The 61,213-nt window shown below is 32.6% G+C and overlaps 3 protein-coding genes across 8 annotated transcripts; 1 reads left to right on the top strand and 2 right to left on the bottom strand.

Annotated features, from left to right (window-relative positions):
• Positions 1–1,704: 1,704 nt before the first annotated feature.
• On the top strand, positions 1,705–10,994 carry LOC117686849 (uncharacterized). 5 transcript variants are annotated; one of them, XM_066066167.1, is made up of 11 exons: positions 1,705–2,288; positions 2,503–2,621; positions 3,517–3,639; positions 4,530–4,676; positions 6,649–6,738; positions 7,101–7,193; positions 8,768–8,860; positions 9,095–9,187; positions 9,902–9,959; positions 10,505–10,639; positions 10,908–10,994. In XM_066066167.1, the coding sequence occupies exons 4-10, from the start codon at positions 4,661–4,663 to the stop codon at positions 10,536–10,538; spliced, it is 477 nt and encodes a 158-aa protein (XP_065922239.1). In that variant the 5' UTR covers positions 1,705–2,288; positions 2,503–2,621; positions 3,517–3,639; positions 4,530–4,660; the 3' UTR covers positions 10,539–10,639; positions 10,908–10,994. The 5 variants fall into 5 exon arrangements, with proteins under 5 accessions (XP_065922239.1, XP_065922240.1, XP_065922242.1 ...); XM_066066182.1 differs by having other exon boundaries at positions 1,712–2,288; positions 9,095–9,169; positions 10,908–10,980; XM_066066168.1 differs by lacking the exon at positions 3,517–3,639.
• Positions 10,995–21,309: 10,315 nt separating this feature from the next.
• LOC117688710 (scavenger receptor class F member 2-like) lies at positions 21,310–26,691 on the bottom strand. 2 transcript variants are annotated; one of them, XR_010707640.1, is made up of 6 exons: positions 26,552–26,691; positions 25,086–25,214; positions 24,688–24,825; positions 23,665–23,799; positions 22,880–22,991; positions 21,310–22,744 (listed from the first exon to the last, which is right to left on the bottom strand). XR_010707640.1 is itself a non-coding variant. In XM_066066165.1 (6 exons), exons 2-6 carry the CDS (start codon positions 25,156–25,158, stop codon positions 22,612–22,614), a joined length of 576 nt encoding a protein of 191 aa, XP_065922237.1. In that variant the 5' UTR covers positions 25,159–25,214; positions 26,552–26,691; the 3' UTR covers positions 21,310–22,611. The 2 variants fall into 2 exon arrangements, 1 of the variants encoding a protein (XP_065922237.1); XM_066066165.1 differs by having other exon boundaries at positions 22,880–22,976.
• A 13,395-nt stretch (positions 26,692–40,086) lies between these two features.
• On the bottom strand, positions 40,087–55,295 carry LOC117688483 (delta and Notch-like epidermal growth factor-related receptor). The gene is made up of 7 exons (XM_066066163.1): positions 55,206–55,295; positions 44,663–44,869; positions 43,476–43,736; positions 41,930–42,319; positions 41,576–41,779; positions 41,338–41,440; positions 40,087–40,843 (listed from the first exon to the last, which is right to left on the bottom strand). Exons 1-7 carry the CDS (start codon positions 55,261–55,263, stop codon positions 40,660–40,662), a joined length of 1,407 nt encoding a protein of 468 aa, XP_065922235.1. The 5' UTR covers positions 55,264–55,295; the 3' UTR covers positions 40,087–40,659.
• Positions 55,296–61,213: the final 5,918 nt, after the last annotated feature.

Genomic DNA, 61,213 nt, shown 5'->3' with positions numbered 1-61,213 from the left:
TATCAAAGTTACTCCTTGTCCTATCTTCATTAAACTTGCATGGATGATGCATCTGGACCTACTCATGGACTCGAAAAACTTGAATGCTGAGTCTTGGCCATGAGTTTTAGATGCTGGAGGAGATTAAGGTTTTTGGAGTAGGTTAAAGTTTTTGTGCAGGCGCCCTTTGATAGCAATTTCTAAGTTACTTCTGGTCCTAACTTCACCAAATTTACATGGATGGTGCGTCGTTTGATACTAATGCACCAGACAGGCTTGAATGCAGAATCTGAGCCATAGGTATCAAATGATGGAGGAGGTTAAGGTTGTTGTAGGAGGTTAAGGTCCTTAAAGCTGGTTTAAATTTTTGGAGCAGATGCCCTTTGATAATTATATCTTACTTATCACTAGTTCTAACTTCACCAAACTTACATGGTTTGTGCGTCTTATGATACTGATGCACCTGACAGGCTAGAATGCTGAATCTTAGCCATAGCTCTCGGATGTTGGGGGAGGTTGAGGTTTTCAGAGCTGGTTAGGGTTTTTAGAGCTGGTTAAAGTTTTTGGAGCAGGTGCCCTCTGATGATTAAATCTTACTTAATACTGGTTGTAACTTCACCAAACTTGCATGGATGGTGCGTCTTATAATTTCTCTAAAACTACAGATTCAGCATTCATGCTGTCAGGTTCGGTTGTATCATAAGATGCAACATCCAAGTTTGGTGAAGTTAGGACCAGTAACAGCTAAGATGTAATTTTAGCATCCTTGACAATGGAGATCAGGCTTTGCATCTGAAGCTACCTCTGTGATTCATTTATACATAACATGTAAGCAAAACAAGACATGGTATATGTTGTTCTTTGCCACCAGCTTGACTTTAATTGTTACATAACATTGTAATACATAACGTAAAATTACATGTATATAAAATAATATTACATAATACTATAATTGAAATTTTATAGAATGATGTCACAATTATGCGTTTGGTATTAACATTATGTAATTATCATAAATTTCCGATAACAGTCATATACAATTATGCAGTTTATTAATTGGCTGTATTGGGAAACTGAAATCGAAAATTGGTTACATAATATTGTCAAAAAAATCCTTGTGGTCTGAAAACGCGCTAATATAAAAAATAATTGTACATATACATTAAAATACACGCATGAAAAAGAAGACGAAAAAAAAAATTAAAGTAAATAACATTGAAAAAAATAAACTTTAGAGGGGAGGTGGGGAATTTTAAAGAAATAGTCCGAAAGAATAAAATTGGTAGTCTGAGGTGTTACATGTACCTGTGCGGCGTCCTGAAAGAAAGTGAATTAGAACGTCTTTCTAAGAGGTGCTTGAATTCCCGCGTTTAATTTCATTCTTAAAATGATGACACCAACATTAAGTGACCAAATACAACACTTTCTACTTCTTAATGGTATACATTTCAAAGTGCAATAACTCTAGATCTTAATCCGAAAAACTGTAAAATCAATATTTATAAAGCATTTTAAGAAAACTTAAAAATTCTTGTATTGATCATTTTGTGTATCTTATAGATCAAAATTCACCAAGCAATTATTGAATTGAAAAGCTTCAACAAGGTGAGTCTAGTATGGAAAAAACAGAATTAGGGAATCAATGAAATAAACTGAAAATCACTCATGCTCCATATATATATATATATATATATATATATATATATATATATATATATATATATATATATATATATATATATATATATATATATATACCTGACTTATGCATTTGGTAGACCGATTGTATTATTTTATCTTTATTAGGGAGACCAGTAGATTAGGGAGACATATTTTGGTCTCCGTATTATTTTGACCTTGTCTAAAATGTAATTGGCTTATCTTTAAATGAATGAACGGTGTGTCTTTGCCTAAAATGCATCAATGTGTCTATTATTTGACATCCAATAGTTGCCTTTTGTCTATATTTTTTCGTAAAAAGGAATTCAATCTGCCTCCATCGTATAATTAGCAATGACTATTTTTCTGCATTTAGGAGACCAACGAAAACTTGCAATATTGCAAAAAATCTAACATATATAATTTGTTTAGCCTTTAATTATTCTAAATGAACTTGTTTTCAAAATACTTTTTCACTTTTTATGTATAAAGCCTAACTAGAAAAAAAGTCGTTAATTTCTTGACCATGTTTGAACATTTGGCAAGTGCTCTCTGCCATTTGTTCCGAGTACTCTCGGAACGTCTCGGGTTAAAACAATGGACCTTTTAACGCCAGCGTGCTGCCTTTTAGGAATCAAAGCCATTTTATGGTAAGCACTTTTGATAATCCTACTACAATTGAACAAAGTAATGTTTTTATGAAGTTTTTTTTTTAAATATTCAAATAAAATAGGGCGATAATGTGTGCAACTTGACTATTTTACACCAAATGTTGATTAATCTTCGAGGAAATTCGAAACGAAGTTAACAATAAAAGCATGATATTCATTTTCACTGTACGTTTGATGTAATATGTAATTCAAGGATTTATCAGTACCTTCTCCGGAGCAAAAGTCGTCCCCATTCCCAATTGGAAATAAGTTCACTTCAGCAGCTGTCCAAATTATGATCCCAATTAGTATAGCAGTATTTTTCCCCAACTGGTAAATAGTTCTTATGTTTATTTCTTATCAAAAAATACTTCGTAAAATAACCAGAATGTCCATAAATGTTCAGTATTAACAAATGATTAAACCCATTTAGCAAAACTGCAGTCATAAAAGTTTAAAAACACGCTGTAAACATCGCCAACTTTTAATCCGATTTTCCTCTGTTTTTCTAAAACATCGTTATTTTGTGGTATACAGTACAGTACTGTAAATGGTTCATGTTTTTTTTTACACACACTAGACTGATATAAAAGTAAAAGGTAAATGTTATGAAATATTTCAAACAGAAAAATACATTCTCAATTTAAAAGGGGATATGTTGATAAATTCTTAATAATGTAATACTTTTATGACCAGTGTTGAAGGTGTTTATTTCAGGGAAAAAGACTTGTTCTAATAACTAAATATAGGAATATTATACATATATCTTTATTGTGAAGTTAATTAGAATCTATTCAATTAAAGTCTAGCTCTTTGATTTTCCATTATGATAATAAATTCAGAAATCATGATGTATGCAACATATGATTTCTCCCAACTGCGTGAAATTGTCGATACAATTTTCCCAATTCCAAAAAAAATGGCATTTTCAAAATAAAAAAAAGGCTGAAAAATCCCTGTAATTATATAGCTAGTTTATTGAAAATGGACAGAAAAGTTAACCGAAGAATGTCGCTTTATGTAAATAGATAGACATGAAGAATTTTCTATATTACAGTTATATGTACCAGTAATATTGTTTTAATTAATTATGTACGTAATGTAGATATATGTACATGTACCCCTTGTTACCTAAATGAATTAAAAGCAAATTAAGATCAGTTACTCTTTTTCACTTGTATAGTGGAAAGATAGCCGACTATTCTATGTACGAATTGACTTATTATAGGTAAGATAGTCAGGCCTCCATGTTTACAACCGGGATGCTCACCCCACATTTACCAATTGTGACCCACATTTACAAATGTGACATCATAGTATCACTATCGTTTGGCTTTTCGGATATTATCAGGTTTGTAAAATTTTTGGCTTTTGATGATTAATAATAATGTAAACAATGTGTCTGCAGATTCCCGTTGGGCTGAGTGTGATCTGTTGACCAGGCAAAACATGTATGTCTTGATTACACAGCGTTGTGCACAATTTGCTCTCAAGAACATTCAATCCAGAAGCATGACCAATGTAGCAACACTTTTAAAACTACTTTTTGATACTTGTATTAATTTTAATGTTTATGCGCACCTGTGGCGCCCTTCCCCCTGTAATTGTTGATTTATTAGAATAACATGACATGTTTCATACATGATAGCATTAGAAATGGTCGATGGTTGTAAATATTTTGTTGTTTACCAATTTAATGTATGTTCTCACTAGAACATGCACATATGATATATGGTAGACTATTATCACATTCAACTCTCTTTCTCTCTCTCTCTCTCTTTCTCTCTCTCTCTCTCTCTCTCTCTCTCTCTCTCTCTCTCTCTCTCTCTCTCTCTCTCTCTCTCTCTCTCTCTCTCTCTCTCTCTACAGCAGCGATTCATCATATGACCTTTAAAAATCATGCACCTGCACTCTTGCGAGTATACAAAATGTTGTACTATATATTGTTCGTGCATTGCACTGCGATGATTTGGATCGCATTCAGTCGTGTCTGAATAGTGTGCATGTCCACAATTTTTAAGGAGACTTGATGCAAGCACTAAAATGCATGCAACAAATGCGAGACCTCATGCAATATATGAGAGAGCTCGTGCGAATCTAAAACATTCCGATCGCAAAGAGTTATTGTAAAGTGCTTGTACGCCAATTGTGAATGGGGCTTAATGTAGATGTTTATGAATCCAAAAGTTTTCTTTGCATATAAACAATGCTTTCACACAGGTGCTTGTGGTTTTAATGTAGGTTTTGGAGTTATTAGCACAACCAGTCATGTCAGTGGAGATTTTCTCCTGCAGGAGAAACATTAAAAGGACAGGATGGGGAGGAGAGATTGAAGACAAGCACAGAAAACAAAATATTTATCTATAAATATAATGGAAAAGAACTTTGGTAATACGATTTATACATATTTACATGAAGCTGGAGGTATGTAGCTCCTGATGTGAAAAAAAAAATTGAAGCAACGTTTATCCAAATTTTTTTTTCAGACCAGGAGATACAGACCTGCAGCTAAATGTAATATTTTAACATTTATGTATTGCAGTAATGTTTCTAGAAATAACTATAAACAATTCTAATTAAGTCAAGCAAAAATACCAGTAATTATATGCTTCTTATATAATTTAAGGTTTGATTTCTTTTTATGTACACTGTAGTATTGATGCTGTCAGGAGTGAACAACCATACAGGTATCTGCCAGTTTGTAAATGATGGCAAGGACGATGAAAATTCCACCATAAACTCAGATTGTTTAATGGAAGGGAATACCTATGATTGTTTGCTAAGAGAGACATTGTGGTTGGGGAAGAGATACTTCATGTATATTACTATTGTTGTGATGGGAAAAGCTTGCGGTGGCGCAGCAAGGTAGGAAAATGGTTGGATTAATTATACACAAAAAATAATTATTAAGAGAGAGTTTAGTGATTTACAATCAGGCTTTGGATATCTTGTTATCTGGCTTTGGTTTTGTTTTTGCATTTTTTCGTACATTGATTTGTTTTAAACTAATCTAAAAAATAGGTTTTTCTCAAAAATTTAAAAAGTATCAGAATAGATAATTTATATGTTTTTATTGAAAAACAAGCCTAAAACTTCTGTTAGTGTTGTTAAATAGGTTAAAAATCGTGATCAATTAATCAGCAGAATTGGTTGTCTCTTGCCAACTGATGATCGGTCAATAATCGAATCGGTAACAAATTATATTAAATTCAATAATATGGGGCACTAAATTTTATGCTATGTATAATCTAAAATATATAAGTGCTATTTTCACTTCCTTTTAAAAGCTTATAAGACTTTTGCTGTATTTTTATTAGGTAGAATGTTACACATCTTTTGAGATTGAAGAAAACCCCCAGCTCACAACAGTTTTCATTTCATTCAATACAGATTAGAAAACAAAATGATAGGTATAATATTAATGTAATAAACCCAGACTGAGTATAATTGATTATAAAATCTAAAATCGATTATGATAAATCGACAACCTTTTCAACTGATCATTGATTGAAATTCAATCATCGTGACAACACTAGCCCCTGTTCATGTACATGTTTTTACCGGTACTAGTTTTGATTGATTTCAGAAAAGGCTGTGATCCTTTTGATTTTGGTAATGGTTTTGTTAGGTTTTATTTCACTTTATTTTGTTTATAGTTGTTTGATTTTCTTTCAATTTTAACATTATATACGGTTCTTGTGCTGACCTGAATAGATTTATTTTGTTTTCATTATCAAGCACTATTAAATTAAAAGCTTGAAAGAGGTGTCCAGTTGTGCAGTGGACAATGCACCTGCTTATCACCACTGCGACCCAAGTTTAATCCCCATGATCGACAGTTGTTGTATATGATAGGGTACATTGGTCGCCTGCTTGGACACATGGGTTTTCTCCAGTCACCCCAACTTCTTCCCACTTCATGACCCACTCGCGCTAACATCCATGCCAACAAAAAGCTATTAATATAAGTCAGTGTGCATTGTGAATCTGTCACTAATGTGGAGAGTCTCCTTTGCAGAACAAAATTGTTTTTTGTTAGATAAATTACAAAATCTGTTTCTGTAGTAAATATGTATATTTTGCAAATTGTTTACAGAATGTACTTCTTGAAAAATATACATTTACATAGAATTATCAGATTTGGTAGGTTAGTTAATTTAAGCATCAATCTGAATTGGAATTCATTTTTCACTGAATATTGGTACAGTCTTGTTTTTGTACCATGGCTGAAAAGTTTGATTTAGTCAGTGGTCTGTTGTCAGATTTATAAAAAAGAAACATCAATTACCAAATGTGGTAAACTAATAATTGATGAATGTTTATGAAAGAAAATTTTCTATATTGTTTTAATTTCTTTCAGTTCCCTCTGATGTGGATTCTGACCCATTTAGTGTATCAAACTACTCGCCAAGTTCTGATTCTGAATCAGATGAAAATAAGAAGGTTTTGGGTAATGTTATTATTTAAAGAATAATTTTGCATCTGCAGTCCATTTTCACTTTGCAAAAAATACCTGAAAGAACAAGAGGCTGAGAGTCCAGTCATTTTAAATAAGACTAAAGTAAATCCATTTATATTAACTAGATATACTTTGAAATGTAGTTATGCATAACAATCTACATGTTGATCTGGTCTCCCTAATGCTGTGATAATGCATTAGATTTACATGATATGAGTGGAATGTACTGGATGTAATATATTTGTAACAGTTATATTTATTTTGTTTAATCATTAGGAATAAAATTTGCAATGATTTAAAAAAGTAAACGTAGAAGCTTGTATTTACAATACAATATATTGGTATTTTTACAGAGTCCACCCCAAATTCATTGAGAGCTAGCCGCAACACAATGGAAAAACAGGGCATCTTGACCCTCAGAGAAAACAGTGAGCATTTTGAAGCAGGTAAATGAATTAAATTCAATGTTGCAATGTTATTATGTTTTTAAGCAAGAAACATTAATACAGTCAGTGGGGTAGCTAGACCTGAAACGAAGTGCATGCTTAAAAGGCAGGGGGTGTGGGGGCCACCATGAGGCCCCCAGTGGGTCCAGGACAAAGCCCAGGGGGCGAAAGCCCCCGGAAGCTCATGGATTCTGACGATTTTTAACACCAAAAATTAAAGCAGAAATTGAAAGGAATGCTTACTATTTAAGCCTATTTTTAGGCAGTTAAAATTGTTTTGGTTATAGTTTAGGCATAAAATAAAATCACAAAACTTATTAAAAGTTAAAAGAAGAAATTTGTTTTGACAGTTGCCTTTGACCCACTCAAAGCTTTTATTCTTAAGTTCATTTTCACATAGTTTATGGTAATGAATATCTCAATAAAGCTGTGATATTCTATCGGGGAAATTTAAAATGTGTAAAACTAAGTTCAACTGCAAAATAAATATTTGCCTTTTTAGGTACATGCATTGTGTACTGTTTCTTTAATATGGTACTTTAAGACCATATTGCGTGGCTATATTTGGTGCTTAATACGTCTTTGTTTAGCATTGATTTCGGATAAAGTAGGACCGAGTGACGGAAACGGGTTGATGGAATAACTAAGTATGGACCTTAATACTTGAATTCTTTTTTTATATATTTTTTTTTTTTATTTATTTTTTTACTGATTTTTCCCCCAAATGATGTGCATGCTCAGGCATATAAGCATACATGGTAGCTACGCCACTGACAGTGTACAATTTACTACTGAAGTCTAAGATTGCTCGTGATCTTGGGGCTTGGTCTCCCTAATGCTGTGATAATGCATTTGATTTCCATGATATGAGTGGAATATAATGGATGTAATATATTTGTTATACTTATAAGTACATGTATAAGTCATTAGTAATAAGTTTTGCAAAGAGATAAAGAAGTAAACTTAGAAGCATGTATTTATGATACAATATATTGGTACTTTTTTACAGAGCCCACCCCAGTTTCATTGAGATCTAGCTGCAACACAATGGAAAAACAAGACAGCTTGACCCTAAGGTAAAGCAGTGAGCGGAGGTTGACAATGGTTTTCGAGGGGTGTCAATTTCAATAGATACCCTCCCAACAGGCACTATTCATTTTATTTTACTGAATGTCTTATTTCTAAAGAAAATTTTACTGCTTTTATTTAGAAATGAAGTAAATTCTACGACAAACCGTACGCTCATAATTTAAGCGCATGTAACAGTTTGTTGTGTTACCAATTGCCAAGTGTGTTGCTAACACTGAGGGTAATAGAACGGATTACCAACTGCGTCTAAACCAATCAGATTTCAGTATTTAACATTTAACATGAAAGTATGATAAAATTGTTTGTCTGGTCTCCCTAATGCTGTGATAATGCATTAGATTTCCATGATATTAGTGGAATGTAATGGATGTAATATATTTGTTATATTTATTTTTATTAATCATTAGGAATAAACTTAGCAATGATATAAAGAAGTAAACTTAGAGACTTGAAATTGCAATACAATATATTGGTACTTTTTACAGAGTCCACCCCAAATTCATTGAGATCTAGCCGCAACACAATGGGAAAACGGGACATCTTGACCCACAGAGAAAACACTGAGTATTTTGAACAAGGTAAATGAATTAAACTAAATGTTGCAATGTTATTATGTGATCCTGGGGCTTGGTCTCCTTAATGCTGGGATAATGTATTTGATTTCCATGATATGAGTGGAATGTAATGGATGTACCGGTAATATATTTGTAATATTTATTTTAATTAGTCATAAGGAATAAAATTTGCAATGATTTAAAAAGTAAATGTTGAAGCTTGTATTTACAATACAATATATTAGTACTTTTATACAGAGTCCACCACAGATTTATTGAGAGCTAGCCGCAACGCAATGGAAAAACAGGACATCTTGAACCTCAGAGAAAACAGTGAGCATTTTGAACAAAGTAAATGAATTAGAATCAAAGTTGCAACGTTATTATGTATAACAATTAACATGTTTGTCTGGTCTCCCTAATGCTGTGATAATGCATTTGATTTCCATGATATGAGTGGAATGTAATGGATGTAATAAATTCTCCTATATGTAATAATATTCCTAAATATAAATACACTGTGTTAGAGTAAAATCCCAAGAGATCCGAATATCAACATGGTGTGTAACTTTGAAGCGAGCAAAAAGTGTTTAATCCTTCAATAATATGAATTAAGTATTTAGATGAAAAGTGTTTACAGCCTCAGAATGGTTTGTTATAAATAATTTGACTGTTATTTTCAATACAACTTCATTATTTTTCTCAAAAATCGATTCGGAGCGATTCTGCAATTTTCTGCAACATTACGGGTATATGGGAGGCATTCCTGTCAGATAATTATAACTAAGCAGAGTGTAGTGAAATTAATAGCATTATTGTAGGCTTAAAGCTTGGTTATGTAATTGTAAACAATACGGTGCGTCGATGTAGTAAATGTCCGATATCATATGCAATGTCAACCCGTGCACGCACGGGTCAAAGTCTAGTAAGAATAATTAATTTTGACGTTTGAAAGAAAGTAATCATTTTAAGATTGATAAAGCCACAAAAGGGGCAACTGTTTCTTTAAAAGATTTCTTGTTTTAAACTTTATTTATGCAATAACGATTCTTTGATCTTTTGCAGTTCCATACCATTGTTTTCCCTCTCTCAGTTCCTGTGATGAAAGAAGTCAACTTGATAGGTTTGTTTCAATCTATTATGTGAATGTTTTCCTTGTTTGATAATAGGTTAGTCATACATATGTAGCTGCAACAATGTAGCCCTCTCCGATTTTTTATAACTGATGTTTACTCCCCCCCCCCCTCCCCCCCCCCCCCCCCCCCAAAAAAAAAACAAAACAAAAAAACAGGAGAGGGCTACATTATTGCAGCTAGGTGTTACGCTGCTGGCTTTTGAATGACAATGTATAGATGGAGTTATTTCCTTGTGACTTGTGACAGAGGCTGTAGTGCACAAATCCATTTGACTTTCAAGAAATGTTCAGATAGTAATGAAAATGTAAAGTGTTTAATTACATTTGCTGAGTACCACTTTCAATACTGTAAAAGGGATTATTTACATGTAAGGGAAAATTTACACTTAAGCTTAAAACTGGGTAAAATACCCCCACATTTGCATATGGGCAGTGCTTTAGTGTGGTAAATCACTGTGTATGTATTTCTTTTTTTTTTTTCTTCATTAAATAATTTTTGTATTTGTATACATTTTTGAAATTTTATCTAAAAGGGTGAGTGTCGGAGTTACATGTGCACAATCCTAAAGGTCCAAGTACAGCACCTGAATCACATGTGACTGAAGAAGATTTGATGTCCAAACCCTGCGAGAGTGGAAATGCAAATGCATCAAATGTTACACCACAAGGTGATCAGTCTTTTTTTTTATTTGTGTGAATCTGTGTGTGGTAGTGGTGGGGGGGGGGGGGGGGGGGGGGGTAATAGAAGTCATATTATTGAAATGATAAAAACTTTTCTCAATAATTTTCTTTCTTTATTTAAGATGACAATGGTACATTGATTTGCATCGTTTAATAATTAAAACCCATCCATAATGTTTTCTCTTTTCATTACGTTTTATGCATGCCTGTCCTTAGTATTTGCAAAGTAAGATATTCATGATATTGTTATTACAGAGTGCTTCTTTGAGATCGAAGATGATAATGGAACTAAAGTTCTTGCAAGCCCAGTTGCAGCCAAGAAGACTAAAAGCAGCTCACACTACTGGCTCTAAAAAGTACTGAAAGTGCCATTTTTTACTGATAATTTCTGATATTTACTGATATCGTACTGTTAGTGCTGAGAATTGCTGATATTTACTGATAATTTTACTGCTGTTACTGATAATTGCTGTTGGTTCTGATATTTACTGATATTTACTGATGCTTTTGCTGTGAGCTCTGATAATTACTGATATTTACTGAGATTTACTGTTGGTTCTGAGAATTGCTGATAATTACTGAGAATTACATGCAGCGGATTTTTAAGAGATTAATTTTAATTACTGTAACATGCAAATTATATTTATTTAAAATTATCGTTAAACAAATACCGGGCATTTTTAAAAAAGAAATATGTAAGATCTAACTAAAGTTTTATCAACAGTAACTTCTTTTTTACAACCACAAAAATTAGATTTGATTATTCTTCTTATAATCTGCTTATTTATTTCAATGCATATTTTTTCTGTTTGTTCTTGTTCTAAGTTTTATTTTAGCTGATTAACACAATTCAGCACATAAATAAATGAATGTAGAAATTGCAGAATTGCTATATATCCCATCCCCGTGCGCCAATCCACTCGATACTACAGTGTTACATTGTATATATAGAACAATCCATAGTAAAAAAAAAATTATAAAGATTTTATCCACTTTATGTAATTGATAAACATCTATTTAATAATTCTAAATTTTGAGCAATCAACTCTTTAATTGAACTGTGTTAAATATTTATAATTATAAACTTAAAATGTTTTTATCCCGGCCATAATCACTAATTTTGTTTTCAAAATAAAATCAAACACTTTTGTTTCACATTGTATTTCCCGGCCATTTATATTTGTTTATTCTGAGGTTGCAAGACATATGCACAGGTGGTCAATTTTCACACCTTGCCACGGTCACTCTGTCGTGTATATATTCTGAGCACTGTCTGTTAGTTCTGAGGGTTTTCTTGATCCCAGACATACAAAAGAATCTTTTCAGCGACTGCCAGACATATACACATGTACAGGGGGTCAATTTTCACACCTTGCCGTGGTCACCCTGTCTTGTGTATAGTCTGAGTACTCTCTGTTAGTTCTGAGGTTTTTCTTAATCCCAGACATACAAAATATTTTTTTCTGCTTGCTTTTAGGCGTGGAAATTAAATATCTAAGCGTTCATAGATTAAGGAAAATCAGTTAAATTGTGTGTCTTATTTTCAAAATTATATAGCCGCTGGTCATATAACCGCATACAAGTGCATGAATAAAGTATTAATGAGAGAGAGAGAGAGAGAGAGAGAGAGAGAGAGAGGTTTTCAATCAAATCGCTGTTGCAATCGGTGGTTATGATACTGTAATGGGACATAATCATGCTTATGCCTTTCTGCATTGACGCCTCAAAATACGTTATAATAGATTATCTGAGAGAGAGAGAGAGAGAGAGAGAGAGAGAGAGAGAGAGAGAGAGAGAGAGAGAGAATTAAAGCATGATAAGCCGTAACACTTTTTCATTATATTAAGCTGGTGTTCTTTGTAGTCTTAGAAAAGTTTACACTCGAAATCTGTGTTTGAAATGGCGATTGTGATGCTGAAATAGAACTTTATCGTGCTAATGCCGTTAAGCCATTTTGACTCGGAAACTCAAATTTTAGGACTAGATAATATATGCGAGAGAGAGAGAGAGAGAGAGAGAGCAGGGTGGGCAGATTTACAATAATAGAACTAGATCATGACAACATTACTTAGCCGTGCAACAGAAGATATATTACATATGTATTAAACGAGAAAGAGTGAAAGGTCGGACAATAAAAATTATTCTTCGCCGATTGTTACCTATTTTGATTTCAGCAAATGGTAGGAGAGAGAGAGAGAAAGAGAGAGAAAGAGAGAGATTATTTATCCAACTTTTTTGAATCAATTGAATGCGGAGCAAATAAGATGATGAATATGAAAATCATTCTAATACGTTATTTATATTGTTGTCAATAAAAATAATACTTTTCTCTTTGAATAAATATTCTCAAGATCATGGATTCCTGTATACGGATATTACGTAATGTCATACACAAGGTGCCAGACTGACAATTTACAAGGTTGAATTGCGACATTCAAACATCTTGATCTGCTGAAAGTATGTATACTATACACAGATACTGCCTCGCTAATCTTTCTGTGAAGTAAAACCTCAAAGACATTATAAAGTCCAGACCGGGTATCTCTCTATTTTGAAAAGAAAAATAATCATGTTAAGAATTATGGGGTTTTTCATTGTTGAAAAAAAAATGTCCACCGCATTTAGAAATTAAAATTTTTGTGGAGTCTGCCTTAAGTTTAAGTACCAATTTTTGGCCGGCTTTCTTATATTGTCTAAAATGTGATCTGTGAGTTTCCGAAGTTCAAAAGAAGCTGAATATCAAATAAATAAAACTTAAGAATATATAATTAAATAAATTGTGTTATATCTGAAATATGTGTTATTTAATAATTAAAAGACACTGTTTTGGGCCTTAAAATATTCTCAGTAATTATTAGCAATTCTCAGTACCAACAGTAAATCTCAGTAAATATCAGTAATTATCAGAGCTCACAGCAAAAGCATCAGTAAATGTCAGTAAATATCAGAACCAACAGCAATTATCAGTAACAGCAGTAAAATTATCAGTAAATATCAGCAATTCTCAGCACTAACAGTACAATATCAGTAAATATCAGAAATTATCAGTAAAAAATGGCACTTTCAGTACTTTTTAGAGCCAGTAGTGTCAGGTGATATATCTTTGTTGCTTGGTCTATCTATCCACAATTTGATGAATTAGCAATTTTTAGGTCACCTGAGTTTATTGCTATCCGTTTTCGTCCGTTATCGTGCATCGTGCCTTAACAATTTTACATTTTTAACTTCTTCTTAAAAACTACAGGGTTGATTATAACCATTTTTGATGTGAGGCATCTCTATGGTGAGAGGAATCTAAATTGTAGAATTCATGGCTCTACTACCCCCGGGGCGCCACATGTGGGGCCAAATTTGCAAAAAAAGAGCCAAATTTTAAAAAATATTCTTCTCTATTCCTGCACATGTTAGGAAAAAACTGGTTGCATAGTTATAATGTCCATGAAGCCCTCTACATAAATTGTGAAATTCATGGCCCCTGGGTCAGGGGTTCAGGCTCTAGAATGGGGCCAGTATGGCCATATAGTATATATGTATTTAATCTTAGAAAATCTTCTTCTCTACCCCATATATATTTGTTAAAACTAAATGCATGATTATGATGTCCATATTGTGAAATTCATGACCCCTGGGTCAGGGGTTCAGGCTCTAGGGTGGGGCCAATATGGCCATATAGTAAAAATGTATTAAATCTTAGAAAATCTTCTTTTCTACTCCCATATAAATATATATATATCTGGTTATAAAGTCCATGAAGCCCTCTACCAAAATTGTGAAATTTATGACCCCCGAGTCAGGGGTTCAGGCTCTAGGGTGGGGCCAATATGGCCATATAGTAAAATGTTTTAAATCTTAAAAAATCTTCTTCTCTACTCCCACACATGTGGGCAAAAAACTGAATACATGGTTACGATGTCCACTAACTCCTCTACCTAAATTGTAAAATTCATGGCCCCTGGGTCAGGGGTTCAGGACATGAGGGGGGGGGGGGCAATATAGTGTTAATGCATATAATGTTATAACATTTTCTTCTCTATTCTCACACATCTGTATAAAAAACTGACCTATAATTATGTTTACCAGGAAGTCCTCTACTGAAATTTTAATTTTCATGTCCCCTGGAGTATGGGTTTTAACTCTAGGGCAGGGCCAAACTGGATGTATAGGTGTTATTGCATATAATGTTAAAAAATTATCCTTTTTACTCCCACACACCTGAAAGGAAACTGAATTCATGATTTTGTAGACCCGATCTTATAAGTTTTTTGCCAAAATTGTAGGTTTCACAGTTCTTTTTGAAAGATTTCAGGCAGGGAGGTGGCCGTCATTACTAATTTATAATTTTTCTACTCCAGAATAAAACCTAATTAATTAAATGCATATATGAGACTCCTCGACAAGTTTGTGTATGGGTTATATGCTACTCAGGTGACCGTTACAGGAATAGAAACAAATTTCTCATGGAGATTTATAATGTGATATGTTTACATCTTTTCACCATTCGGAACCCACTTGAAATACCTCATACAATTTTTCAATTATGTCATCCAGGCTATTTCATGGCCGATGCAATGCAAAATCCCTATAGGCTTTCTATTTTGGGTTGTGTATTGAAGCCTAAAGCGGTAGAGGGGGCATTTCAAAACAGATAATCTTGACATATAAGTGGATGAATGTAGTTCGAGCATGAATGTATTTATGAAAATCAAAATATTCAGCAAGAAGTAGTGGAAGCAAAAACCATACAGAGTATGGTATGCCTTGAATCTATACATAGGTATTATCCTTTTTACATGAATATGTAACAATATAATAATTCTGATTGTTCATATTATTTTTAAAATCTTTTCAAGGTAAAAGAGAAATCCAGGAGTTTCGAACGGCTTGATGAGAGGACCAAATTTTTGAAGATTAGATCTAAAATCTTCAACAAGAGAAAAACAACAAGACTTAGGACATTTAAAAAATTAAATGAAATGAAATCAATGAAAAAGCAAACATGAATCTCATCATTTTACATGTAATGTAACTGTAATGTAACAACAAGACGTAGGGCATGTATGATAATTTATTTTTAGCTCACCGAGACGAAGTTCGGCGGAACTTATGCTATACTGCTGGCGTCGGCGTCCGGACCTGGTAGAAGTTTTTGTTGCAGGTCCTGTATCTTAGTTATTTCTTGTCCTATCTTCACCAAACTTGCATGGATGATGCATCTGGACCTTTTTATGAACTTGAAAAACTTGGATGCTGAATCTGGGCAATGAATTTTAGATGCTGGAAGTTAAGGTTTTTGGAACAGGTTAAAGTTTTTGGTGCAGGTGGCCTTTGATAGCAATTTCTAAATTACTACTGATCCAAACTTGCATGGATGATGCATCTTAAGATACTGATGCACCTGAAAGGCTTGTATGCTGAATCTTAGCCATAGGTTTCGTATGCTGGATGAGGTTATGTTTTTTGGAACAGGTCATATATTAAATTTATTTAGTACTATTTCAAACTTGCATAGTTGATTTAACTATAATATAAATGAATTGCAAAGGTAGCTTCAGATGCAGAGCCTGATCTTCATAATCAAGGATGCTAAAAAATATATCTTAGTAATTACTGGTCCTAACTTAACCAAACTTGAATTGATGATGCGTCTTATGATACTGATGCATCAGGCAGGCTTGAATGCCGAATCTGAGTCATAGGTTTTGGATGCTGGATGAGGTTTAGTTATTTTGGAACAGGTCACATGATTTATAGACAATAGCTTGCATAGTTAATTTAACTATAATATAAATGAATCATAGAGGTAGCTTCAGTTTCAGATCCTGATCTCTATTATCAAGGATGTTTAAAAAGAATATCCTACCTCACTCTAACCTGATTGATAGATGTGTTTGTTGTTAAATGATATAACATGATTCATATGATATAGTATTGTCAGATTTGATACACTATTGTTTTATATGATACAATGTTATATCATATATTATATTATAAAAAGTTAGTAGGATATTGTATCAATATTTTTGTGCATTATGATATGATATTGTATCATTATATTGTAATGTAAAGTATTTTTTATTATGATGCAATGTTGTATAAAATGATAATATATTATATACTATTTTATCACATGCTATTGTTTCATATTAAATTGCCATATTTAATATGGTATAATATGATACAATATTGTATTGTAATATATAATATCTTATCACATGATATGATATTGTATAAAATGATATTGGTTATATTATTTTATCACATGAAATAGTATTATTTGATATTGGAGTATCTAATATTGTAACATATGATACGATATTGTATAAAGTGATATTGTATTATATAATATATTACTGTATCACATGATATTGTATCATATGATTTGATACAATGTTGAATCAAGTTATATTGTATCTTATGATACAATATCATATTATGTATCAAATATGATATAATATCATACAATATCATACTTAAGTATACAATATAATATAATGTGTTACAAAATTGTGATGTATTATGTGATATGACATTGTATCATATATTATGATATTGTATTATGTGATCAAATGCAATAATGTATTTAACATGACACTATGTCATATTATATGTTACAATATCATATTGCATCATTATTTATTACAGTATTTTATTTTTATTATTATATGTGTGTATCTTATATTAATATATGAAATAAACATATGATTATTATCCAATTTTTTAACATATGATATAGTAATATATTGTTTCGAAACAGTATCCATAGATATCCAAGATCATTAACTATGATTTTCAGTTAATGTGATAAAGGTGGTCTCATAAAGGTGATGCTTTATAAAGGTGATGCCTCGTCTCGGTGCTTTGTAATCTGTGATTACCTTTGTTTCTTATAAGGCAAGAAAGTGGCCCCTAAACGTGATATGTATTGCAGACGACATCCTAATGTCTTTATGTTTGAAAATTTGGAAATTTTTTTAGCTGCATAATCCTGTTCGTCCTTTAATATTTTTTATGCCATGCATTTGATCAGTCATTTTTGCTCCCAGAGTAACTTTTAAACTTTGTCAATTTCTTACATGTGTACTTATTATCAATGTTATTCATTAACATTTATTAATGAATGGTTCATTCAATACGTGATCTTTGATCACCTTTTTTTATTGTTATATATGAATTATGAAGAATATTAAGTAAATCAATTTTAAAAACTTTATTTTCTTGAAATGTATGAAATTTGAAATATGAAGGTTGAAAATAGATTATGAACATTTTGATTTCATAAATTTACAGATCCTTACATACATGATTTTGTTGCACAGAAAAAAATGAAACTGTTGTAATTGAACTGCAAGTTCACCAAAATAATGGACATGTTATGTACACTGAATTTTGAATGCAAATGATTGCTCTAATAATAAATTTGAAATGATTAATTGTTTAAACTTTCAAAATTGAACAAATGTTTACACCCTGGTCCATAAGTTATAAATGAAATCTATTTGAAATTAGTTTTGATGATTAGTAAATTTTGTTCATGAACTTGAAATGTTTTTTTTTTTCATTTATGAATGTGAAATTCTAAAACACATTAGGATACATGTAGAATGGATTGAATTGAGAAGATAATCTTCAGTAGGGACGCAAATTTAAAATGCTACATATTTTCCCCATTTTCGCAAATTTCGTGACATGCGAAAAAAAACCGGACAGTGAAAATTGAAGGGCTTGCAAATCACGAATGTTATGGTAAAAAAAAGAATGGTCTACCTAAACCCTAATTAAGTAATATTAATAAAAATGTATTATCGGTATCCCATAGCCGCATAAGACAGTAGCAAAATATTAGAGGGACAATATAGTATATTTTTAAGGGCAAATAGTAATGAAAAATTAAAACCGATGTGAGATTATTGCCATTCCACAGACCTCTAAATGACCATCTATGAATATTAAAAGTCCACACCATCAACTATGTGAGATATTAACAAAGCTTACATATACATGCACATGTACACAGTGACCTTGCATTATATCTTAATTCTATGTTGCGTGGCGATAAAAAATGATAGAGCACTTGCAAATCATGAAAATTATGGGAAAAAAGAATGGTCTACTTAAGCCATAAAAAATATATATGAAAATATATGCACGGTCTCCTTAAGCCTTATGAGAGAGTAACAAAATATTATGGAGACAATTTTTGCTGTATTTTTTTAAGGACAAGATATATTGAAAAATTAAAACACATGTAAAGTTATTTGAATCTTGAAGACCTCTAAATGACTATTTGCAATAAAAAAATATGCACATATAAAAATTTTGTATATTGTCTCCCTAAACTACATTTTAGGGTATGGTCTCCTCAATGCCTAAATCAGATTTATATATATATATATATATATATATATATATATATATATATATATATATATATATATATATATATATATATATATATATATATAATGCAACAGAGGGAAGTAATGAATGTATGTATCATGCTTATCTATAGCAAAAAAAAAATAATAATAATACGATTAGATATTTTATTTTCAAAACAATCTAAGCATTATATCTTGCAAAAACTATATGTATACATTCAGATACAAAACCAAAGGTAAGAAAAAAAAAGATTTGTTAATAAAACCTAATATATTATATATAACTAAATATATTTTTACTAATGAGCTTATTGTTCTATGAACTAAATAAAACATCATGTTACTGTCAATGTGTAGCTTTAACCCCTTATATATACATAAAACATGCATAAACGCTTTAGACTTGGATTGATATATAACAGTATAAAAACAATGCTTGAACCTGTCGTTTAAACCCTTATCTGAAGGATAAATAAGAAAATTATATATATATACAGGTTTAAGGAATTTAAAAACAAGAGTAAATTTAAACATAAAATAGGAAAAGCAACTTTGTTTACGATAAACGCACATTTATCTTAGAATATAAAATTGATATATGGCAATGAAAATAGGCAGAAAAAAAGCGAAAACATCTTGCAGTTTATCAATATAAAGCTCGAATGTCATAAGAAAACTAAAAATCCATAAGAGTTTATGATCGAGCTGTAATTTACTTTCGTAGACAACGCATGGAATAGAGTAAAAAATGAATGTAACGTCTCAAAAAATGAGAAAGACACAAATATCCAATTTTTACTTTTTAAAGCGTTAAGCATAGCTCAGCGTTTTATTGTCGTTAGAATTCTACTTCCGCTGCATCAGATAACCGCCTATGAGCAGAAGTATTCATCGTTTAAACTGGTTAGGGATCAAATTTCAAGGGTTTATGCACATAAAGTAGAGTTCTGCGCGGGCTATTGTGAATCTAATGTACGGACTATTGTGAATTTAACGTATTTACAGAATTGCAGGTACTGTCATGCAGCAATGAAGACATGTAGTGCGTATACAGAAGCTGAAATGTTATATACATATATCTTTTATATGGGTCATTATCAAAATATGCAGACTTTTGAAAAATGTAAAACATGAGAAAATTATTGCTGAAAAAATTACTTTGATTACAAAAACACAGTTAACAAACAATGAAGTATAACATCTAAAAATTTGCAAACATTGGAATCTACCATTTAGTTGATAATTAGACTAAAATATAATGAATTGTGAAAATTTTGTCAGTGGTGTAACAGGCATATAGTATAGGAAAAAATTCTTAAATAAAATAAAATATTTCTTTTAAAATGATGGACATAATGTTTATATCAACAAACTTCATTTCAAGTTATCAGAATTAGATAACAGAAATATTTGACACATTTACATAGTGACCAACAGAACATTTGAGACAAAGTCTTGATGTTACTCAACAAATTTTTAATTTGAGCATTAAAAAGAACACAACTGGATTTTTCTTTTAATGGAGCATAAAAAAGACATTACTATAAATGCACTGGTGTTTTCAAATATACATGTATCATTACCAGTTAACTTTATTTGGAGAAAAATGTACATGTTACACCACTGATTATTATGTTTTACCACTGACTTAAAGTTACACCACTGACCTAGCGATAATAGATAAGAGATAAGTGTATTAAATTTTGTAAAATAAACTAATCTCTATTTTTAATTGCATTTAAAACATGATAAATTTGATCTTAAATAAAAGTTCTGTACCTCATTCTTTCATAATCTGAAGATAGACACACTGTTAAACCACTTATAATCAGTGTTACACCACTGACACAAAAATGGCATGTAGAAGTTTTTTTTTTTACATGAATTCACTCATTTTTTGATGTTATATTTTATATTATTGGCATCCACACACTTTTATCCACCTTGTACCGAGTTCGAACTTTCTTTGGCTTATCAATCTCACAAACAACATCGTCAATACTATACCGGCTCATATCAATCATACATTTTGGATTATATAATTGAAATTTCTCCAATTTTCTCCAAAATCTATGCATACAACTCATATACACTTCCTCTTTGTTTATATATGTTTTTTGAAGCTCAGCTAGCATTTGTTACCTTTTAGCATTTGAAAGATTTTAGTATAACATAATAGGGAACGTGAAATGTCAGTGAAATAACATCTCTTATAATACACTATAAGTCAATAAAAAAATTTATTTCTTAATAAAAAATAAAATGTGGATTATTTCATTTCTTTATTAGAATAAATTTGTTTTTACTTCTATTTTTTAATCAAGTATTTAAATGGGTAAAACATAATTAGAGCATACAAAATTTCAATGGTGTGTCAATGGTGTAACAGGTCTCATTTTCCAGATTAAGAAAACACAACTGCAATTAAATAGTCAAGCTTTCTTTATTGTGACAGTGTCTAACTTGCAAAATTGATAAATAGAAATTGTTCAAAATGCTCAAAATATAAATGAAATGGAAGAAAACGTAAAATAATTAAATAATATCATGTGGTGTAACAGTTTTATCAGTGGTGTAACAACAATTTTTGGTTACACCACTGACCGTTATACCACTGATGTATATGTAGCAGTATGACCCAAGAGAACAAATACTACACAAAGCTACATAGCCTATGTTATAATGTGATTAACATTCATCATTTATGTGAAAAACTTTTCTGTTCTATCATAATAGAAAACCTTAAATAGCACGTTATCCCACTGACACAGTTTACATTGTATTTTTCTGAGCATACTAATATTTTCTGCCATATTTTTTATTACAATGATGTCATCACTGATACATTTATCTTTTTAGTAGCAGGGAATGATGTCACTATGATCTGAGGGATTCCAATTGTAGTACAATATTATTTACTTGATGTATTTTAAGATATTTTTATTTAATTTGCCTTGTAACACCAATGACAAAAAATTTTTGTACAAGCATATATCTCATCAAATTCATTGTTTTTAAAAGAGAAATTGTTAAGGAGCATAGCAGAAATTAATATATGAATGTTGTTTTGAAAATTAACGTTGATTTTTGGAATAAAACATCAATATTATTGAAGATATTGTAGGTTAAAGACGTTTGAAAAATTTAATGACAACATAAATTCACTGAAATCTCATAACAAATAATATTTTTTTTGTACTTTAAGCAGTAAAATTGTCAATTTATTTGTTCAACAATATAGGTTTAAGTTTCTAAAATCCAATGGTACTGTATATATTCCCCAGAGCATTATTTTCCCCCTTGAAATTGACACTGACGCAAAAGGCTGCATATTTTGATAATGACCCATATACATACAGAAGCTGGGTTAGCGTTTTTCAGTACTATCAGTACTTTGATTAACAGTTTATCAACTGATGAAAAATAATTGAAAGTACTAGATAAGGCAAGATATAAAAAACAAAAATATTCCCGAAACTAAATGATATACAAGATATTTACAAAATAAAATAGAGAATGTTTGATTCTTTCTTTCTAATGTAAGAATAATTGACAAAAAGATAGGAACGATCTACTATCATTTACTGAGCTGTATCGTACATTTGCATGTCCCTTAGCTCCTCACAATTAACATATCCTCTAGAAACATCTGGAAGGTTGACATCACATGATTCTTGATGATCGTATGGTTGATGCTGTGTTAGCTGTCTCTTCCTGTCATTTAAGATTTATAAAAAAAACAAACAAAAAAAACATGGTATGAAGCAGGGTGTATTTCATATTACGTTAAACATCATTTCAGATTAACATGTAAATAATGCACAAGTATTGAGAAAAAGGAATACATACCGTATCATTATATTATAACCAATTAGAATTCCAATGACAGTAAGAGAGAGACAAAAGGCGCCGAGAAGACTGTAGAACTTGATGTTATTTATGAAGTCTGCAAATTTTGAAACTGATATTTGACTACATTTATGAAAACAGTTCTACGTGATATTTTTCAGTTTATGGAACCGATATAATAATGGCAAAAGATATCAGTAAATCGTTATGACAATCATTTTTGTCCAGGCTAATAGGTTTGCTATTGTATAACTTAAATAAATATCATTATTTGTTATATTCAGTAGTATATAGTTCTATATAGACGAACAGTCAATAATTGTTATATTAACTCGTCCGAAAAATATTGACCGGTCAATATATTTTTTTTTTTATATTGACCGGCTAGTAACAATTTTTGGATAATATTCCCTCTATTTTAAGTAATCGCTTCTGATTTGCTTATTCGTTAACGGTGACGTAAATAGATTACAGGAAAACAAGATGACGTCATAATAGGCAATCAGTCAGGGCAAGTAAACACCAAACGCAATGCGACAGTTTGCTATAATAATGGATATAAGTTTCGCGAATTACTGTGAAGTAAAATCAGATAGAACATCTGTAACCTAATTCCTACGGTCGGCAGAATATAACCAGCTAGTGATATCACTGTTTGATGCCGACAATATTTTGGAAATTGTCTTTCGTCCCTCGGGGCTATTATAATTAATGTTGCCCACAACCCCAGTCAATATTTGTATAATGTTGTTTCTATATTGTTCAACGAAATATAAAAGCAATACCAGTTTCACATCGTTGGCCTTTGTATCCCTGTTTACAAACATGACAGATGCCAGACTCCATGTGACACTCCTGACAATTGACATCTGGACAGGGGATGCTACAGTTGGATCCGAAATATCCTTTTGGAGAACATCCTAGAAAATTCATAATGCTGCTCAAAATAATAAAGTTGACAACAGTTGTTTTGCCTATATTTGATAGAATTATCTTTGTGTGTAGAAAGCATACACTTTGAAATATATTCTTGTCGTTAGATTATCTGTATTAATACAACTGTATACATGTATGTACGTATATGATATCCATGTTTGCATGGTCGTTTGATTCATTGAGACGGTTGTATGTATTGTTAAAGGATCTCTTCAATAAAATCAAATTGTAACTGGTTTATATAAGACACATGAATTGAATGTAACATATATATATATAAACAATCAGTTGCACTGGTCGCATTGCAATAAAAATGAACAACGTTTAAAGGGGCATGGCCACGATTATGGTCAAAAATCATTTTTCGATTTTTATGTTTACAATGCTTCAGTAAGGCATTTTTAATAGACAACCAATATTTGAGTGTCATTTGTTGAGTTATAAGTGAGTTACAGGGCTTTGCTATTTAAGCATAGCTTTTGTTTACATTTTGAAGCCTTTGATTACATTTTGAATGTTGAAGTGAAAATTCCAGTTTTAGACCAAAAATGAATGTGTTAATCATTAGAAACTGTTTATTCATGCTTAAAGTGAATAATTAGATAGACAAATCGGATTAAACCGATTTTTTACTGGTACATTACATAATCAGTAAACAAAAGTAGGGCACAAGCCTTGTTTACACGACAACAAGAATTGTGAGCCCTGTATCTTGCTGAACACTCAAAGACTGACACTCAAATTTTATTTGATCATTAGAAATACATTCCTACAGCATAGAAACAGAAAAATAAAATTTGACCAAAATCGTGACCATGCCCTTTTAAGACAATCCTTAAATAAAACACAGCGTTGGTAGAAAATATATATACCGTAAAGTTCACTGCAAAAATATCCCTTCCATCCCAAGAGACAACCAGAATCACACAAACCATTGACGTTGTTGCATCCATTACATGTTTCAATACATGTATGGGTACAGTTTTTCCCAAAGAATCCTCGTCCGCAAGCTGTTTGACATAAACATATATCAAATTTCATCTACCTATCTATCGATCGATCGTTTTATCTATCTATCTATCTATCTATCTATCTATCTATCTATCTATCTATCTATCTATCTATCTAGCTATATCTATCTATCTATCTATCTATCTATCTATCTATCTATCTATCTCTATTTATCTTTCTATCTATTCATCCATTCATTCATTCATCCTTTTAAGAGATATATTCATGAAATAAATAACAATATGAATGATTTACTCACGCGTTTTACACATTTCTCCCAAGTATCCAGCATCACACGCAGTTAAGCAGGAACCATTTGCATTTGAACACATATGACAGTTACCACATGTGCCTCTGCATTCCAGTCCATACGAACCTAACGTACATGCTGTTGAAAAATCTACATATATTAATACCCTGATAAAATTAAAAAGAAAACGATATAGGTCTATAACTTATTTATATCAAATACGAGACGTACATATTGTAAAATGTCAAATTAAATAATGAATAAATGTCATATCAAATTTGATATGAGAATTGGCATGGTATGTTGTACAAAGCAGCCGTTCATATATGCTGACAAATATACCTGACTAAGGGCAGTGAACTTAAGTCAATTCAACTCTTCAACAGTTCATTGTAAGAGGGGTCGGAGTGTGTGGGATGTGTATTTTTGTTCGATTTATGTTTCTTTATACTAAGACAAAAACAAAGACTTAATACATTTGCATCACTAAATGGTATATAAATGACCCATCATGACCCATGTGGGTTGAAACTTCAACCCACACTTCCCTGCGAATGTGTTCGGGATGTTTTCTTTATCGTTACTAAGCATGTATGTAATCCAGAGGTGCTCGAATAAAAGTTCACGAGACTTCCTCGAGATTTGTTCAGTTCCTGTGAATATTGAGGGGAAGTATAAGTGTTCAGATAATAATCTCAAAATAGTAAGTGATGGTCGTTTTCATATCATGTCCACTTTGATTAATGTTAAAATATAAAACTCTATTGAAATATATGCCTTTTTTCATCATCTAGCGGTTATTTAAACGAACAGATGATATTCAGAAAAGACTTATCATTCGTGTTCAACCACTCTACACGTGGTTGAAAATGTAAACGTTACGTGAATTGATAAAATCATAGCCATGTTTAAAGCTTTTGAGGTTCATTACCATGCTTTTTTTTCAGAAAAAAAAGAATGGGTGTCTGTTTTGTATAACAAAAACTTAGTATATCGAGCAATTTTCAAATAGCATTCTGCATAAAATAGAATAGTATGTTTGACTATTTATTTTATTACTAGGTCAGGTGCGGATCGAAATTCAATCCTTAGAGGAGATTGCTTTTAATTGTTGCAATAGAAGGAAAACCCTATATTTTCTATTGACACATTTATCTCTAGAACTCATTTTATCCACCAAGTAATGAATATAAAGTTTAAAATCAATAAACGTTTAGATTTTATATTTGACTACAAGTATCTAGATTTTAGAAAATTGACTATAAACAGGTGGCAAGATTTTTACTGCAAAACTGAAAGGGTCTAATAAAACCACGTGGTCTAAATTTAAATGACGATAACAACGCAAGGGGGCACAACGCATGACAATACAAAGTAATTACTGGTAACAATAAAATCCATCAGAACACCGATCCATTGATCTATTAAACATTGAAACATATCCATATACCTGATCCTATGGAAGATTCACTCACGTGTTTTACACAAATTCCCATGATAACCTGCGACGCATCCAGTTAAGCACGTTCCGTTAGAAAGTGAACACTTGTAAACATCAAGACAGTTGCCGCATTTTTCTTTGCAATCGATACCATATGATCCTGTGTTACAAGCTGTTGAAATATTATTAGACATTTTTTTGTATTTTCAATAAACTGTATACAGGGCTATTCCGCCCCATGTTATTCTCGTCCTTCTTCAATTGCAAACGGTTTCGCCCCGTCTTAAATTCGCCCATAGGTTGCTGTATTTAGAGATGATATGGTACATTGGAAATCGCCCGTTTACAACGTGGGCGAGAGGGGCGAAAACAAAATGGGGGCGAATATTTTCCTGTATACAGTAACTACATCAGAAAAATATCATGATATATTTTCTTGAGAAGTATTGTGTAAATTCCTGATTGTGTGATTCAATTACTCACGTGATTTGCACAAGTATCCATGAAAGCCATCTTTACATCCTCCTAGGCACGTCCCATTAGTATTTAAACACTGGCTAATATCACGACAGTTACCGCAAGTTTCCTTACATTCGAATCCATATGTACCTACAGCACAAGCTGTTGAAAAATATAAATATACACTGTATATTCTTTTACCTGTAAATTTAGAAAAAAATAGACCTCATGCACTAAAGCAATTTACGAGCATAACCAATGTCGTCCTTAAACAATAACATTGACAGCATTGTTTAATTATTCACTACTGTGTCTGCTAAAAGTTATTCCATTGTGCAAATAATGTAAGCAAATAACTAGGGAATAAACAAGAGGCCCGTGGGGCCACATCGCTCACCTGAGCAATAATGACTTTAAATGGGCGTTAAAAAAATATTGTGTGCAACATGGCCCCTTGGTAGAATAACAAAAATTAAATATTGTAAAGTAATCAATTAACACACTTATTTGTGCATACGCGTAATCTTTGACATTGTACCTTTATGGAATACTAATTTTACCGAGACTAAGAAAATCATACGCAAGATATAAAACTAAACTTTTGGTTGAGGTACATTGTTAACATCAAATTTCCTATATGTTTGCCCACCCCTCCCCCCCCCCCCCCACACTCACTTTATAAAGTGATCAAAACGTATGAGCATATACCTGTAGGTACATTTTTTTCCTCAACTACTTAATAGTTATTGTATTTTTAAAAAAAAATATATGTTAATAGTTGTTGTATTTTATTTTAAAAATTCCTATAGATGTGAAGAAAAAGTTGTACCTAAATGCGCTCAATTCTTCAATTTAAAAATATTCCACTATCTAATTTGTCTTTCCCATTATAATCAAACGAGTGTTGTTTACCTGTCGTAAACTCGTGTGACTTTTATAACCTTATTCACACCTAATTGATGAATACGCCGAAATGAAAAATGTTGTCAGGTGATATGCTAAAGTGCTATAAAAATCAATGTATTGACAGGCATATCACTGTTTTACTAAGGCCCACCCATTATTTCCATCTTTATTTAAAAAACAACAAATGGCTTCAAACCAGGATAATTTTCTGCTGTAATATTTTCTTTGGAATAGCGATAATGCCTTTATCCCCGTAGCAGAAATGTGTCAGAACTATAAAAACTGTTTTGACGGTGTCATTTTTATTTACTCGTGTCTGAAAAAACTATCAAAATTGATGTAGATTTCATATTATTCATTGTATAAAAGGGGGCCCAGAGAGTAGTTAAAGCATATCATCCTTTAATTTTTTGTACAAGTATTTAAAGTTTAGCGAAACATTTCTAATGTTATAATAAACTCTATTTAAACTGAATAGACTCGAGAAAATGCTGAGCATCTCAACAAAACACATTGCATTAATCAACCATTATGCAAAAGATCATACCATATTACCGATAAAATGAATTATATTTAAGTACTTTGTTAATACATCAGATTGTGCGGATGTTAACTGCCAACTGTCTGATTTACCGAAGTCTCTGATTTGATACGTAAAAATATACAATATACTGGCGAAAGTTCCCAGGTTACAAAGCCTAAATAATGAAAACGAAACAAATATCAAAACAAGCTAACACCACCGTCATATGTAGAAACAGTGAACGCATTGACATATTTTACATCAATTTACTTCACAAAATCGGCACTGATGTATTTTGCATGTTTAAAAGATTCCCTTTGCACGCAAACTGTTGCAAAACAAACAAATTCATCTTTGTGAGATCGACCCCTTTATCATACGTCATGACTGCTTTAAACAACAAAGAACCTCGTTTTAGAAGTATGGAATTAAACATGAATTATTAAGTTTTTTTTAATAAGCCCACAAACACGTAAAATGTCAACCCGGGTTTGCTTACCCATTTTACCAACTTGGAAATTAACAATCGTCAATAAATTCAGAAATATGCATTGTTGTCTATCAATATTTACAGCGAATACAAATATACCGGTCTGTAACATATCCTGAAATCATCAATGACATTGGTTAATTTTTATCGACATAAATTGAAAAATCTCAATCTGCCCCGCGTTTTATTTTGTCCCGGCCCGGGTTTGCCTAACCAATTTAACCAAGACCCGTATGGCTTACCGAACCCAAAGCTATCAACTGATTGAAACACGCCTTTACTTTATTATTATTTTCGTAATTACTCAGATTTGAAACAAAATTAGCCAATAATTTTTGCAATTTATATTTTCCTTCCCATAAGGATTGTTCAGCTAAATTACGATGAATTTGACCCAGTAGTTTGTGAGGAGATTTTTTTTTTAAATGCACCCCCTTTTCGTACATTTTCGATGTTTTCTCCGCATTAAATTAAGATTGGTCCTCCATATCTGCAATTCATATTTCCATAAGGACGTCTTGTGCCAAATTTGGTTGAAATTGGCCAAGCGATTTTAAAGACGTTAAAAAAGTAAAAAGTTTACAGACGTACAGATAGACAGACAGACTGACGGACGACGGACAAAATGTGATCATAATAGCTCACTTGAGCTTTCAGCTCAGGTGAGCTTATAAAATTTTAGCATGGGCCGATTGAAAACAGTGGGCTTATCCCATTCAAAATGGAAACTCTTCTTATGTTTTTTTTTTTAATTATAGGTCTAGAACTAGCTAAGAAAACATGTGCATAAACTAAATGGATTCAAAGTGATTTACACATTTTATTAAACAGCCGCATGCACGTTAAAGCCTTTTTTTATTTAAAACAACAAAAAAATAAATGTCATGTCGGCCCGTAGTTAAAAGGACAAATCATACGCATGCAAATTTTGTTAAACTAATTAGTAAGAAAAGTGCATATAAAATAAATTAGTAATGATTGTTAATTACATATTCAAATGATGAAAATATAATATTTCTAAACATTTTTTTTTTGGGGGGGGGGGGGTGTTATGACACGTTATGATAGATCGCCTTCAGCTCTAAACACCAAAAATAAAAGTATTTTCAAATTGATTTTAAATAAAACAAGCCGATTTTTTTTTTTTTTTTGGGAGTTGATTTTAATCAACTCTCCTATGCAGTTACTCTGGCAAACCGAAAGTGAAACAGTGTTTGGACCTAAGCACAAATCATCGCCACTGACAAGATTTAGTTCTTGAAAATAATAGAAAAATTCGATGTAACGTATGCTGAAGCATTGTTTTTCAAGGAAACTTATGTATAAACGCTTTGAAAATAGTTAGATTTTATATAATACGAACATGCAATTTAAATATGTTTGTAGACTCATGTGTTCCTACGCCAGAGTGTAATAAAGTCTCGTTCAATCAGACGCTCGGCTGTCTCCGTAAATTTCTGACAAGCAGAGAGGCTCTCTTGCTTGTCGGAGATTAACGGAGACAGCCGAGCGTCTGGTTGAACGAGACTAGAGTTCGATGTCAATAGTGCTTGGATCCATACGATTTTTAGAATTGCTTCGATTACTTATACATAGTTTGAAATCTATCTTTAAATATAACACAACATGATTCATATGGGGTTTCTCGAAATTTTTGTCGGAAAAGTATAACAAAATTCATATCATAAAAAAGTGCGTAATTCGAATACAGACTAGAAACTAATTGCCATGCAAGATATGTTGATTTTAAAATAAATGATAATCGATAAAATCAACCCCCCTCAGTACTTTAGATTGTGCTCATCTACATTTCTAAAGTGTTTTTATAGTCAAAACAAAACAACCCCCACCCCCCCCCCCCCCCCCACCCCCAAGAAAAAAACCAAAAAAAATAAAATAAATAAAAACAGACAAATGCACAATCTTGTATGTAATACATGTTTAGTATAAGAAAACAAATAACCTTTATTACAATAGTTCCCAAACCATCCAGGGTGACATCCTGAGTCACAGGAACCATTTACATCATTACATCCAGTGCACGTGTAGCTACATTTCTCTGCACAATATTTTCCAAAGAACCCATATGGACAAGCTAACAAAAATATCAATTAAAAAAGTTAGTTAGTGTAGTTGTATGTTTGTTTGTCTGTCCGTCTGTCTCTTCTTTATCTCTCTTTCTGTCTGTCTCTTTCTGTCTGTCTCTCTTTCTTTCCGTTTCTGTCTGTCTGTCTGTCTCTCACTCTCTTCCTCTCTTACTTTCTCTCTCTCTGTATTTGTTTGCTAAATTGGTGCCAAAAACATACAGAAAACTTCCATTTCACAAAGCTCGTTGTAAGCATAGGTAGAATAACCATCGGGATAAGGAGGATGCGTCCTGTTGTTGTAGTATATAACGTATCTTCCTCTTTCCTGGTTTGGGCATATTATGTTCATCGGGTTAGGTATTGTTTCTATTGTGAAGTTCCTGTCCATGAAGCAAAGAATTCCATCTTCTTTGTCTGTTGTGTTTGATACGTACACCGAGAATCCCAAAAATCTTGAGGCATACACGTTGATCATATCTAATGAAAACCCCCACTTAAAATCAAACATGAATAGAGAGAAAGTAAAATGCTTTTATTATACATTGTGCATAAAATGAGTAATAAAATAATAGAAAGAAACTAATTAATAATTCACGAATGTACTAGAATTAGAATATCTAAAAAAAAGTACCCGAATCTATATATTCCGCTCTATAATATATAACAATATGATGGATTATATGTATTCTTTCAAGGTCCACCCGCCACTCTGCGATTGATTTTTCATTGGCTGATATCACACATTGTCCTCCAGTAGCAGACAGGTCTGAATACAGACCGTCAACAGCACGCTTTGCTCCCCATCCTCTTTCAGGACTATGATAAGGATACTTCTCCCATGCTGACTTATTGAACCCAACATTTTCTGTTTGAAGACAAAGTGTCTTTTCTATTAGCCAAATATATATTTCTGATAAGATACACGTCAAGTTTTAGTAAGTGTACAACAATTATAAGTTAGAAATCACAAAGAACATTAAAATGATAATTTTTTACAAGCTTAACTGTATCTAACTCGTGCAGGCAAAGATTGAGTTAGATCATAATAATGTTAAAGGGGGAGATAATTAAAGTATTACCATTACCATGCCTTTTGAAATATTTTTTTTCAATTTAATTTAGGAGCAAATATCATGGACGATAGCTTTCTCTCGCCCCCCCCCCCCCTCTAGATTTGATGATATTGCACTCTCTACCCCCTGCAACTCCTGTCATACGGTTATAAATCATGGATATTGTATCAATTTTAACTGTAAGAATTCAAGAATAACACGTGATCAAAACACTCTTTATGTGTTACACTACTCCCCTGCATATACTACATGTATTTTGAAGAAGATCACGATCTGTTAAATCTGATTTCAAGTTTTGAATATGTATTGCACTATTTGTTTTAAATAACAATTAAAAAAAATTCTCATCCCCTGTTATAACTCTAGTGGTTACCTTCTCCCATCCCCACATCCCCAACACACATACACACTCGCGAATCCAAAGCTGATAGGTGCTCTTAAAGAAACTAGTACTGCTGATACCCTGTCTATGATGTATACCTACTGTCCATGCCTATTAAAAATTTGGTTTGTTATGGTCATTCAGAAGGTATAACTGAATGGTATAGTGTTATCCTGAATGTTGGTTAAACAGTTTTGATATATGTGCAACTTTTCCCGATCAAGACAAAAGCAAAGTGAAACTTCAACTAAGGAATATAAGAAAAAAGAAAACATTGGTTTGACAGTGAATATGTATTTATTAAATCACAATTTCTTTGACCATAAATATTTGTGTAATAATTACAAATAGTCCTACCGTATGTTACACCTCGACAGAATAAAACGCTCAAAGTAATATAAAACTTTGTGACACCCATTGGGGTAATGCTACCATTGAGTACATGTACCTGTAAGTGAAAACATATAAACAATACAACAATTCCTATGCGAATTTGAACGGAAGTTACAGTTTGAAAGATTAAAAAGCATAGCCCATAATTTAAAAGAGAAGTGGTCATTATTTCAACTAAATGCTACTCAAGGGATAAAACCCTGCCAAATGCTACTCACGGGATTAAACCCTGCCAATTAATGAGTAAAATTTAATTGGGAGGTTTAAAACCTTGACTGAATGGCATACTGTATTTTTGTCATTTTTCATTGCATGTCGTGAGTACTTTTCATTTATACTTAATTGACTGAAAGGTAAATTGTTCAATCCTACCCCACCCCAACACCCCGTTTTAAAACAACGTCATATTAATTTAAATGGTTAGCAAACATTTGAATGTCGGTTATAAACTTTCCATCATTTCAAATATAAAGTTGTCGCCGGTTTTCTGTTCGTCCGTCTGTCAATTTTTTAAATTGTTTTCTTTAGAAGTGTATGGCGAAATGTTAACCTAATTCGCAAAAATAACAATGGCATAATTTAAAATTTATTCAAATATTGGTTTACGCCCTCATAAAAAAATGTTCATAAGATACCTATTTTTTTAGATTTATCGGTTTGCTCTCAGTCAAAAATAATGATATTAACAATCAAGCTTTTTCGTATTATCGTCGAAGAAAAAAAAGACTACAATTATGTTTGCATGTATTTTGACTTGAAGAAGCTATGTTATCGTTAAATTGAACAATGGTTTAAATATTACTTACAAACTAACAGAGTTATGACATTTTGTCACCTTTCCAGACCATTCATTAAACATTAATTTTGCTTAGTGTCAGTGTCACATGAATCATGATATCATACTGATGTGATTTATGTAAAAACTTGTTATGCTTCGGTACGAACGCCTTATATCAAAAAGCCTCGACATGGTGGATGTTTGTGTATATCTTTCCATCCAAATTTTAGAATTATTGTTGCCTTGTCTTTTAGTTTTACATTTGACAAATTTATTTGATTATTTCAAATGAAGACAATAATCATGCTATGCTTCGAATCTGGTTAATCTGACTTATATACCTATAGTTGTTTTTTATTTTTTTATTTTTTTATTTTTTAATAATTCTTTATTCTTCAATAATGCAAAAATATTGCAGTAAATTGAAGTAGTTTAAGTAAGAAAATACTCACGGTTAATGATAACGAACTTCCACTGTTTATTCAATTTGCGATGCAAATTAAAACATTTTGAAAACTGAACTGGAATGAATTTTCTACAACTTAAAATGCTATTGGGTAATCAAGAATAAAATTATGTGTTCAGGATTATTTATTTTTCCTTTTTAACGCATACATTTCCGTGACCGGGTTTGTCTGCGGATATAATAAGCGTTCAAATATCAGTAATAAAAAACAAAGTGTGAAGGACTTTCAATGATTTTCCAATTTTAAATATAACCATCGACCAATAAAGCGTTTAGTGAGCTAGAAAAAAAAAACCCATGTTTTATGCAAATAATCTAAACAATAAAAATTAGAGATTCCTATTTTCCGTTCCAATATTCATCGATTGTCAGGCATATTAAACATCAAGCAAAATATTTTATCAGATTATGTGAATTACACGTATGACATATTAGTTGGTTTACGTTATACATTATACGAACTAGTAAATCACACAAATTGTTCTGTAACCGTCCGGTTTTCTTAATTGGCATGGTTAATTGTGATTATGTAAGATTAACTAAAATCTCAAAGTACGTTCCTTCAGAAAAGTGCATTCAGTTGTATATTTTTAATCATTATTGTTTATCATTTAATGTAAAAATTTTCTTAAATGAATGCAAAAAATTGTTATATTAATTTTAATTGTTGACCGAAGTATTGAAAAGTAGAAATCAAACTAACAATATAAAAAAAAATGTTATATTTTGTAAAAAGACGTTTGTATCTTCTTTAAGCCGATCAGCAACGTACCAAAGTGTAAAACGACGTAAAAAAGTGATACACATTAAGAGGAAGTTTATAATTACCGTCAAAGGGTTTTTGGATTTTTTTTTACATTTTAATGAGGACATAGGGAACTAATTCTAAATAAATTAAGCACGTGCAAACATTTTAAGCAAGGATAATTTTCCTGTTTTTTATCCTAACTCTACGTTGACTATATCATTTTATTATACTTCAGTTAATATATTCTATGTCAAATGATACATGATATTCTATCTAACCATGAAATAGTTTCCTTGATATCTGTCCATGCTAAATAGCCAGTAATAAGGTATATCATATGTTTTTTCATATACTTACAAAATGGTGATATTGCAGTTTTTGAGCCTGTCTTATCTTTTATTGTTACATATAAAACTGTCCCTTCATTGGGTTCTTGTCCTTTAACAAGGTAATTTGTATGCTCTTGATCTACGTAATCTTAAACTTTAACTTGATTTCAAGCAACATATCATTTATTTGACAACTAAATTTTACCAAAATACGTATAAAGATTAAATATGGAACTTATATAATCGAAATCGCTGCAACAATGTAGTAATCAAACCATATCAACTTGCCGAACTTGTGTACTTAATCTGTATTTCTGGTTGCTCTTGACGCGTTATAGTGTTTTGTGAACAGAAACTTCAATATTATTTTATTCCTGAAATGAAAATACTTCACACTGGCTTAAGTTCTTAGAATAAATAAATAGATAACCCTTAAAAATATTATATGTTGGATTTAAGTAGAAAAATGCAACCTTATTTCATTGATTTTAAAGTTATCTGCGCCATTAGCGAGGTTAAGGAAAATACTGGGTAGAGAGATGCATATAGTTTACGCACAATTACATTCAAATGTTTTCTTTCGTATCAAATACATGTATAGTTGACCTAATGATTGAGTAATAAAACAATCTTTACAATCTCCCCACAATCATACAGATTTAAAGACGATAATACAAGCTTAGATAGTTTAGGGGGTGGCAAACATTGCGGTAGACAATTGGGATCATTAACATTAGGATACATGTTACAACTGGAAGTAAATGGGGTACACAACTATGTGAACATTGAGAACAAAAACCAAGTGCTAAAGAAGTAGAACTAAGGATTCTTTTGCTTAACTGACTCTCATGACAGCTTATTGAGTAAGTTATAGCGGTGTGTACAGTGTTTTGTAAGTTTATATGATAGATAAGTTACGGATGACGGAAAAGGTATTGTCTTACATTATCAAACAGGAAATATTCTGGTTTATCTAATGGATAAAAGGTATATTCTTTCTCATTGTAAAAGTATATGGAAATGGATTATATCACAATTAAGAGTATATCTCAACCTAAACTATGTTTATATACGTTATATATGAATACGTTATATCCCGTAATTACTTCTTATAAGTATATCATTGAAGTCTCGTCTGTATAACTAAAATAATTCTTGAAAATCGATAACACTTATCTGACAAAGATAATACTTTACAAAATCCGGATTTTGAAGCAATGACAGGAAATCAAATAACATGGACAAGTTTAAAGAAAACACATTTCCTGGTCAGGTTACTTTTAATACAGCCTACGGAAATAGTTACACGCTCACGAATGATGGCACGTGCTAAACAAAACAACTTGACAGCACATACAATGACCCTCCATCCCTAAAGTTTAAATGAACAATACACTTAGACAGTACAGCTAGTATATACATGTTCTAAAACTTCATTTTGTAAAGCAGCTAAAACATATTAAATTCATTTATAAATTTCTGAATTCAAAACTCTTATTCGATTTTATGGTTGATAATTATTCGTTCCGAGATACTCATTCACGATCTTTTTAAAGGGGCATGGTCACGATTTTAGTCAATTTCTATTTCTAAGTTTTTATTATTTTCAATGCATTTCTAATGATCAAATATAATTTGAGAGTAATTCGTAGAGTTATAAGCAAGGAACAGGGCTCACAATTCTTTGTCATGTAAACACGGCTCGTGCCCTGTTTTTGTTTACATAGGTTCAATATTCCAGTAAAAAAAAATTTCTAGCTTATTTGTCTATCTTTTCATTTATTTTAAGCATATATAAACAGTTTCTAACGTTTAAGACATTCGTTTTTGGTTAAAAACTGAATTTTTACTTCATAACGTTCAAAATGTAAACAAACACTTTGTTTACATAGTAAACAAACACTTTGTTTACATAGCGAAGAATTTCAAGCTCTGTAACTCACTTATAACTCAACAAATGACACTCAAATTTCGGTTGCTTATTAAAACTGCCTTTCTAAAGCACTGTAAATATTAAAATCGGAAAAATAATTTTTGTCCAAAATCGTTTCCATGCCCCTTTAATGAATGTAAATTAAACATATTCCTGCAACTTGTCGTTAGTTCGTTAGTTACCTTTATTGTTGTGCAATGTGTGAACTGTATGAACAGAAAAGAATACGCTAGTAGAAACAGAAATATTGATATCAACGATATATTTGTAATATGTGAACGTGAGATGACATTATTCCGTAGCGCATTGTACATTTATTACATGATCATTTCTATTTTTTTTTCTAAAAGGAAACAAATTGTTTTCATACTTGTAATCATATTGATACTTACACATGATTCAAAATAGCTATATTTCAAAAAAATTGATATACACTTATACATTCACTGAAGAAAATATTATCATGAATATATGAACATTTTCATTGCATTGATTTAGGGTGGTAATGAACCACGGGTGGTAACAACGAGATTTATCATGAGAGATGATAAAAATTGATTCAAACGATTTTGTCGCAAATCAATGAATAGGTGACACGGCGGAAGACAATGCGGGATACCAAGACCTATCACAATTAAGTTACAAATTTTGTTGATTGAAGCTTAAAATGGAAATCGATTCTTGTAATACATGTACCTTTAATAACCAGACAAAATTTAATAATTTATGTGAAAATAAATTCACCAAAACTGTTATGTTTAATGGTAGTGAGGGCATTTTAAACTGTAAAGAAATAAGGAATAAGGAATCATTCTTTGAGTATTATGAGGTGATAATTTCGGTCGGGGCGTGATCAAATCCAATAAAGCCTGAAGGGCTTTATGATAGATTTGATCACGCTCCGACCGAAATTATCACCTCATAATATTCAAAGAATGATTCCTTATTACTTATATTTATATAATTTTAAGCCATCGTACGATTAAATATATAAATATAAATTAGCAAAACCCGCTGGCGCCTCAATTTGGCGTCATATGTATTATGGGTTATATAGTACAAAATCGATACGTAGTGTCATCACAGGCAAAGACACTAGAAAATGTAAATATATCTGATATAAAAGTGTTAAATGTAGTTATTATTCATTTTTTGAAATATGGTCAACAAAAAAAGAAATGAATTGACCTAAATCAGAAAAAAATGTTTTTAATATTTCCCTTTTCGTACGGTTTCTCCTTTTTCTTCTTTCTTCTGATCTTGTTTATCGCGTTTCTTGGAGATAGCTGAACAGAATTTTACGATTGTACGCCTGCATATCTAGTTGTGCACTCTCGTTTAAATATTTTAATTTTGGGTTGGTCAACCATATTTTTGCAGGGTAAAATGGGATTGGATCTAGCATTGAATCCTATGGCAAAAATTGTACACAATATTGTGTATAGTTTTAACTTTGAAACCGTTAAAGCTATTTACATGGAGTCTTTAGATGCATATATTGAGTGTTACAGGCAATTTATATATGGTACATTAGATATGGTCCTTGGGTACATCCTTAGATTTGGAAAATTACTGAATATCTAAAAAAAACCTGTTCACATCCCCACCCCTAAACCATATGTATCCTTGTTTTACTTGTGTCAAGGGGGATCAAATTAATATCGTTATAAACACATCATCAACTCACCAGTAAATATGAGGAAACTCCTTTAAGGTGTTGAAAGAGAAGGCATATTTTATTCATAAAGCGTTTCCAATTGATTTTGTTGAGCATATTTTTGGTTTTGACAATTTTTTTTCCAAAATGGTACTGCAAACCTTAGAATTCATAGGCTACTAATATAAATAGTTACGTATAATATGAAGCAAATAGTCAACAATTTTTAAAAACTATTGCATGTACTATAATTTATCATGCATAGACTCAATATTGTTTTTCCCTGGAAAAATGGTATCCAGGAAAATTTTGTTCAAAATTGCATGAGTCATATTTTCAATAAGTTAAATCAATTTATTTTATTTTATTTATTTTTTTTTTTTTTGGGGGGGGGGGGGGTCCGGAGCGTCCCTATTTCTCTTTGTTTTGATATTCACGCATGTTTAAAAATGCGATAAAATAAATCATATGTTAAGATTTTACTTTTACTCACTAAAAAGAAAACAAACGATTGAAATAGTTAATCGTCATATTTAATCGTCATATTCACAGACTGTCATATTTAAAAAGAGCAATATCATTAGTATCCAATCGTATTTACGATAAGTGCACTAGTATACATTCCAAAATGCATCATTGTTTTCTTTGCCTATATAAAGAAAAACACTTAGGTACGTGTAATATATACATGTATATAATGATACATTCCATTGTCATTATTAAATACTATCTTTATTGCATCCTTAGCAATATATAGCCCTAGAAACTGAATCAGGTTGCTTAAAGCAAGCTGAATTGCATTTGCAAACAGTCCTTGATATATCACATCCACCAGTGTTGTTTGATACACTTACCAAAATTTAATGAAACAAAACAGATATGTTTTAGCATGCAAATATTCATATTATAAATAGGTATGCAGCTATCTCTTGGCAGTATATAAATATACATTTAGTATATATATAGTATACATACATATATTTGCCGTAACTAAAATTACAAAAATTATTTTACAATGAGAAAATGACAATAACAAACCGTGAACTATCTCAAAAATCCATAAAACGAAAAAATAATGTGAAACAAAAGGAAACTTGGAAAGATTACATATTTACCAAAAAATGAAATGCAACAATAGTGTGTTACATTTTATTTCTGCTTGAACTGTTCATATACTAGTATAATGAATATTATTTTAGAACTTTACATTTTCTAATATATGTAGCAATCAAATTAATAATTTGACAACTACATGTATAAATGTGTACTTGTATAGTTATATTAAATAACAAATGACCAGGACAAAAATAAAGATATTTAGAAATGATAATTTTTGGGTTTTTTTACTCTAGGAAGAAAATAATGCTGACCTATATAATATGAATTGAATAAAATATTTTGAAAAGTTGTTACAAAAGAAAAACATTACATTCAAACAAGTTTTTCTTTGTACGGTTTTTAATCATAAACCTTAAGTGTATTCAAAAAGAAATAAATAAATGTGTATACAAAATTAATGTGATAAAATTCAGACAGGTTACAACATATATACAATAAATGACAATTTAAATTAATGACCACATCCATCGATGCGATATTGCATCAAACACACAGAATCTCAGTTCCATTATATAAATAGCGCCTGTTTGGGGGTGTCAATTTCAGCTGTTATCCTACCAAACATTTATTTTGTTATACTGAATTTCTTCAATTTAAAGAAAACTTTACTGTTTTTACATAGGAATAACGTGAATTCTACGGCGAACCGTACGCGCATAATTTTCGCGCATGTAATAATTTTTAATGTTACCCGTTGCTAATGCTGAGGGTAATAAAATGGATTATCAACTGCGTCTAAACCAATCAGATTTCAGTATTTAACATGAAAGTATAACAATACTATATATACATGTATTGTCTATTTATTAGTTGCTGGCCCTTGGAGATGATCGTAGTGAGATGGTCCGCTGAGTTGACCCAATTCTTGATATCCGGCGTTTTCATCCGCTGTATCATACATCCCAGGGATGGAAATTGAATCAGTGTCCTTCTTTTTTTCTTGATTAACATCTTGTCTCTTGCATGCTTTGTTTCTAAAAATCCTGTAACATTAAACAAACTTTTCATAATTTGCCGGTAAATGAGTGGTTTGCTTATAATGTATTTATATGCATTCGATCTTGCTTATGCGGACTTTGTTAAGATTTTTGTTTTAGTTTATTCCATTTTAAATGTTGGATGTTTAATGTTTGATTTGAAAAATCTTTTATTGATTTTCGTTTTATCAAGCTGGTTGGTTTTAATTTAAATTGATGTACAATATTTGTATGCAAATACATAAATTACTTAATTTTACTTTGTTAAGCTGAATTAACATATAACTAATAGTTGTGTTTCTTTTATTTTCTCGCGTAATGTTCAGGATGTATCATTTAAAAAGAAACACTTGGTTGGTTTTCAATGAAATTTAAATTGCAGATAAAACGCAAACATATTTTAGTCTGCTTATATAAAGGAACATTTATATTGTGATTGCATTTGTAATTATATTTGATAGCAGTACGATCTGTGATCATGTAAATAAATAATAACATACCAGATTATTGTAAAAATGTTGACGAGCAGACTGATACAAAGGGCTGTAATCACTACATACAAACTGGACATATTTTCTGTGTTTGGTACCGGTGATTGTTTACCTGTAAAAATGAAAAAAAAACTAACAACATATATTAAACCATATTTAAGCAAAATATCTTTACTGTAGCTTAAATTTAATTTGTATACTTTACAACCTTGGTTACAAGCTTTGTCACAGAATACCCCGAACTTGCCTACTGGACAGTCTCCATTACATCGTCCTGTTAGTCGATCACAACCTGACGGACAACACGTACATTGTCTGTCGCATTTGTATCCATAGAAGCCCCTCTTACATCCCAAAGTACATAAACCAGTAGTGCCATTACAAGTACTATTTACACAGTTATGGTTGCATTCCAGAGAACAGGAAAATCCATAATGATTTGAGTCATATTCTGTTTATTGAAGAAACAAAGATTTACAAAAACTGTTGAACAATTAATAATAATTCAAAAGTTCACATACCTTTTTAAGCCTTTGTGAGTTAGGGGAAAAAGCATGTATATCTGTCTCGCTTGTTGTTTTTTAATTATTGTGATTCTTACCGTCACATTGAGACCCTGCATAGTTCTGCACACATCCATTAAAACAGGTTGCGCTTTGTTTGTCGCATATCCCTCCTACACACCAAGGACTACATGTTCTATTACATGTGTCTCCATTCGGTCCCGATGTGCATCCCTTTGTACAGCTACCACTGTTTTTGTCACATACTCTTCCGATACAATGTAATGGACACAGTGAACTACAAGTGTCTCCCCAAAAACCAGACTTACAGCTGTTACATTGTCCACTATACATAATACAATTTGGCTCTTTGCAATCTGCAGGGCATTTGAAATTACAAGCCGGGGGGCCCCAGTATCCGTCTACACATCCATCGGTACAGTTTCCAACGCCATCACAGACATTATTTCTGCAAGTTGTCTCACATCCTAAAAGCCATAAATTATTCAAGTTATCTTTTGTTTTGTGTTTGTTTCTTGTTTTTATTTTTTATTATAGACCTGTGTTATGATAACTTATTCAGCAAAAAATTAAATGAGTTACATTTTCGTTTTACATTAGATAAACCATGTTGTAATAAATACTCAATTTGTATCAACTTTGTCTGGAGCGGATCTCCAAAAAAGCTTCTGGAATAACTAGTACGAACCTTTATGAACTGACTGAGTACGCTAAAATCATTAAAACGAGGCCCAGGGTGGTATCTAATCAGAAAATATTTTAACATTTGGATGCAATAATTTATTGTTGAGACCTTAACAAAGGATAGACTTCTACATTCGCTGAATACATTGACCTGATTTGCACCTGGATAAACAAGACATAAGAGGAAATGCGACGACAGACAATTCAACTGGTTTAAAAATGTGGATTTCCTTAATTTTAGAACTAACTAGACAACATGGAGATGGTGTCCATCTCAAGGGGCCCTGCGTACATAATGGACAATATGATAAAAAAAAATTCAGAAAAAAATGCTTTGACCTTGACCTAAAACTATCAAAATTTCCACCTATTCAATCTCATTATCACATACATACCGGCCTTTTTTTTTATCTGAACTAATTAACTAAATGAGAAATAATCTATGGTCTAAAACTGATTATAAAGAGATTTACTATGACCTTCACATTGACTTGGTTTAAGGTCACTGCACGCCATTTGCCAACAATTTCTGTTAAAGTAAAGTATAACCTAAGCCAAACAAGACTAAGTAGAGGGTATGTATATGCTCTTATAAGGATGTTTGTCTGATCTGATTAGACCTTGACACTAAATCTACAAACATCATATACAGTCACTGCATACCCTTTAATCAAAGGCACTATGTTAGTGAAGTATGAGCAAGATTAAAGAAAAGGGAGAGAAGATATGCTCCGGGCAAGGACTTTTCAGGTAATTCTGTACGACCTTTACTTTTGATTTTAGAAATTGGTTCAAGGTCATTGCACACCTGTTTTTCATAAGCTTTGTTATTCAAGGATGAGCCAAATAGGGCTAAGTGGTTAGTATATATGCTTTGAAAAAAGGATTTTTGCAAAGTCTCCATCAATTACCGGTTATTTGATTTTTAAGCTTGATTACCATAAACTTCTAATTCACAGACTTCAAGGATTGCCCCAAATACATTATCTTCCAATGCGTCGTACGTGGTCTCCACAATGACGTATCTAGCTGTCTGTTTACATGGTATGTCTATTATGTTTGGAGGTAAGTTTGGGTATGCTGTATTGTCAGTGTAACAACGAGTTCTATGTAACGTTGCCGTCTGTGTTGCTGATGAATTCGAGATATCTAAGTAGAACTGTCTGAACCGAAACTGTTTCCATTCACCCATCCTATTACCTGAATAGTTGAAAAAAAACCCAATAATATGATAAATAAAAATCAGTAAGTTTAATCATGGTGAATTTAGAATGGAGAGGCAATTATCAACGGTATATATAACACGTAAATTTAAACAGATAAATAATAAGATGCACGCAAGCATAGTAAAATAGCATTTATCGAAGGTCCATTCCCTTTTAATTTCGAATGGTGACAAAACCAAATTGATTTATTTGCATCACCTATTCAGATCGATTTTACCATCAATTTGAAATAATAAGGAACATTTTGTTGCATGTGATGTGATTTATTGGATACATCAAAGTAGAACTGACTGAATTGATACTACAACCAGACGTTGCTTTATTCCCCCACTTTTTTTGCATACAATCTTATCAGCATATTTAAAGAACATAATTTAGACCTTGTTAGATATGAATAAAGTTTATCATCTGTCCTAGGGGACATGAAATATACAATACTGGTAGAAGGTTTTTTTTAAATGTTTCTCTTACTATAAGTCAGTAGGTAATTAGTATCAGCAGATTAAGTGGATGACACTCTAGTCTACATGACTATAACTTTAATTACTACTTTAAATACGCAAATGTAGAGAATAAAAAATCAAATATTGGCAATTTAACCCAGTCCCTATTGGGCAAAGCTCACGGAATTGCTTTTTCTACCACTAAAATGCATCATGCCACATTTTAAACGAACTGGCAACTTAGTTTTTTAAACTTCAAACATCTCAATTTATTAACGCAAGACAAATGACGAAAATTATTTGCAATAGCCTACCCGATAGACTTTAAATTAAAATGAAATTCGTTTCATTAAAAACTCGACAAATGTATTGATGACATTGTTTTAAATATGAATTGTGTGTATGCTTTTGATTTTTTTTATGAGAATAAAACAAAGGAATGGAATGCAATACATACCGTCTCTTCTGTAATAGATTTTGACATTGTTTATACTGTATGATTCTCCAAAATCCACCTGTAGCCAAGCCTTGGTGTTATTTGGCGCAGTATGGGAACAATTAAGATCGTCAGTCTGAAGATTGCCATCATTAGCAAATGAGGCTGTCTGTCCATTATAGGTCGAACTTTGGGTGAGTACTGTTGTGGGTCTTCTACTTAGATTTTCTTGTTTAAAAAATACAATACATACTATATTTGTAACAATATGTTGATATAGGTTTAAATTAATTCCACAAACTGTTACATAACACGATTGCTCCACCTTTTTATCACATCATCGTAAAAAACGTGCATCCTTCAGTAATTGTATTACTGTAATAACACTCATCTTATCATATCACCATAACAAGAATGCTTCGGTAGGTTTTAATTATATTTTCTGGTTTAAGCGGTTTGTGATACATAAGGAAACGGAAAGGAGTAGAAGTATCCATGGCTTAGACGGTGCATGTTTTTCTTTGTATTTCATAGCGGGCAATATTTGTAAACAGATAGCCATGCTATGACCTTGAATTGCTAGTATTACATAATGGTCACTATGATATTTATGTGTACCTAGATGCTGCGCACTGAATGGTGTTAATGATAATTGACAGAATGAACTCTGTGACTCTTGTAGCAATGCGTAGTATTCCTAAATGATGTTATGAAACCAGGTCATAATACGGGCAGAATAATATCCAAATTGAGAGTTTAACAACATGTGACATATTTGGCGATTCTGTGTCTGCAACGATAGCTCTAGTACTCTATATTGAGTCATGTATTGTGTATTCTATATATTAACCTTTGTAACCTTTTATGCTGTGTATGAATGAACGTATTGTGAGTAAGTGATGCCTCATACTAGGTGGGGGACTCCGAGACCCAGGACTCGGAGACTCAAATCCTGCATCCAGACTCTTTGATTGGCAGTTTTGACGGTTCTGTTACTTTATTTAGGAATAAACTATTCATCTTAATTTTGAACACTAAATGTTCACTCATGATCGTCGTAAATGGGCCGAACTAGTCAGAACTGTCCATCATAAGTAAAATGTTATATATACCCATGTAAAATGATGTTGAACAGATTAAGATTTAGAGATTCCGCTTATAGAGATAGATTCTGAGACTCCTGATTTGGGCTGCTATTAGCTGATGTTATTGTAACTATACGATCACGCTTAATAAAACCGCTTGAGAAAGAAATACTGGACTTGTCATCCATAAGCTTGAGCTGACCCTCAATAGGATCCTGTAAGACAGAAGGCTTACATGAACTTTCTTGGTGCCAGTGACCAGGACTGAGCGAAGTTCAATACAGAGTAAGGTAAGAACCATTTCTATATGTCTCTTATAGCTATCTCGAAGTAAACAACTTTGTCTAAGCAACCAATATGGCGACAGGTGATGGGTTTGATAAAAAAGAATTTAAAAATCAAATGGAGCAATTAGAAAAACAATTCGCGGGGTTGGGTCAGAACAATGAAAATAAAGGGCAAGAAACAGGTCAAAAATCCCAAGAAAAAGAGCAGATTAAACAAAATACTTTTGAAACATATCATGATGCTAGGCCGTATGAAACTCGTGAAACTCGACACCGAGTCTCAGATCAGGATGATGAAAAAGATTTTTTCATTGGTCAAGTTAAAGCTATAACAGCCGCACTCTCAGTGCCCCTATCTTCTGTGATAACTCCTTTTGAGGGAGATGCTCAAAAATTTAAACAGTGGATAAAGGAAGTTGAAAAGTACAGTGTTATGTCTGGGAAACAAGGTCATGAGATCCCCATGCTTGCATACATAACGAGTAAGGGTTCAGTTGGGGATTATATTAAAAGGTATTTAGATGAAACAGATGCGTCTGAAGAAATCCCATCTTGGAACGATCTTAAGGAATCCCTTAAAAATAGATTTGCAGAAATAACAGATCCCCAACACGCGTTAGCAGTAATGCGTAAGACTCGACAACATTCAAATGAAAGTGTTCAGTTGTTCGCCGAGAGACTATTGCAAATCGCGGAAGACGCCTACAGTAATGACAGACTAAAAGACCCTTTGATACAACAACAGTTAGTAGATATCTTTTGTGACGGGTTGACATTCGACTACCTCAGAATGAAAATGTTGCGAGAAAACCCTAAAGATTTAGAATCCGCAATTCAAATAGCAATGCGAGAACAAAATCTGAGACAGAGGCTAGCGATAAGAGGGTCAAATATGACAGAAATTGTACAAAGTAATGACAACAGACGAACTCTTTCAAATTTTGATACTACTCTTCCCTTATTAAAGGATAGAGCAGATAATCTTACCTCAGTAGAAACAAGGCATGTAGAACCAATGGAAATTGACCATGCGCGTAATAGTATGTGTTTTAAATGTAAACAGACGGGTCATAGGGCTCGATTTTGTACTCAAAATAAATCCCAAGTCAGGTCCCGTCCTCAAATAGATAAACGACCCAGTCAAAACAAACCCGTCCATAATATAGAGCAGAAACCCCGTTCGCCTGTGGAATGTTGGAATTGTGGTAAAGTAGGTCATGTGCGTGCAGATTGTTGGGGCTCGCATATGTATCAAAGAACACAGCAAAATCGGGGCAGACCATCAAATCGTCAAGGCCGAACATATAAATCTAGCGACCAAGTAAATAGGGGATCGTCTCAAAATTTCAAATCACGCTCTTATTTTGACAAACAAAAACAGGAAAACTAAGACGTTCTTCCTTCGTTGAAGCCCGAAGAAAGAACTTTAAACAAAGACCTACATATGAAATTAATTTTACTAACAACCCCAGTAGCTGTTTATTAAAAGTAGGTAAAAATAAATTTAGAGCCTTGGTAGATACAGGTGCAGCCGTATCTCTAATTAGTAAGAAAATGTATGATAATCTATTTCCCCGCCCCAAGTTGTTTAAAAATGACATCCCCTCTTTACAAGCAGCAAATGGCAATTCTTTAATTGCGATAGGGTATGTAAATATTTCCTTTAAGATTTCAGGGTTAAATTTAGACCACAAACTTTATGTGACAAAGGGACTCAACCGAAACATGATTCTCGGTCGTGATTGGCTCAAGAAAAACAATGTTCGTTTATACTTTGATCTTGGACTCATGCGTATTGATGGCAAAGTATACGCGGAACTTAAAGAAGATTTACACATCTCAACTATTGTAAGAACTCCTAAGAAACTTATTATGAGACCAAACACGGTGACTGTATTCTATGGAAAAATAAATAACAATTTTCCTCTGGAGAAAAGTGACTTGGTTGAAGTGAACAGCATAGACAATAACTGCATTATGGAAGACCCAGGACTATATTTAAAAGACGCCGTTTGTAGAGTTCGGAAAGATAAGAAAGTTCCAATGATCTTCGTTAACCAAACTAACAAAAATTATAAAATTCCAAGAGGCTACATAGTAGGACGAATTACCGCATTAAAACAGAAGGAAATCTCAGAAATACAGACTACTCAAGACACAAAAGAAGAAATTGATGTACCTAAGAGATTTGAACACTCAATCAAAAGACTTGTGAGCAAAAACAATGATTTATTTGCAAAGAAAGACAGTGATCTTGGAGTGACTGATACTGTTAAAATGAAGATAGAAACTGGAGATCACCACCCAATAAAGAACAGACCCTACCGTGTACCCTTAAATAAAAGACAGATAATTGACAAGGCCATACTGGAAATGATGGACGCAAAGATAATTGAGAGATCACAATCGCCTTGGTCATTTCCCTTAGTAGTGGTGAAGAAAAAGGACGGATCAGACCGAATGTGCGTTGACTTTAGAAGCTTGAATAAGATAGTGAAACCCGTATCATTCCCGCTACCGTTGATTGATGACATCCTATGTTTACTAGGTAAGGCAAAATATTTCACTGCACTAGACTTAAAGAGTGGATATTGGCAAGTGAAATTAGAAGATTCAAGTAAAGAAAAAACGGCCTTTGCATGTCACAAAGGACTATTCCAATTCAACCGGATGCCATTTGGGTTGAGTAATGCACCAGCAGTCTTTCAAGAGCTGATGAACATAGTTCTTCAAGGACAAGAGGAGTTTGCCATCGCATACCTGGATGACATTCTTATATTCTCAGAGACACCGGAAGATCATCTTCGGCATATTCAAGACGTTTTCAACCGCCTAAGGAAGCATGGACTTAAAATGAAGCTAAAGAAATGTAGTTTCTTCAAGGAACAGACAGAATATCTTGGTTTCATCATTGATGAACATGGCGTTACACCTGATCCAAAGAAAGTCGAAGCTATAAGAAAGTTACCAGCGCCCACTACAGTCCGAGAAGTTCGTGGCTTTATAGGTATGTGTAGTTATTACAGGAGATTTATACCGAACTTCTCTAAGATTGCGGAACCATTGATTGACTTAACCAGAAAATATGCAAGGTTCAAATGGACGCCATGTTGCCAAAAAGCGTTTGACTTTATTAAAGAAAGTTTAACGGTAGTGCCTTTACTAGCATATCCAGATACTAATAAGCCTTACATCCTGTACACCGATGCCAGCGACAATTGTGTTGGAGCGTGCCTTACTCAAAAGACAGATGAGGGAGAAGATAAGCCAATATATTACTTATCCCACAAGCTGAGTAAAACTCAAGAAAAGTGGTCAACCATAGAAAAGGAGGCATTTGCAATCCATTACGCCCTTCAGAAGTTAGACCATTATTTACACGGTGCTCAGTTTACTGTAAGAACAGACCATAAGCCGCTCAAGTATATCTTAGAATCTCCAATGCAAAATAAGAAAATTCAACTATGGGCATTAAGTATTGCAGGATATAACTGTAAGGTAGAGTACATAGAAGGAAGATTTAACTGCTGTGCAGATCTCTTATCCCGATTACCGACAGTCAACCTCGAGTGTGAAGAGGAAGAACAATCAGAGCATGATGAACCAGATGTTAAGGACAATTTCTTTGAAGTGAACGTACTTAACTCCAATGCCTTTTCGCCTAAGAGATTGGCCAGATGTGAAGTTAATCAACACGACGAACTGGTCAAACCCTTTATTGATCTACCAGAAGATATCAACATCAAAGAAAGTCAACAACACGACGAGCAGATCAAGAAACTGAAGAATCGGTTAAGTAAAGGAACAGCAACAGCAACCGAAGAAAAGAAGTTCCTGGAAATTGATGGTTTAATGTACTATCTTTCAGATGGAGACTCAGAAGGCCCAAAACTTCGCCTGTATGTACCACGTGAGTTAGAACTTTTAGTAGTGCAACAGTATCATGACGGACTTGGACATATGGGAGTGGACAAAACATATGACGTAATCAGACAAAAGTACTACATACCAAATTTGTACAAAAGGTTATACTCTTATATAGAAGGATGTGTAGTATGCCAAACGAGGAGCAATAAGAAAAATCAACCTCCACTTCAAGAGACAGATATACCACCTTTTCCAATGGCTAAAGTAGGACTTGATCTATCAGGACCATATCCAACATCCTTGTCGGGAAACAAGTACATAGTTTCTTTTATTGACATTTACTCTGGTTGGCCAGAAGCTTTTCCCGTTCCTGATAAGTCAGCTGACAACATAGTACACCTTATCTTAGAAGAAATATATCCAAGATATGGCTGTCCTCTTCAAATCCTCACAGACAACGGAACAGAAAATGTGAATAAGAAAGTGGAAGAAACTTTAAAAGAATTGAATATCAACCATATCAAAACATCTTATTACAGTCCTCAAGGTAATGGTAAAGTAGAACGATTTCATAGAACTCTACATGACGTGATGGCTAAGAAAACAACAGACAACGCTCAAACATGGGATATTCATCTTAATCAGACGTTGGCAGCCATTCGTTTCCATCCTAACGATTCGTCAAAGTTTTCTCCATATTACCTTATGTACAACAGAGATGTCGTATTACCTCTTGATACGTTGATGAAACCTCGAAGGAGATATGCGGGAGAAGATCAACACAAGATCGCCCTTCAAGAACAACATAAAGCTTTCCTGCTAGTACATCGTAATATGAAGGAAGCCAAGAAGAAACAGAAAGCGCAGGCCGATAAGAAAAGCAAAGACGAAAATTTTCAGGTAGGTGACCCTGTCTACCTTAAGAACAACAGAAGACAAAATAAGTTAGATAAGAAGTGGCTACCATATTATCGAATCATAGAACAGAAAGGACCAGTTAGTTTCGTGGTGAGAGATCAATTGACTGGATTAACCACCAAATGCCATGCACGACAATTAAGACTGGCAGACATTTCGCACTGGCCCCTTTCACAAACTACTGAAGATGGTGGAAGAACTCTAAGGAAGACTAACTATGTGGTGCCACCAGAAGATGAATCGTCGTCAGAAAATGAAGACATGCAACCAGAGCCATTGGAAAGAGCTATACAGTCCAAACAATGGGAAAGAGAAGGATCTTCAGACGAAGAGGATATTCCCCTAGCAGAACTTCAAAGACGTATAAGAGCTAAGAAGATCATGGATGATCAGCAGTATAAACACGAGAACGATCAGACCGTAGATTCAGAATCGGATGAGACCCATGAGTCAAATCAATGTGGTGAAAATAGTGGTCAAGACTATGAAATACCCTTAGATAACCCTAATGTACCCTTAGATGAAAATATGGAAATAGATGAAATAGTCTCTAAAGTAGGTCTAGGCTTCAAACCAATCCCTAAACCGCGTAAACTAACCCCTAAACCCCGAAAGAAAAAATGCAAACAAGAATATGCTGAAGATTGCTTGGCTATTTTGAAGCAATTAACCAAAGTACTGGAATAATTAAGTTGCTTTAATGTAGATGTAAATAATCGTGAATGAGCTTAGCTTTGTATATATTGCACGTTTTTAAAAATATATGACAGGATGACCCCCTGTGACATTAAACCATGAATTGAGACACGCTGACTAGCAAACGCGAACATAGCCCCTCGGTTATTTGTATAAATATGCGGAGTTGAAGAGATTTAACATATACTCGAAATATATAAAACAGCGACTAAGTAAAGAAACTGTAAGACTAATTTTTGTAAGTGATTTAAGATAATTCGTAAAAACAATCAAATTTTGCGATCAACATCTTGAGTTTGGGACAAGGTTGCTCAGGTTTTCATGGTTTAATGTCTTATGACTAAAGATATTAAAATTGTCCCTATGAATGCACTAATGGCGGAATTGCCAGTAATTAATTTGCAACCCATGAAATCCTCGTCTTGGGTGGGAAGCCCCTAGTTTTATGTATGTTTAACTTTGGCAGTAACAATCACGATAGGACTTTGTATTAAGAAACGCAAAACTATTAAAAAGTGGGGTGGTATATGCTGTGGTGGTTGCTGGACAGGTTGTCGAAAAAGGGGTAGTGACGGAGATAAGAAAGGTTCTTCCAAAGACACTGTATTTTGTTGTGTGAATCAAGAGAAATGGACCTCTAGTGACATTATTGAACTTGAACCAATCTCGGAAGACACTAGGATCCAAGAGAAACCCCGACGGAGCGGAAGACTCGAAACTCACAAATTGACCAGTAACACGGGGACAATGTCGACCAGACTAGCACAGCAATTACTTGAAGAGGAGAAAAATGAAGAATCTCCATGGACCAAATACTATAGACCGGACCCAGAGCTGGCACGTAAATACCTGGAAGAGAAGGCCGCGATGTCTACGCAACAGAGGAACGCAGGAGACGCTCCGCGAGAAGTCGCCTCGCCATCCGCGCCGACCCTCTATCCACGGGTGCCGAAGATGGATGAATAATTAAGCTGCAGCCGTGAAGAAGTTGTGTATTCCTTATAAAGGAATTGTGAAATTTAGTGAAAATTAAAAATGTGAATTGTGTAAAATGTGTTAGAGTAGAAATGTGCGTTATCTTGTGCTAATATAAATCTCGTATTTGGTGATTCACTCTGGAGAACTTCAGGAAGAAACCGATAGACTCCGAACCTATGACGCTAACCTCGCCCCTAAGAAGGAAGAGATATTTTGTGAACTTACAAGCATTCATTCACTTTGTATATATATGTGACATTAAGCTTAACCATACTTAGTATTACTTTGATGATGAATTACGATTATATTCAACTATGGTTATTTCATCTTGGTCATTATTATCATACTTTATTCATTATTGTTTTCATGATTTTAATGCGATATAATCAAGCTATATGATTTTATGAACATGTATACATCCTGGGTATAGATTTGTTTTTATAGATGAATGGTGTTCCAAGCCGGAGGTGGAAACATGTCACTTGTTACTATCTCTTAACATAGATGTTCTGACTGGTATGTCACTAGGAAGTTCGTCTGATCAAGGGTAGATCAAGGACGCTTTCCTATTCCGGGCGCCAGGCATGAGAAATCTCCCTTCGGGATATTTCTTCTGTTTGGGGGACGTATGTAAACAGATAGCCATGCTATGACCTTGAATTGCTAGTATTACATAATGGTCACTATGATATTTATGTGTACCTAGATGCTGCGCACTGAATGGTGTTAATGATAATTGACAGAATGAACTCTGTGACTCTTGTAGCAATGCGTAGTATTCCTAAATGATGTTATGAAACCAGGTCATAATACGGGCAGAATAATATCCAAATTGAGAGTTTAACAACATGTGACATATTTGGCGATTCTGTGTCTGCAACGATAGCTCTAGTACTCTATATTGAGTCATGTATTGTGTATTCTATATATTAACCTTTGTAACCTTTTATGCTGTGTATGAATGAACGTATTGTGAGTAAGTGATGCCTCATACTAGGTGGGGGACTCCGAGACCCAGGACTCGGAGACTCAAATCCTGCATCCAGACTCTTTGATTGGCAGTTTTGACGGTTCTGTTACTTTATTTAGGAATAAACTATTCATCTTAATTTTGAACACTAAATGTTCACTCATGATCGTCGTAAATGGGCCGAACTAGTCAGAACTGTCCATCATAAGTAAAATGTTATATATACCCATGTAAAATGATGTTGAACAGATTAAGATTTAGAGATTCCGCTTATAGAGATAGATTCTGAGACTCCTGATTTGGGCTGCTATTAGCTGATGTTATTGTAACTATACGATCACGCTTAATAAAACCGCTTGAGAAAGAAATACTGGACTTGTCATCCATAAGCTTGAGCTGACCCTCAATAGGATCCTGTAAGACAGAAGGCTTACATATTATTACAAACGTGAATAATTATCACAAATCAAAATATACCAATTTTTGGGAGTTAATTTTAATCAACGCTCCTATGCAGTTACCAATGCAAACCGAAACTGAAACAGTGTTTTGGCCTAAGCACAACTTATCACCGCTGACAAGACTTAGTTTATGAAAATAATAGATAAATGCGATGTAATTTATCAAAAGCATTGTTTTTTAATGAAACTTATTTATAAATACCTTAAAAATAGTCAGATCTTAAATAGTACGAACACTTTAGATATTTTTGCAGTCGAATGAATTCCTACGCCAGAGTTCAATATAGTTTTGTTCAACCATCGGCTGTGTCCGTAAATCTCCGACAAGCAGAGAGTAATTCTATATTTGGAGGTCGCGACATCAAGCTATCACGTAACCTGGTGTTGGCAGGGAGTATCTCTTGCTTGTCGGAGATTAACGGAGACAGCAAAGCATCTGGTTTAACGAGACTTTGAGTTTATTATTGCTTTGATCAATACTTGTTTAATGTAATTCGATTACTGATACATACTTAGATTGAATCAATTCTATTTATTAGTATTACACAACATGATTCATTCGGGGTTTTTGAAATTCCTGTCGGAAATGTCTGAGAATTCATATTATAAAAAAATGCGTTATTCAAATACAGATTATACACTACTTGCCAAGCAAAATAACATATCGTTGTTGTTAAAATAAATAATAATCGCTAAAATCCACTACTTCCGTATTTTGATCTATTACGTGAATAGACAGGGGCATGGTCTCGATTTTGATCCAATTCAGTTTTACTGGTTTTTTTTTTAATTTACATTGCTTTAGGTATGTGTTTCTAATGATCAATTTAAATTTGAAAGAGTTATGAGATACATTGTATGAGCAAGATACAAGGCTCACAGGTCTTTGTCATGTAAACAAGGCTCGTACCCTGTTTTTGTTTACATAGGTTCAATATACCAGTACAATTTTTATATAAGTTTGTCTGTCTTCTTATAAAAGCTTTTGGTAGCTATATTAGTTTTAATCGCTCCTCATCTGCCACTTAACGCGCAGTATTTGATAATTGTATGACTCCATTAAGCTGATCGTTTCATGCTTATTGTTGCCCAGGTTAGCGATTTTGCCATTGGGCATGTGTTTCTTTGTTTTTTTTTTTTTTCAAACTGAATATGGAATGAGGCGTCCTATTTGTGTATGAATATTTAAAATTAGTTCCCTGTCAATAACTTGTTTAATGGACACGCTTCGCAATTATAAACATATTTGAAACATAAAAAATCAGTATGTTTTGGAATAACTATACAAAGGTTTATATTTACCATAACAATGAGCACAACATAGCAAACCAACGAGTACAATCCATTTTGGGTGAATCATTTCGGTGACATTTCAATAAACGACTTTATCTGAACAGAAAGAATGAGGAAGTTTAAAAAATGTAAACAATGACTGGATAAGAGATCAGACAGAATACACTTTTTTCCGGCTTTACATTTCAAAATTTAAAAAGGATGCATTTTCTGGCCACCACATTATTTCCGCCGTCACAAATTGTCAGCCTTTTTTTCGGAAATAATCTTCATGTTTTGTCCACCGTCACAAATTTTCACCTTTCCTAAAATTTATAGTGTTTGTTAACTATAATTTATTAATAATTTCTATTAGGTATATATTTGTTTAACAAAAACATAACTTTATCTAAGATAACCTGTTATTTTTTGCTTGATAGTCTCTCAAACGTATACCCCCTTATTAGTTGATATAGCTTACATGTTTGTTTACAAACATTGGTACCACTGTAAGTACAAAATAGATACAATCTACAAGGCACAAAAATATATGTTATAGTAAGAACATATTAAAAAAATAAGAATGGGGCAGAGGGTGGGAAACGATCGAGACCTTTCTTAATCGCGTAATTTTTTTATGTTAGTTTTCATACTTTACAGAGGGAGAAATAAAAACAATTGGAATAGAAAATGTTTTAAAAGACTTACTCTTAATATTCCTACCTTAAAAATTGATCCCCGTTGTGGCCCCACCCTCCCCCGGGGATCATTATTTTCACAACTTTGAATTTACACTACCTGAGGGTGCTTTCACATGCGTTTCAGCTTTTCTGACCTAATGGTCCCTCTTACACAATTTAAAATGTTATGCTCCCGGGCCCGCGTTAGGAAATCTGCCTCTAGTGCTGGGTCAAAATAATAATATAGTGTTAATGCATTTACTGTTGTCTTCTTCTCAACTTCTGCTGAAAGTGAATAAAAAAAACTGGCTGCATATAAAGAAAGAAAATAAAGCAATCTTTCAATATTTAAAATTCCATTGTAATGATTTGAATCTAGTGCTCGACGAAAACACTCAAATGGTGTATAAGGAAGGGGTTCTTAATGCAGGGTGTGGCCTAAATTGTTATTTAGTGTAAATTATAATGAAAACAAATCGTAAAATATTTCTAAAAAAATTATAATTGAATCCTTTTGTGTGAGATTAATTGCCTCTCTTTACTAATATTTTAATTTATTTGTCAAGGAAAATAAGAGAAAAATATATAAAAGAAATAAATTGAAAAATTAAGTCTATTTCAAACGGAAGGCATTTCGTAGTTTATCGGTAAATAGTCATAATTTATAAGTATAGATTCATGTCAAATTTGTAAGTTGCATCGTGAAAGGTGTGCGTCATCGATTAAATTCATCATGACATTCGGCATTTCGGAACATGTTCAACTGATCACAGTAAACGTGCTTGGTAAATAGTGGAAGCTGAATGCTCTGTAAATACATTGTGTAGGCATTAGGTATACAGCAGTATAATAAGTTTGGGTTCTCCGAGTCATTGACATATGCACATTACCGAATATGTATTTTTTCATCCATTTCTCAAGAACACAAATCGTATTTCATAGCCTTATAGACTATTACAAGACTGAAGTTTGCATGGCCGATGTCAAGTTTTCATTGTTTTACAAATCCGATGAACGTAAAATAAAGCTGTTATTTGTATGTTGGTGTCAATTCTACATATTTTGTGTACTTCGTGTAACAAATATTAGCATATTGGTAAATCTCAGTGGAATTGTATTAAAATGAAAATTAAAAAGAAATATATATATTTATTTGTAAATAATCCATGTAAGGGATTATAATCAGTGCTTAACGTTATTAAAACAACGGTACTCTTCATGGGGTCGTGGCGTTTCTGACATATGGTCCTTCATTGCTAGGTTCAAGCTGTGCGATTGTTAAGTTTTTCTACAACAAGGTCATAATAGAGATATTTCAGGTGACGCAGTATGTCATTGCGATTAGAAATGGTAAGATAACTAATAATCTTACGATTAAGATAGAGATCAACACGATTTGAGCAACGATCGTCCCCAACAATAGTCTTTACGATGTATTGCATTAATATTATCAGACTTAACACTTTCAAAAAAGACAACCACTAGCAACAATGGACTGTTGACTTTTACAAAGTGTTTCTAAAACGCCGAAAAAATAACTAAAGAAATAAAGAAATTATGAACGTTTTCTTTTTCCATCAGAAATATTGTTAGGTCACCTCAGTAAACTCACTTCAAAGATAAGTTAGAATAGGAATCACTTTTGACACCTATGTCATTGAGAAAAGCTAAAACATGACAACAATCGTGTGATCCTAATATTCTAAGCATTTTTTTCTCGAATGTTCACGTGAAATCGATACTAAATAATCCAAAATTCACCCCATGATCTCTTTTGTTTGATTTTGGGTTTTGACAGAGGATAATTATTTATGTTACATGTATGTTTATTATTTATGAGAATAAAAAAACAATGAAAGATATTTGATTGTCACATTTTTGTAATAAATAGAATACTTTTTCTGAATTTTCGATGTATGGTATTTCTGTTCACAAGTAAACGGACGACCCAATATTCAATTGAATTTCATTAAGCACAAACGCATTTAATATTCTTATTCAGGCGAGCTTTACTGCCTCCGAATTTTACAATGCTCATACAAAATATTCATCTATAAATTTTCTTGTTATTAATTAAAGTATGCCTATAATAAAGTAAAATATAATTTTTTGTTTAAGTACTCTCAGTACTTTGATGATTTTCCTTTTTGGTTGCTAGCTTCTACGGGCTTAGTGGCTGTCGTTAGTGGCTGCAGCTTCAGCCCGGTGGCTTTTAAAGGTCTTTCGTTTTTGTTTAAATGCCTACAGGGAGAGTTTCTGTCTGCCCAAAGGGATGGGGGAGGGGTGTTTTAGATAAAACAAATATACTAGCCACTTGACTTTTCTTTGAAAACATATACACATAAAACACCCATCCTGAGGGTTAACAAATAAGGGGAAATTATTTTCTATCAGAGTATTGCACCTTTTCAATATCAGGTCATGGACTCTAGAATGATCTTTATGTTTTTCGCTAAAATTATAGGTTTCATAGTCCTTCTTGAAAGATTTCACGCAGGAAGGTGGTCATTATTACAAATTCATAATTTGTGTAGTCCAGAGTGAAACTTAATTTAATGCATATATAAGACTCCTTGAAAAGTTTGTGTATTGGTAATGCTACTTAGGTGACTGTTAATGTCTATTGACCTCTTATTAAATTGTTATATACTGTTCTTTGAAAAATGTAATTGAATGGGCGAATGGGGGGGGGGGGGTATTATTCACACGTTAATGTTTTAAACACACATTTTTGAGCATCTAAAGATAGCTTCACTGCTCTGCATCGTATATTGCATTTGAACAAACATTTCACAAAGTAAATAAACAAAATCCTTATCTCTTCTGGGGTGAGAGAAGAAAAGTTTAAAAAAGAACTTCCTGATTCAAAATGTTGTTATGGATGTTTTTCGCCATGTTTTGCACTTGTGTTTGTCAATACGGTAAGTATAAATATCCATAATTTTATATCAATATACCTGATGCATGACAAATTACTATATGATCACTTCAAACACGATTATTGCCGTTTCATTCCGTGCACTAGATAACCGTTTTTGAGCGTTTTCCTTATAGAGGAAATATATCACTGAGATAAAAATCAGTTCATTCTACATTAAATATAACAGATTTCTTATCATTTGTCATGGATAATAATTAATTCCATGTCGACCTTTCACACTCACTGTTTCCCCTTGTTCTGATCACTAAAACGATATGTTTATTTTGACTGATATTTGATACAGAGAAACGTCCTTATTTTTTGTTGACATTTTGAACTGTATTCTAAATTGTGTCCGTTTGTCCGTTGTGTTGTTTTAAAACTATTTCATCTTTGAAATATATCAAATAAACCGTAAGACTATTATGTACAATATTTTTTTTCAGCTTCATTGAACATATGCAATAAATAAATAACTTGAAATTTATTGGTGAAATTGCAACATAGTTAAGTGGCGAGTGATTGTCAAATATGTATAAAAAAGACTGTATGTAATAACCTCGCCTCAACCTCTCAACCGAGAGATTGTGTGCCAGAAGAATATCGAATTCTGGGCAGGGCTGTTACTCTAACCTGTCCTACAGATACAAAACACCTAAGGGAAGAAAACACAACAACTGATCCCATAGATACCATTGAAGTTAACCAGAGTCCATCCATGCTAATCCATTTCTTCCGTCTACCTGAACTATTATAAGGTATTTTAAGCATGTCAGAATAACGATCCAACTATAACCCCCAAAAACATAACCAAAACTAAATTTACTAAAGTAATAAATATCTAGGTTCTCTGGCGGGGAACTAGCCTGTCGGTCCCAAAATTAAGGTTTCCCATCCATATTAGGATTTTCTAATCTTGAATATCAACCACGTATTAAACACTCTGGTAATAATTCGATATATTTTCGAATAGAAAAGGATTTACTAATAATATAGAGGTGAAAAATAGATATATATATATATATATATATATATATATATATATATATATATATATATATATATATATATATATATATATATATATATATATATAAAAATGCAATGACCTAAGCAGTAATTAATAAATGAATTTTACATTAAGGTCTAAAGGGACAAGCAAATCTTTTACAGTGAAAAGGGTTAATACTTAAAATATCAATTAATGGAAAGATGAATTTAATCATTTCAAATAGAAACTGGATATATTTTTTTAATTGATTTTTAGAGATTAAGAGCAAAGGGAGGCAACTCTTCTGTCATGCATTCATATTCATTGAATATTGGTCTATTTAGGATCGGATACCGTAAGTCACGACACCAATGTAATCGTTTAGTGGTTATTGTGACGTCGAATCACCAATGCAATAGTATAATAACGGCAATATTGAATATACTCTAAAAGTTTATAATATACATGTATCAATGCTGAACCATTATCACTTTTTACCAAATATTTATTATATGTAATATGTATTTTAACGTCAAATTAACATTATTCAAAGTTCTAGGTAATATATCCATATATTTATAAATTAATATATATAACGATATAAACAAAAATATACAGTTATACAAACTTCTCTTTACTAGCATTCTTAACGATATACAACGTAAATGCAAGCCTGCCTTAATTTTGATAAAAGTCCAAGTAACCCATACATAATGCCAACCCACTTAGCAGGGACTACACACCAAACATGTTGCTTAAGTTAAAAATCGGAAGCGATAATCAAACGAAAAACGGGACAATGAACAAAGAAAACGGAGACTGGGGCCCACCGATTTACCCAGGAGAGTGAGCTGACTCGAACCTTAGAGAAGGTCCCACGTTATCTATCCGACTGTATATATACCGCGCTCTTGGGGTGTGTTTCTCTTTATTCTTCATAAGGACTGACTTATTAATAACTCGGAACTATTTTTTCCCAAATAATTATGAATAACACCGAAACTATCCGAATGTAACGTAAACGATTATAACCAATCAGGCCTATCGTTACGTTTTCCTTAAGCTTAAATGAACATGTGTTTGACATTTGATCATGCTCTATATTATCCTATCAAATTTGCAAAGGAATGGGTCAAATTGTTTGAGTCTGCAATGTTCTGCATTTATGCACTTTAAACTCCTTGGTAAGGCACGAGAGACTTAAATCGCAACACAGAGAGCAGCGAGTAAATATATGTGTCCTTTATTTAGGGGTATGATGACATCTTGCTTGTTTACAAAAAAAAAGATTTATTAGAGGCTTGATAACTTTACACAATGATATACAAATTTGCTTGATTGCTAACAAAATTTACAAGCGTGCACGAGTTGTTGCGCCTGTACTGGAATTCAAAGCATTTATCACATTATGGTGGCATAATATGTTTAATATGTTTACAAATCAGTT

Source organism: Magallana gigas, chromosome 1, assembly GCF_963853765.1.
Source record: "Magallana gigas chromosome 1, xbMagGiga1.1, whole genome shotgun sequence".
NCBI classification, from domain to species: Eukaryota; Metazoa; Mollusca; class Bivalvia; order Ostreida; family Ostreidae; genus Magallana; species Magallana gigas.
The sequence above is the reverse complement of the archived record's forward strand: the minus strand, read 5'-3'. Positions and strand labels throughout refer to the sequence as shown.

Coding starts and splice junctions, on each gene's coding strand:
- LOC117686849 (XM_066066170.1), top strand. Junction 7,194..8,767: donor CAGTGAGCATTTTGAAGCAG/GTAAATGAATTA, acceptor TACTTTTTACAG/AGTCCACCCCAAATTCATTG. Junction 9,188..9,901: donor CAGTGAGCATTTTGAACAAA/GTAAATGAATTA, acceptor GATCTTTTGCAG/TTCCATACCATTGTTTTCCC.
- LOC117688483 (XM_066066163.1), bottom strand. CDS start 55,263: ATGATTCACCCAAAATGGATTGTACTCGTTGGTTTGCTATGTTGTGCT. Junction 44,870..55,205: donor ATGTTGTGCTCATTGTTATG/GTAAATATAAAC, acceptor TTTTTAAACAAG/AAAATCTAAGTAGAAGACCC. Junction 41,780..41,929: donor TGCAGGGTCTCAATGTGACG/GTAAGAATCACA, acceptor TTCAATAAACAG/AATATGACTCAAATCATTAT.
- LOC117688710 (XM_066066165.1), bottom strand. CDS start 25,158: ATGTGTTCAAATGCAAATGGTTCCTGCTTAACTGCGTGTGATGCTGGA. Junction 23,800..24,687: donor TTTTTGCAGTGAACTTTACG/GTATATATATTT, acceptor TGAATTTTCTAG/GATGTTCTCCAAAAGGATAT. Junction 22,977..23,664: donor AGGCCAACGATGTGAAACTG/GTATTGCTTTTA, acceptor CAAAATTTGCAG/ACTTCATAAATAACATCAAG.